The sequence below is a fragment of the Dermacentor andersoni genome, chromosome 1, assembly GCF_023375885.2.
Source record: "Dermacentor andersoni chromosome 1, qqDerAnde1_hic_scaffold, whole genome shotgun sequence".
Lineage (NCBI taxonomy): Eukaryota > Metazoa > Arthropoda > Arachnida > Ixodida > Ixodidae > Dermacentor > Dermacentor andersoni.
In genome coordinates, this window is record NC_092814.1 from 364,818,113 (window position 1) to 364,890,201 (window position 72,089).

At 45.2% G+C, this 72,089-nt stretch overlaps 2 protein-coding genes and 1 long non-coding RNA gene across 5 annotated transcripts in view; 2 read left to right on the forward strand and 1 right to left on the reverse strand.

The window, feature by feature from the left end:
• The first annotated feature begins 7,371 nt into the window (after positions 1–7,371).
• Positions 7,372–51,507, forward strand: LOC126516462 (peptidyl-prolyl cis-trans isomerase-like 3). Of its 3 annotated transcripts, none has more exons than XM_072285859.1 (7): positions 7,372–7,471; positions 7,591–7,665; positions 8,324–8,417; positions 27,276–27,353; positions 30,471–30,538; positions 38,690–38,803; positions 51,343–51,507. In XM_072285859.1, the coding sequence occupies exons 1-7, from the start codon at positions 7,469–7,471 to the stop codon at positions 51,349–51,351; spliced, it is 441 nt and encodes a 146-aa protein (XP_072141960.1). In that variant the 5' UTR covers positions 7,372–7,468; the 3' UTR covers positions 51,352–51,507. The 3 variants fall into 3 exon arrangements, with proteins under 3 accessions (XP_072141960.1, XP_054919999.2, XP_050022547.1); XM_055064024.2 differs by having other exon boundaries at positions 7,373–7,471; positions 38,685–38,803; XM_050166590.3 differs by lacking the exon at positions 27,276–27,353 and having other exon boundaries at positions 7,374–7,471; positions 38,685–38,803.
• LOC140215389 (uncharacterized) lies at positions 19,679–21,968 on the forward strand. Its single transcript, XR_011892344.1, has 2 exons — positions 19,679–19,715; positions 20,045–21,968. It is a non-coding gene; the product is annotated as an uncharacterized lncRNA (long non-coding RNA).
• An 18,437-nt stretch (positions 51,508–69,944) lies between the features above and the next one.
• The window catches only part of LOC126516474 (uncharacterized), a 16,045-nt gene continuing 13,900 nt past the window's right edge, over positions 69,945–72,089 (reverse strand). Inside the window, exon 2 of the mRNA XM_050166600.3 lies at positions 69,945–70,295. Within this exon, the coding sequence (XP_050022557.2) occupies positions 69,999–70,295 (297 nt within the window). The 3' untranslated portion in view covers positions 69,945–69,998. The remainder of the gene's footprint in view (positions 70,296–72,089) is intronic.

The following is a 72,089-nucleotide window of genomic DNA, read 5'->3' on the forward strand; positions in this document are numbered from 1 at the left end:
GTTGTGCCTCTGTTTTCCTGGAGCAGCAGGACGATAGGTTGGCCCTCTTGCCGAAACAGCTGACCTGATTCGGTCGTACTAGCGCTCAAGCTGCAGCTTCTGCTGCATACGGTCTGGAGTACCGGCCACGTAGAACGATTGAGGGAGGTTAGCATTGGAGTATCGTTGTGGTTGTGGATCTTGCAGTGTTTCAGAATGACAGGAAAAGGTTCTTGAGCAAAGATGACTATGAATATTGAATGACGATTTGGAGGAGCTTGCCGTACTGGTCCATGTACACTTCCATCGTTTGTTATTGCTGCTGGTATTGCTATTGAATGCGAATAATGTGCTGTTGATTGAAGTTTTAACTAATTTGCATTGTTCTATGAGAACCTGTTCAAGCTTGGAATACAGGAGTGATATGGCTTTAATTGTCATTTCCTTAATTATGCAGAGTTTGACTCGAGGGAGCACAGCCCTTAGTGGACGGTAGCTGTTGACTGGTGCAGCCTCTTGTGTTGCGGCTTCTTACTGTGTCTCACTTTTTTGGGGCACTGAAGAAGCAGACTTGCAGGATGTGGACCTACTATAAGAGTGGCTACGCTTCAAGGTGGCTGACTGCTGGTGCTGCCTGCTTTCCCCACCTCACCTGGCTTTCTCCTGCAGCTTGTGATATACTTCTTCCCATGCCGCTCATCTTCAAGTGCAAGGAGGCGTGAGCCGTTTGCCGCTTGTCCAGCTGCTTGATTTGGCATAGTACGCCTGATAAAGTCACTCTCAGTTCTTTGACAGATTCCGTCATCATTTCAGTGCGATGTCTCAATGTACTGCGGTGGCCAGGTTCCCATTTTGATTATCCAGACACTGCTTGCGCATATCCCTTCATTCTTAATGCAAAGGTCACAGAAGTCTTCTGCTTGTGTGAGCGGCTTGTTCTGTCTGTATCATGCAGCAAGTCACTTGACTCTTGTCTGGTGTAGTCCCATTTGTGGGAGCTGGAATACAACTGAGAAGTGATCGGCTACGCGGCCGCTGCTCCATGTGCTTCTTCAGTTCTTTTTTGCAACAAGACTCTTTAGGGTCTTTTGGGTCCATGCGAAAACGTATGAGAAACCACGGTGGTGTCGGTGGTGTTTAGGTTTGTGTTCTGTGCCCCACTTTGTGAAAACAGGTGGGTGCATGCGTATGTCTTGTTTATAACCAGTCCCGTGGCATCTAAAGCATGGCAACATTCTGGGTTCATATGATGACACAGGTGTCAGCCAGCTGCAGTACTTCACAATAAGATGACGTGTCATTATCATCATCATCATCAGCCTGGTTACGCTCACTGCAGGGCAAAGGCCTCTCCCATACTTCTCCAACTGCCCCGGTCATGTACTAATTGTGGCCATGTTGACCCTCCAAACTTCCTAATCTCATCTGCCCACCTAACTTTCTGTCGCCCCCTGCTACGCTTCCCTTCCCTCGGAATCCAGTCCGTAACCCTTAATGACCATCGGTTATCTTCCCTCCTCATTACATGTCCTGCCCATGCCCATTTCTTTTTCTTGATTTCAACTAAGATGTCATTAACGCGCGTTTGTTCCCTCACCCAATCTGCTCTTTTCTTATCCCTTAATGTTACACCTATCATTCTTCTTTCCATAGCTCGTTGCGTCGTCCTCAATTTAAGTAGAACCCTTTTCGTAAGCCTCCAGGTTTCTGCCCCGTACGTCAGTACTGGTAACACACAGCTGTTATATACTTTTCTCTTGAGGGATAATGGCAACCTGCTGTTCATGATCTGCGAATGCCTGCCAAACGCACCCCAGCCCATTCTTATTCTTCTGATTATTTCACTCTCATGATCCGGATCAGCAGTCACTACCTGTCCTAAGTAGATGTATTCCCTTACCACTTCCAGTGCATCACTACCTATCGTAAACTGCTGTTCCCTTCCGAGACTGTTAAACATTACTTTAGTTTTCTGCAGATTAATTTTTAGTCCCACCCTTCTGCTCTGCCTCTCCAGGTCAGTGAGCATGCATTGCAGTTGGTCCCCTGAGTTACTAAGCAAGGCAATATCATCAGCGAAGCGCAAGTTACTAAGGTATTCTCCATTTACTCTTATCCCCAATTCTTCCCAATCCAGGTCTCTGAATACCTCCTGTAAACATGCTGTGAATAGCATTGGAGAGATCGTATCTCCCTGCCTGACGCCTTTCTTTATAGGGATTTTGTTGCTTTCTTTATGGAGGACTACAGTGGCTGTGGAGCCGCTATAGATATCTTTCAGTATTTTTACGTATGACTCGTCTACACCCTGATTCCGCAATGCCTCCATGACTGCTGAGGTTTCGACTGAATCAAACGCTTTCTCATAATCAATGAAAGCTATATATAATGGTTGGTTATATTCCGCACATTTCTCTATCACCTGATTGATAGTGTGAATATGATCGATTGTTGAGTAGCCTTTACGGAATCCTGCCTGGTCCTTTGGTTGACGGAAGTCTAAGGTGTTCCTGATTCTATTTGCAATTACCTTAGTAAATACTTTGTAGGCAACGGACAGTAAGCTGATCGGTCTATAATTTTTCAAGTCTTTGGCGTCCCCTTTCTTATGAATTAGGATTATGTTAGCGTTCTTCCAAGATTCCGGTACGCTCGAGGTCATGAGGCATTGTGTATACAGGGTGGCCAGTTTTTCTAGAACAATCTGCCCACCGTCCTTCAACAAATCTGCTGTTACCTGATCCTCCCCAGCTGCCTTCCCCCTTTGCATAGCTCCCAAGGCTTTGCTTATTTCTTCCAGCGTTATTTGTGGGATTTCGAATTCCTCTAGACTATTCTCTCTTCCATTATCATCGTGGGTTCCACTCGTACTGTATAAATCTCTATAGAACTCCTCAGCCACTTGAACTATCTCATCCATATTAGTAATGATATTGCCGGCTTTGTCTCTTAACGCATACATCTGATTCTTGCCAATTCCTAGTTTCTTCTTCTCTGATTTTAGTCTTCCTCCGTTCCTGAGAGCTTGTTCAATTCTATCCATATTATACTTCCTTATGTCAGCTGTCTTACGCTTGTTGATTAACTTCGAAAGTTCTACCAGTTCTATTCTAGCTTTAGGGTTAGAGGCTTTCATACATTGGCGTTTCTTGATCAGATCTTTCGTCTCCTGCGATAGCTTACTGGTATCCTGTCTAACAGAGTTACCGCCGACTTCTATTGCACACTCCTTAATGATGCCCACAAGATTGTCGTTTATTGCTTCAACACTAAGGTCCTCTTCCTGAGTTATAGCCGAATACCTGTTCTGTAGCTTGATCTGGAATTCCTCTATTTTCCCTCTTACCGCTAACTCATTGATCGGCTTCTTATGTACCAGCTTCTTTCGTTCCCTCCTCAAGTATAGGCTAATTCGAGTTCTTACCATACTGTGGTCACTGCAGCGCACCTTACCGAGCACGTCCACATCTTGTATGATGCCAGGGTTAGCGCAGAGTATGAAGTCTATTTCATTTCTAGTTTCGCCGTTCGGGCTCCTCCACGTCCACTTTCGACTATCCCGCTTGCGGAAGAAGGTATTCATTATCCGCATATTATTCTGTTCTGCAAACTCTACTAATAACTCTCCCCTGCTATTCCTAGTGCCTATGCCATATTCCCCCACTGCCTTGTCTCCAGCCTGCTTCTTGCCTACCTTGGCATTGAAGTCGCCCATCAGTATAGTGTATTTTGTTTTCACTCTACCCATCGCCGATTTCACGTCTTCATTGAAGCTTTCGACTTCCTGGTCATCATGACTGGATGTAGGGGCTTAGGCCTGTACAACCTTCAATTTGTACCTCGTATTAAGTTTCATGACAAGACCTGCCACCCTCTTGTTAATGCTATAGAATTCCTGTTTGTTACCAGCTATATCCTTATTAATGAGAAATCCGACTCTTAGTTCTCGTCTCTCTGCTAAGCCCCGGTAGTACAGGACATGCCCACTTTTTAGCACTGTATGTGCTTCATTTGTCCTCCTAACCTCACTGAGCCCTATTATATCCCATTTACTGCCCCCTAATTCTTCCAATAGCACTGCTAGACTCGCCTCACTAGATAACGTTCTAGCGTTAAACGTTACCAGGTTCATATTCCAATGGCGGCCTGTCCGTGTAGGCGTCGGTAAAGTGAGCAGCACCATTTGGCTTTCAAAGCACCAAAGGCAGAGGCTTTGTCATTTGGCTGCTTGTATTGTGACTTTCCGAGTCCAGTGCTCCCACTAGCGATTTCGCTGTTTCTACATGCATATTATGCACTACACCTCGAGACATGCCTTTGCCGGGCTGCTGGTACGCACTTACTTCAAGCGAATGATGCAAATCAAATACATAATCAAAGTTCTGCGAGTTGGCAAATGCAAGTAGTGTTTTGCTGGTTGTAAGTGGTTATGGTAACAGTGTTGGAAATTTAAGTAGGTCAGGTTGGGTTGCAATCATCTTGTACAGACTGTCAGACAATATCATTGACATGGCCTACCTGGCTCTGGGCAATATCAACGGGGCCGCGGTAGCTCAACTGGTAGAGCCTTGCACGCGAAATGTGAAGGTTGGGGGATCGTTCCCCACCTGCCGCGAGTAGTTTTTTCAACCACTTTCATTTTTCATTAATTTATCGTTTCTTTATTTCATTTATTAAGCACAAGTAATTTCCTCTATGTTGTTCTTGGTGTCAGTGTTTGTTGGCTTCTTATGATATGACTAATAAAAATCGCGCCCCTCGGTTATCCCCCTTTCTTCTCGTTTATTACATAACGAGGGTCTCGAATCTGGAAACATTGATGCCTTCAGGTAGCATGTGTGGGTTTATTGGCCGGTTCCTTCACCCAAAAGAGGCACGCCTCAGGGATCATTCATCTCCCCTTTTCTCTTTAACGCGGCGATGCACGGGCTCCTGCTGTGCTCTATCCCCGGGCTTCACCACAGCCTCTACGCTGACGACGTGACGTTGTGGGCAGCGGCGGATGATCCACAAACTCTTAAAGAGATCATGCAACGCGGCATGGACGGTGTACAAGCTTATGCGGAGTCAAGGGGCCTGACGTGCTCACCGGAAAAATCCCAATACCTCCTGATCAAGCCCGGCAGAAGTAGCTGTCCCGGGGGAATACCACGGGGGAGCTAGGCACTTCCTTGAACTTTAGATCGGAGGACTTACCATCCTGGAGCACCCCAGTATCAAGATATTGGGGCTAGCCTTTCAGAACACGCTGCGCTGCGGGCTCATGTTAAACTCTAGAGGGTGACAAACTACACACTACAGTTCATTCGCCGGTGGCTAATCGGCACCACGGCATGGGCGAGGGCGAGCTGCTCCGACTTGTGCAGGCATACATAACCAGCAGAACCATGTACTGGACACCATATGTCAAACTCGCAGCCACATACTTAGCTAAATTGAACACACTGATCAGAAGAACCACAAAGGCAGCCCTGGGCCTTCCGGACCACGCGGCCACCGCAAGGCTCGCAACACGATCGAGGTGCTCTTAGACGCTCACCACACAGCACAAGTCCGTCGTCTCTCGCTAACCCCGGCTGTCAGCACAGTCCTCTGGAAGCTGTCTCGATCGAGGCCATCCCCGAGGTTACAGAGTACATGACGATTCCGCGAAAGGTCAGGGGGCATATTTATGCCCCGCCTCTACCCCGCGACATGGACCCCGAGTTCCATCAGGGCCGCCGGCAGGCCCGTAGTGAAGCTCTTTGGCGACCCTACGGCTCGCAAGATGGAGTAGTTTACATAGACGCAGCGGGACACCCTCGCGGCGACCTCATGATCGCGGTGGTAGCGGATCACAAGGGACGACTGATAGAACACTCAACAATCACGGCTGGCCGAGTGGTGGAAGCGGAGGAAACAGCGATTGCCATGGCCTTGCATGCGGAAGCGAATACCGTCATCATCGATAGCAAGCAGGCCATCGGCAATTTGGTCCGCGGTAGAATTTCCGAACAGGCGTATCGTGTCCTCACGCGGCGCCCCCTAAACGGGTGGAAAACCCTCGTGCGGATCCCCGCTCACGCGGCTGTGCCCGGCAACGCGTCGGCTCACAGTTTGGCTCGAGATCTCGCGCGCCGAGCCTCGTACGCGGATGCGGACGGCGTGAACGAGGAGGAGAAACACGAGGAATCCTGCGAAACTTATCACGAAATAGCCCATAGGTATAGCTTGAGGCGTCGCGCGCTCCCACCACCGGCCAAGCAACTCGATAAAACGCAAGCGGTCGCGTTTAGGCGACTCCAGACAAACACATACCCACACCCAAAGTACATTAACAAAATCACAGGGGGCAAGGAAATCGACCCATGTAGGCTCTGTTCACAAACAGGGACACTCACACACGTAATGTGGGAATGCACCTCGCTCCCGTTCTCTCATCCCCCGTCAGCAGCGAGACTGACTGAACAGCCTGGCTCAGGTTCGGGACCGTCGAGCGACAGCTTGAACTGGTGGATGCTGGTGGACTGGGCGGACGACGCCAAGCACCCAGGGCATTACTTGAGCCCGATCCCTCAGCCACCTCCCCCTTTCCCCTTCCCGCTTTCAATAAAGTGTACCAGCACCACCACCACGTTCTCGTGACGCCTGCGGCAGAAAGGATGTTCCACATCCGCCGCCAAGGTCTGTGAGTGGTGGCGCTGGCTAACACTCCCAGGGTTCTACTACAAATTTTTATAGGAAATATAAATATCCAAGAAATTGGACGGGGAGACGTCGCCGCGGTAGCTCAATTGGTAGAGCATCACACGCGGAATGCTAAGGTTGTGGGATCGTTCCCCACCCGCGGGAAGTAGTTTTTTCATCCACTTTCATTTTCTATTAATTTATCGTTTCTTTATTTCAAATATAGACGGGAATTTTCGCTCACGGGGACGCCGGCGCCGGATGCCGACACCGGATTTTCTGCGACACGGGGCCTTTAACGCTATTGTGCTGAAAAGGCATGTGATTGGTGGACGCGTTCAATTGTGTCAGTAAGCTAATTTATATATATGGTTCGAGATGGTGGTGATCAAGCTTTGGTTACTGCAGGGGCGGCTCATTGGCCTGAAGGGGAGAGGAATATGGGGATTGTGAAATCAAGTTTATGCCAGCCGTCGATAGGTGCGGGGGATGCCCCACTCCACCGAAAAGGCGTAGAGCGTTGGCAGATTCGACGCTTCGCTACAATGAACTAGAAAGCCTTCTAGTTCACTATAGCTTTACCGTGCTCCCTCACGGGTTGCACAATCAAGCGTTTTTCCTTTCTTTAGATCACTATCATCATCGCAGATCACTGCCGGGTTCCATCGACTCTTCCAAAGAACGAGTGCGCATTGAAGTTGGCCGACATGAAAGCGCCGTATATTTGTGCAGCGCAGACCATGGCGCAGATGCACTACGCACGCTTTCCAAGCAGCAACCATGGGCAATATGGCGCTGCCCAGAGAATTAAAGCGCGGTTGGAATGGTGCGTAATTTGATCGTGTCAAAGCGAGAGTCTCTGCTCCTTTACATTGAAATGCGCATTAAGTTCTTCATTAATGTGTGCCATAACATTTAATGTAGCTAAAATATTTTGTATTTCAGTCGGTTACACTGCACACAGACCTAGGTGACATAAAGATCGAGCTGTTCTGTGAAACATGTCCGAAGGCAGCAGAGGTATGTTTTTTGAAGTCGGCACCCACAGCATGTTGTTTTGTTATCATTCGCAAGGGACGTGGACCTTTCAGCTTTCATAGCAGTTAAAGAAGAGTAGCCTGCATCGTTGGAATAGCCGAGGTGCACTGGCTACTGACATACCGTGCGTTGGACTGGGGCCAAATATAATTTGTTTACATTTATAGCGCTAGTACTAATTTACCGCTTACATCGCGTAATCATTTTCTTTCATTTTTTCTTTGTTTGTCAAAGCAACAGACTTCTGTGAGCAGCTCTGTGACCGGGCCAGTATGATTAAAGTATAAACTGATTTGTATGCGTTGAGGGTGCTCACGTTAGTGAAATAATCAAGGAACGTTAAGGATTTCAATAAAATGAAAAAAAAAAAGGAGCTTAGCAGATTTAACTGATAATACGTTGATGAGTAATCAAAGCCTGAGTGATAGTAACCGATGCGTGCGGTAAATCTTAGCTTTTTTTGTAGCTCTCGACGGGAAGTCATATTAAACGAAACTAGCTGTGGGGAACGTCGAGTGGTTTCGGTATTCCTGCTAAATGTGTCTGTTAAATCTTTGTTTATATTTGTTATGGCTGTTCGCCTTTCTGAAAAGCGTGAGGCTGAGGATGCTCATTCTTAGTACGTCATTGTATATTGCAGAATTTCTTGGCACTTTGTGCTTCCGACTACTACAACGGCTGCCTCTTCCACCGCAACATCAAGGGCTTTATGGTACAGACAGGTGACCCTACAGGTAAATTCAGAATAATATAGAATTTAAAATTTTTGCCGCAGGGAGCGTTCTTTTCTCAAGGTCCTTGCATTCACATAAAGTGGAAAGTTTTTCTTGTATATGTTGTATTTTTACTTCAGCTGTGCACGCCAAGGGCTTGTTGTGACACCGGACCCGCCCAGTGAAGGCACCATAGGCTGAATAAATCCTTAACCATCTTTACTGATGGTTAAGTTTTACTGATGGTTAAGTTTTACTGATGAATCAGTGTAAAAAAAAGTCTTGCGAATACCCTTGAACCTAGGAAGATTGTGGTACCGAGGGACTTGGATTTTTACTAGCAACCATAGGTAGCCATCAGATGATAAAGCCAAGGAAAACATGTGGGCTACTAAAAATCAAGCCAATCTGTTCCCCTGATTCTTACTCATTGCATTGTGTGGGCCTCCACTGTGGCAGTCTTGATGTTTGAATTCATGTACTATGGGACACCTGTAGTTGAAACCATAGAGTTTACTGCTAAAATTACTAGAGGGAATTTTGATGCTGCGGTTGTTCAGCTACTATGGGAATGATGGGTAGTTACATGGATTTGTCTGATCTTTGTGCTTATGACTTCACATGTTTTTGTGGCTTTATTTACTATGATTTATCTGCCTGTACATCGGCATATCTACCGGGGGCAGTGGAGGCACTTGCCTCCCCCCTCCCCACTTCTGAGAGGGGGGGGCAAAGTTGGCCATTTGCCCTCCTCCCCACTTTTCAAAACCAGAAATACGGCGCCTGGAGTCCCGGCCCGGATCTCTAGAGTCTACAGAAAGCCACTTGAAGCACTGATAATGGGGTTCTGGCCTCTCTGCCAGCTGTAGGCGGAGTCTTGGCCACTTTGGTTTGGTTCGGCACTCATCATCGGTATGTGTATAGCACACAGGTTCTACTCGATTCCAGCTGGTAAATATCCCTATCCCCACACATTGGCTGTAGTCTTTCAAGACTTAATCAAGGCTCTGGTTCGGGCTAGTTAGTCTGTCATACTGGGAACCTCAATGGTGTTATTGAGGTTCCCAGTACTCTCAAGACTGCTCGCATTGATTTGGTCGTAAGAGGTTTTCTTGCGGTGAAACAAGAGGCAGCACGAAGTGTTTGTTTTTTGCTGCAAGCGCTCTTCATCATGCGGTGTTATGACCTCGAGTGCTCGTGGACATCGAGTGAGATATGTTCACATTTGCCTGTGTGCCCGGGAACCATTTTCCTTTCCACATTTGCTTTCCCCACTCCCCGCCCGCCACATGCACGCACACACACGCACACACGCACTTTCGAAAGCGAGCACTGTCAGCTGCACACTGGCAAATTCAACAAAACAACAGCTGATGCCAAGCTTTCTCTCAGAGTTGTGCCCACATAATACAATTTTTTTTTATTACATATCCCTTGCTTGGGCAGTGTGAACCGCCTGTGGGACGTGCCTTGCAAATGGGCACTCCAGAACAAGTTTGAACTGCCATCCCTTGCATCATGCAGTGTTTTCTAGGGCCATCAAACCTAATCATCTTTGAAAGCACAAAATCAGATTTGCTTTAATAATTCACCTTTATTTAATCAGTGTTGCCATTTTGTTGATATTGTTGTTAGATTTAGATACATTTTAGTGACGGTAATCAGCGACATTTTTTAGTCACTTGAATGAACAGTTGGCGATATTTTAGCGACTTACAAGATAGAAAAGTTGCTTCAAAAATGGCCTTCTAGAATGCAGTTTGTTATACAAAATCAACATGTAAGCGGCCAAAACTCGCTATATGAAGCATGGGCTCCATTACTACTTAGCAATGGTTGCCTTCACATTGGTAGCCTTCAGATTGTGATTGTGCTTTACAACATGTTGGTCATCATGCCATTTTACATTGTTCGCAGAAAATTTGTTTCTTTATTATGTAGAAAACCTATTTGAATGAGTTTAAACGCTGTGGGTTCAGTGGTGTCACTAAATGCATTTGATTGGTGGACACACTCAAGCGTGCCGGTAAGCTATATTACCAAAACCAAATGAAATAAATTTTATGAACACAGATGTAATGCTCCGGTTAGATAACTGTTGAAACATTAGGGTTACAGAATGGGTACCAAGAGAAGGAAACACAGTCGAGGATGGCAGAAGACAAGGGGGAGCAATGAAATTAGGAAATTCGCGAGCGCTAGTTGGAATCAGTTGGTGCAGGACAGGGGTAATTGGAGATTGCAGGGAGAGGCCTTCGTCCTGCAGTGGACATAAAACAGGCTGATGATGATGATGGTGATGATGATGTAGGTAAATAAGACATATTGACTGCATAAAAAAGGCATAGATATCGGAATGGCTGAGCTTGTTTACACGCGTCTGAACAAATCGCTTCTGTTGCTCATGTCTTTGGGACTAATCACTACTTCATGGCAGATTTTAGGTAGATCACGCACGGAGATGTAATGTTTGACCTATATAAAGGTCCGGTTATTGTCATCGCTGTGTTAACAATGTGCGGCCGAGTGCCTTCCGCAGAATTTAGTTCTCCTACCACGATCGTCGAGAGCCCCAGGAAATTTAGTTTTAACGTAGGCTATAAATGCATTTTCATGCTAGGAAAACTACGTTACTTGTGTTCTCCTGGAGCGTGCCGTATCTGTAACCTTCCTATCTGATTGTAACGAAAAAGTTAAGCTGTCATCATTTGTTAAGTAATAAATATTAGATGTAGGCAAATATTAACTTTCTTGAATACGAATCGAATACAAAGAGTAAGTATTGAATATCAAATCCAATATCGAATAGACAAACGCAGACGCACATTTTTTCAGCAGGAATATTTATTTCAGTATAATTAGATAATGCGCTTGTATATACTGAATAGACAGTCAACCATCACATTCAGTTAGGAGTGTTTTAAGCACAAGATCACTACAACTGCTGTGAAAATAACTGCAGGAGTAGCCGTTTGACACTTTTAGAGCCTGGTGGCAAACAAGCTTTCTAAGACTGACAGGCTGCTGTATGTCTAGCTCTCCAAAAGTGCTAAACAAACAGTTGTGGAAAAAATATCCAAAGTTATGGAATAGGAAAAGTTAATGGAGTATTTGTGTGCTGTAGACACAATACAGGGTCTGTTACAAGGACATTACTGGTTGTAATGTAAACGATAAATATGCTACATGACTAAATAGATTGCAAGAAAGACTAATTCACAAATCAGAAACAAAAATAACCGGTTGTCGTGTAGCGGACGAGAAGAAGGGGAGCCGAGGGACCCTATTTGTTGTTAGGCACAACTATATAAAGCCAACAGGTAATGAAGAAAAGGGATGATTAGAAGAAATTACTTGTAGTTTTTGACTGAAATGTAAAAGTTAGATCAAGGAAAATTGGAGGAAAAAATCAACTTGCTGACAGTGGGAGCCAGAGCCACAACCCTCGCATTACGTGCGCATTGCAGTACTTATTGTGCGACAGCAACGGCAGTTGCCACGTCCAGATTCTTGGATATTTATGTATGCGCACAAGATCTAACCCAAGGAGTGTTAACCAGTGCCACACTTCCACCGCAGTACTGAAAACAAAGCTTGCATTACCGATTTTGTCTCTACATCACTTCAAAAACTGTGCCGTTCTTTTGCTTCTGATAATTTGTGATACTTTGTTCAGCATGTAGGAAAGAGTAACCTGACTTTAAGAGTCGGTTGTTGCGAAAAATTTGGTTAGCTTCAATATCCGAAAATACCAAATAGTTCATTTTCAAATACGAATATTATGCACCGACTATTCGTGTTCGAAACTTTGGATATTTGGCCCCCCTATGGTAAATACATTTGTTAAGTTTAAGCCCTCTGTACCCTGCTGGTAAATTCACTGTTTTCTTTGACCTGGACGGACATTAGACCAACATGAGACCAACATGGTAGATGATTTACTTTACGTTAGGTTATATTGGAGTGTTCCAGCACACCTGTGTTCCTAAAGTCCACTTGACAATTCTAGCAAGAATTTTAGTGACTTTTTTGGTCTCACTTCAACACGCTTCAGAAAATTTTGGCAATACTAAACTGTAATGGTTCATCATGTGTCATTGATAACCAGATCTGTCAGTGACACAGATAACTTTCACTGAAGCATTCTATAGCCTTTTTTATTGCATTGATAATCAAGAAGGGCAATCTCTACAGTATGCCAGCTGGGTCTGCTGGAGTATGCTCCGTCCAGTGATGAACGTAAACTTCTGTATGACCTCAAACGGATATCTTACAATAAGTCAATGTGCCATTAACAAATTGAATAAACAGCGTATCATTGTTTGTAGGTCTGCGACCACTAAAGTGGCATCTACCTAACCCAGCAGTGCTGCGTGCCAGCTCGCTCCGCTTACCTTGACAGGAGCCGTCCGTGTCTGGCTCTGTGGTAAAGCATATGAAAAACGAACATGTACTGCAGAAGTCAAGGGAAAAATCATACACAGGTTTACAGCAGTTGGCATGGCATCATTGTTGGCATGGCATCCGTGCCGACAGGGTAGCGACGGCAGAGCAATCCCAGGCGGCATGTACTGCAAAGATCAGTTTCCAAACCACAAGCCTGACATATATGTACCAAATGAATGTCTCTCTGGATGATCCAGTTGTTTTCAAAGCATGTGAAATGAACAGACAAATGTACAGAATGTTAATTTTTTCCCAACGTTTCGGTTGGGGTCCGGCTTATGTCACTAAAATCTCTTTCTCCCCCCTCTCTCTATAAACGAGAGGAAAGGGGATTAACCAAGGGGCCCGATTTTTATTAGTCATAGTGTCAGGTGTCAGTGTTTGTTGACTTCTTGTGACATGACTATATATATATATATATATATATATATATATATATATATATATATATATATATATACGGCTTACCCGCCCACTCCAAAAATAGTTGGCATGCCACTGTGCCTGTACTAGCCTAAATGTTGAAGCAATCTTATCTTTCTAAACATAGAAAGCAAGAAGACTCTGTATGTACATGTATAACCACTGCGGGTTATTGCATGTATAACGCTATATTTTATTGAAAATGATAAATTTGCTCAGTTGCAAAGCCATTTGGAGTTCTTAGGACAGGCAAGTCTATGTACTAACCATCATTCCCTTGCTGGCTGAACTGTCATGCTTGCAGTTTATGTAGATACTAGCACCAGAGTTCCCTCTGGCAATTTTTATAAGAAACTCTGTGGTTGAAACAATCTTCCATATCCACTGCCATGGTTGTGAGCGATGCTCGCTTAAACTAACTTCCAGGGCTAGCTTTAGTACACAACTCAAATACAAAAAAAAAAAAAGAGATGGGGGTGGAGGACCATTGCCACCATAGTTCAATTGGTAGAGCATCACATTAATCATGCTGAAGTTGTAGGTATGGTGCCCACTGGTGACATATTGTCTTAATTTCCAGTTTACTTCATTAAGAATATCAGCGGAATTGCTAATTTGACCCTCATTCACAAAATATCCTACATCTCAATTAAAAAAAGAGCTTAATTTCCCCATGCTTTCTTTGGCTTCCATATTTGTAGGATTCCTGTGCTAGTGGAAGCCTGTGTGATTGAAAATTCCTTTCAGCAAATGCTAGTGCCTAAAATTTTTTTATTATCTCGGGAAGATAGCAATGCAAAAAAAAAAAAAAAATGTGATTGATTGTGAAAATAGCTTGGTTGGAAATGAGTATCAGTGCAGTGTTAAAAGGAATGATAATTTACAACCATTCCTTTTAGCAATATGTAGTAGCAACTATGCTAACACAGTGTTTTCTTAAGCTTGAGTGTTACGGTGATATGGTCATTCATCCTTGTTCACTTGTGTCTTATCCTTCGAAGAGTACAGATGGAACATCAAATACTAGTGTAATTCTGTATGATCAAACTTTTCGAGGCCATTTTGGGCTCTCATAGATCACAGCTGCTCCTTGGCATGGTTTGTTCTGATGTTGCTCCTGACTTGAATTGCCATGGGGTGGCTTACATGATAATTAACTCAAATTGATTGCCTGATGTAGTAACTTTTAATTGGCACAAGTAAACCCTGTTAAGCTCAGTGGCAGTAGTATTCGCCATCTCTAAATGCTTGCAATATGCCGACGTGAGATATACCAATGTTATGACACCTAGGCCTTTCTACAGACATGTTGATCTGGCTGACATGCTGACATGTTGATGCATGATCAGTGTCCTTCTAATGTGTTACGCACAGAGCGCCTCAGGACAATGTCGAGTGCTGAAGCACATGCTTCTGTTATTTTGGCCTATTCAAACAACTGTTGTCAAATGAACATTGTGCACTTTCTTGCGCTTTTTGCATATCTTCTTTAAGGGGGGATGCAGGGCTGAAAATTAACTTTTCAACTGTTGCACGAATATTTATAAAATATTATCGGTGTATGTATCATCTTACTTTAAGTATGTATTCTAAGTTTTATCAATACAGATCAAATACAAAAAGAAATTATGGCTGCCATATGGACCAATTAGGCATGTCACCTTAGGAAAGCTATTATTTCAGAAATAATGTATGCACCACTGATTGTGGTGCAACAATGTATTTTTTCTTTTCTTTTGTGGAACGGGGGCACGGAAATGAAAAAGCACAAAGCATGTTGGCCACAATCTAATGCCTACTTCGGGTACGTAATGTGGCTACCGAAGGAATGTCGAAGAAAACGTGAGATGCTTGGTCCACAGAGAACAATATGTATGTTACTCGTTATCCTACACTGGCGAGACAAAAGGCTTTCCGGAGAGGTTGCGATAACATCGAAATGAAGGTGATGCCCTCAAGCGAACACGTTGCAATCCGTCGAGTCCCCACAGTGGTGGTGGCGAGCGACCATTGTTTCTTTTTCTCGTCTGCTAGCCAGAATGCATCCAAAACTCTTGTGAGACCAAGATCCACTCAGCAAGAGAAAAATGAATGCGCACCGAAGTGCGCCACATGGTTGTCAGGGCAACACATGAAAAACGCATGACCTCTGGCTGGCTCTGGCAGCCCGCAGGTAGCGAGAACAAGAAAATTGAAGAGGCTTAATGTGTCCTCGCGAATAAAAGTCAAAGTAGAAAAAAAAAAATGAACGTAGTTACCTTTGCTGGCTTTAGTGTCTTGACATGGATGCTTTGGCGCAGGTGAAAAAAAATGTTGATATTCTTTTCTGTGACATGACGGCACAAATGAACCATCACAATGCTTCGTCTCATCGGACCTCGCTGTGCACTTTGTCAACTTGTCTGATAGTGTGTTAATTTGGCTTTTCTCCTTGTATGGTCCAATGTATGACTTTAGGAAAGTCAATGCACTTTTGGTGTCAAATGTTTATCAGTACATTAAACCCACAGAGATCCAGAATTGAAAATCTGAAGCACGACTTTGGAAATATCTATGCACCTTTTGCATCAAAAGTTTATGTGATCTTTATACCCATAAAGTTTCGAAATTGAAATCCATGCGCTCCGTAGGTTCCGCGGCCCCTGCGAGATGCCGCGACGAGCCTGCTAGCCATCAAAGTGCCCTTGAAACTTTGTGCTCGGATGGGGCTCTTTGCGTTATGTGACTCCAGATCAATGGGTGTTGCCATGAAATCCAGCCCGAGTTCACAATCTTCGGGCCAAAATCTGTTTTCGAGCGTGAAAAATACATTCTAGCCAAAATCCAGAATGATTTCAGGTGCCGGGGGTTGTTGTGCATGACAGCACGAAAAAATTTCGGGGGGGAGGAGGGGGCTGAAGGCCCATAAGCGCCTCCCCCCCCCCTTGGCTATGCCCCCCTAGTTGGCACAAATCAAGTAAAGAGTTTTCTCTCGGCCACCCCTGTTGGTTCCTTTCGCTCTTTCCTGTTTTCCTCTGGCCACTCCTTACATTGTGGCTTCACTTTAAAGCAAACACAAACAAACCAAACTAAACAAACCAGCAAAAAGAAACAGCAACAATAAAGTACACAAGCAAAAGCCAGGAAAAGCGTTTCTTCTCAATTTTTGTAATCTGCTTGTTACCCGGCCCATGCACTCCAGCAAATTGCACGCAGGAGAATGTGCCGTGTAATTTGTTGAAAACAGGCAGCGGCCTACTCTATGTGACAAAGACTGCCTGCGAAATGCGACTCCCATCTGCGCATTAGCTTCACAATGACCACTGCCGGTGTGTGCCTTTTTATCTTTTTTCCAGCTCCCCCGACAACACGGGGGTGAGAGCAGTGATGACCGCATTTGTCAGGTCCCATTTGTCGGTTCGAAACGCCCTGCACATGCTGTAAACGACCATCGGCTTGGTGATGTCTGCTATTGTCTCTAAGCAACCTATCTTCCTAGCCGATAGCGAACATACTCCCAGAGCCGCCACACATATGGAAACTTTTCTGCAATGTCTCCCTATGTGTTTCACATAACTACATAAAAGGTACAAGCCATAGAGTTTCTCACTATATTACCTAGAGGGAATTCTGGCGCTGTTGCACTGTTGTATGTATGGGAATGGTGGAAGTATATGATGACTGCAGATTGGCATCGTTGTTGGAGAGCCCGGACACCATGAAGACGTGCCTGGCTAGCACCGTTCCGTCTATTGCAATGATTCATTTTATACTAAAACAGCACGTAAGAGCTGTTTTAGCTTTATTATTATACAGAAACATTTTGTTTAATTATGAAGACTTGGGATTGGATGTACAATATATGAAACCCCAAACGTATCAGCAGACTGCTAAAGTTGGAGGACAGACAACAAGATTCCCACTTGCTTTGGAACAGTTTGTCATCTGTTCTTGCTTTTCTTCACTTGATTATGTATTGTAGGTGAGTAAAGTTTATTGAAAAATGCAATATGGGTGAATGAAAACCTTTTATGAAGATTTTATTTCAAGAATGCATTATCTGTGTAGCCATATCCACGTTTTAAACAAAGGCCTCGTACAACAACAGCCAACACTTCGCACATACATATACTGTCCTTCTCATGACGGCTCAGTGCTTGATAGAAAACTCCCATAGACGGTGGTGCCAGATTTCCCTCTGCGTGATGTAGTGAGAAACTCTATGGCGCAAGTGAAGGTCATTGAACATAACTCATCCCAAGTACTGAAACCAGGTGTTGATTCCTTTTGTAATCATTCAATTTCTTCTTGCTATTGCTGCTAGTGTTTCACAGTGCGTGTGTGATGATTTACTTTAATGTGTCAGTGTTGATTGCAACTACATACCTTGAGTTAGTGTAAATGACTCTGAAAGAAGTTATTTGAATCAAGCTCTGTAGATGTACCGAAAATGTCTTGTAGCTTTGGTTAAAATTTTTTTGTGGATTGTAATAATGAAAGAGGCATAACTTTTTAGATGTGTACATGGTGGGTTTTGTGAACTAATTCTGCTCTCTCCTCTTGGCTTCTAACTACTGAGGGTGTGTTTCAATTCTGGCCAGCATCGGAGACAGTCTATGTAAACAGCTAAAGAGACAGCTGAGACAGCTTCGAGGCCATGTAATGGAATGCATTCTGAACTGTCTGGAAGACATATGGAAGACGCTTCTGTGACATGACGCTACCTCGCGGTGACAAAAAAAATGTTGAAGAAAGCACACACTAATTCTGTATTTTATGTCTTTGTGCCTGCAAATCTGTGAACATCACAATGTGACTTACATTAAGGGCGCAGGAAAGCGTGTCTATGTTTTCTTGTGCGCAGACAACTTTCGTGTTGGCTTTACAAGTGTTCTGCTCAGCCGCCATCTTGTTTGGACCAGAAAGTAGTCTGCATAGTTTTTGACTTCGATGCTGTCTTCGCGTCGCGAAGCTATCTACTTCGACGTCTTCATGAGAATTAGAACGAGACTTAAGATGTCCGCTGTCCGCTTAGCCGTCTACTTAGCCGTCTGCGGCGAGTATTGGAACACAGAGTGAATAAGGGGTCTTGTAGATGTCAGTGTTGCCAGCCAACACGGTGTCTACTACAGCAACCTGACCCTCGTTGCTTACAAATAAAATCAATTAAAAGTGAGCACTGTGAAGAAGTGCCTAACAGTAATTCAATAATAATAGTGCCTTCATTGCATCCATGCCCAATGCCCAGATTATAGTGCAAATTTCGAGGAGTTAATCTTGATCAACTGAATTTGAACTTGCCGCTTACATGAATTTTAACTTCAGCCATTGAAGAAAGAGAAATTATTAGAAAGTGTAGAGCTCAAGAAAGACATTGGATGTAGAAAAGGAAAACACACCACACCTTTCTACATCCACTGTCTTTCTTGAGCTCCAAGTTTTCTAATAATGCATTACCAACCAGCTCACCTGTCCATCCTATTGAAAGAGAAATTGCTGGGTATCTCATAGATACAAGGTGGCTTCATCCTTTGTTGGCTGCAAGATGCTCGTGTAACAAAAGGATTGGAGGTGGAGTTAATGTTTCTAGGTTACTATCAGTTTGCAAGCTTCACTTTGGAGCATTCTAGCTACACCGTCTCTCTCTGTTGCAAGATTCAATGTGCACACTGCCACATGGCAGGCCAAGGAAGCTAGGTTTAAGCACTGTATGGTCTTCAATACCTGTGCTTGCCAGTAAGATGACTCCTCTCTCTTGCTTTTTGTTAGGCAGTGCTGGTGCTATATCCCGTGTATAGCTTAGGAATACACATGCAATCTCAGAGGCTTCATTGTGCTTGACCACTCACTGTATGCTTCGTGATGCAGATCTAGACGTGCAGGCACAACAGGCAGCAGAATGGGACCATGTGCAGTGTGGCTGTTTACTCCTTGAAGTATGCTGGCCAGCACAGATAACCGTTGTTCTTTTTATCTGTCCTGTGGTAGTTGCCCCGCCTTGTGATCAACCTGCACCATTTTTCAATCTTATTGCTCTTGATTCCAGACAGCAGTAACCACTTAGCTCTGTCGTGACACCTGTGTTAATGCTTTCTAATAATTTTACAATGGCCTTGTAGCCTGTCAAGTGCCTGATTATCAAGGTTGCTTGGAAGATTCTTAAAAAAAAAAATAGGACCATTAGGAGCAGCATAAAGGTGCAGAAGTTCCAAGGTTACTGACTGTTGATGAAAACAAAATGACTGTTTTATTAACCCAGTACTGCCCACTGTTGCACATATGCAACGCGCAGTTGACCAACCTACAAATTGCGCAGATGGCCACGGTCCGGAAAAAAGTTGATGTTACTCTTTCAATCAGTAGTTTTTCTATCTCAGAAGTTCACCATCCCACCACTGGGGGCAGCGTTGCGCCCAGAAAGCAGTTTACAAAATGGCGTCTTTCTTGCCGCACGTGAGCTCCGCTGAGCAGGTACGTTCTTTTTTTTAATAACTAATAGAACCTTTCCGCCAGGGAGTTGATATTGCTTAGGTTTAAAAGAAAGACGTTTCTGGTTTGTTTCGTATGCAACGTTTTGATTTTCAAGCATTAGATCGAGTGAAATATTTTCTTTATATGCCACGTTGCACATGTGCAACAGCGGGCAGTAGTGTCCCACTGAACCCCTGTTGCATATGTGCAACATGACTCCATCCTCCTTATTAGCACCGTGATGGTGTCATATTGTTACGCTAAAGACAAACTCTGTGCTTTTCGAGTGTACTAAAATTGTTTTTAATTTATTTTAATGGAATCTGCAGGATGGCATTTCATCGTCTTTGTTCTATGGATTGCCGAGAATACGACGAAAGCGTTTCCTTGGAAATGACAACTTGCTTCGCCACATTGATTGCAACCAGAGTGACATATCCGATGAGAGCAGTGATGAAGAAGCAGAAGCGGCAACTGTTGACCTAAGCACTGATGAAGAAAGTAGTTATACGGAGTCCGAGGATGAGGTCATGCCCTCCACAACAGGGTTGAAAGCGACATACGCAAAGAAGCGCTATACGTGGAAAAAAACATCCTTTCAGAAGCCAGGAACTTGTTTCAAAAATGACTTGCCTTTGCCTCCCTCCGAGCCTCTCACAGCAAAGCAGCTTTTTGACTTGTTCGTGTCAAGAACGATGCTGACGCGTGTCGTGGAAGAAACGAATACTACTTGCAAAAAAATGGAACGGCTCTGGGCATGACACTTGAAGAACTCACTTCTGTGCTTGGAATGTTTTTCCGTATGGGCCTCGTGGATATGCACAATGTACGTGCATACTGGGAACAAGGAAGCAGGTATGAGCATGTTGCACAAGTTATGTCGCTTAACCGCTTCGAGAAGATAACAAGTCATTTGCACTTTGTCGACAATGATGCTGCGACAGAAAAGACAATGCAAGACAAATGCTGGAAAGTGCGCCCCTGGCTTTCAGAACTGCGCGAAAACATGCTGAAAATTCCACAGGAAACAAAGTCTTGTATTGATGAGATTTTGATCCCTTTCCGCGGAAGGTCACCTATACGGCAGTACCTGCCGAACAAACCAAAATGCAAGTGGGGTCTGAAGCTTTGGGCCCGGTCAGGAGAGTCGGGGCTCTGCTATGACTTCGATGTGTACCCAGCATTTAGCAAGGGTTTCTATGGTGATCAAGGTGGATATGAGCTCGGTCTTGGTGCAGGAGTTGTCATCCAGCTGTGTTCAAGTCTCCCTGACCGCGAAAACAACCTCATTATTGGTGATAACTTTTTTTCAAGTCCTCATTTGGTGAGTGAACTAACACGCAGAAAAATCTCTTACATTGGCACTGTGAGAGAGAACAGACTGCAATCATGCAAGCTGATGAATGAGAAAGAAATGAAAAAGAAAGGTCGTGGCACCTTGGACTTCTGCGTTGCGTCGTGTGGTGAGCAAAACATGGTTGCCGTGAAGTGGTTTGACAACAGGCCAGTGACACTCATTTCCAATTGTGTTGGTGTTGAAGAAATAGCAACCGTAAAAAGATGGGACAAAAAGCAGAAGACACACATTCTAGTTGAGTGCCCTGCTATTCTGCCAATGTACAACATGTCAATGGGTGGTGTTGACCTCCTAGACAAGATGTGCTACAGTTATCGCTTTCCAATGCGGGCAAAGCGATGGTATATGTACATCTTCTGACACACCGTCAAAGTGGCCGCAGTCAATGCATGGTTTTTGCATAAATGCCATGCACAACAGCAAGGCACTAGTGCAATGCCTTTGCGTAGTTTTCTCTCTGAGCTTGCGACGGCATTGGTACTTTACCGAAAGCGTGCACCTGGACGACCATCTCAGCAAAATCTCCCGCTCGTCAAGAAGGTCCTCAGTGCAGTACCACGAGACGTCCGAAAGGACGGAACACAGCATTGGCCACTTTGGAACGAGCGCAGAACCAGGTGCAAGGCATGCAAAGGAGGCTACACCTTTATTTCTTGCTGCAAGTGCCAGGTGTACCTGTGCCTGAATAAAGACCGCAATTGTTTCATCCACTTCCACCAGGCTTAGAATAACTACCGGCAAACCAGCTTGGATTATTGTTTTGTTCTTGCAATTGAAAAAAAATCGTGTAACCTCAGCTAAAGTTTAGCTCTCCTTTTACATTGCGTTCTATTACTGCCCAGTGTTGCATATGTGCAACAAGCTGTAATTTCTAATAAAAGCTGTCCATAACTATTTTTATTGCGTCTGTGCCTTTATTTTCGTTTTAAATGCAAGTATACAGCTTGTCTTCCTGTTTTCTTTGCGTTTTCTGGGACTGGGAATTACTGGGTTAAGTGCCACAGGGACCTCAGTAATTCTTTCCAGCATTGTGGCTACACTCCTGAGAACCACAACTCTTCATAGTTGGTATAAAATCATCTTATCCTCTTCATTGTACAGTTCTTTGTCTCTCTCACCCTTTTGTCCAATAATATTCAATTATCTTAAAGAAAAAGACTGCTTGAGTTAAACAGCTGATGTCAATTTACAAATATTGGGAGGATTAGTGGCAAACAATGGATGATCCTTTTTTGTTTCCATGAGACATGTTGCCGTTTCCCTTTCCCAATTGGCGGAAGTGATCTATATCTTTTGCTTAGCTGTGCTGAGCTGGTGAGGTGGAGTACAGAAGTCACATTGTAACTCACGTGAACTTGGATGTGTGGTTATTGCAGTCACAGTTAGCAGAGGTAACCTCCTCAGTTTGTGACAACTCAGTTCTATGGGAATCCACTAGGTGGCCATAGCTTCTCTTGTAGCTTTGTGCTACCTTCAGGTGGACCACAATATTTCCATTTAATTCCTCAATTTATATCAGCCTTTAACCTTTTCTCGGGCAAATTTTTTGTAAACAGCTCAGTGATATATTCTTGTGTTTTTACTCCACAAGACACGTCCGCAAATGTTCTCTAAAAATATCAGATTTTTTTCAAGTATCATTTATGGAAGAACTTTGGTGGGAAGTACTTTTCCCACTGCTCACTAAGTGTGCACTGTATTAAAAAGAAAATATTATTTTTATATTACTTCAGTAACTACAGAACAAGTGGAATGCCTCTCTGTGGCTCAGAAAGTAAGAAAATAGAAATCTGAAAAGTCATTCTTCACTTTCTGTGATTTTGCCTGAAGCAGGGGTCTGCACCAAGTGGCACTGTGCTGCTCTGGCAAATGTACCATGTCCACTTCCCTGCTACACTCATGCTGCAGGGCTGGCATACATACATATACATAACATCCTCACAGAAAATTTAAAATAAATGATCTGCTTTTTCATTGCTAAGAAAACTTTTCAAAGCTTTTACACACCTTCTGAAGCCACATTTCATGTGAAATGATCAAGCATACAGCATCGCTGAAGTTGGCTCAAAGTGTGGGGAACGCTGTAGATCAATTTTTGCAGCAACAGAGTGTACCACTGCATTAAAAGTTTCTTTAAGATTACAATAGTCCTGCAGGTGGAAATGATGCTTCCAATGGCCTTGTTATGCACATATAGCAGGCGTGAAGTATATTTCCTATCACCCGTAAAGGGCTTGACAGCAGGTTGAAGGAAGCAATGTTCAGATGCTGTGGTTGTGTTCAGAGACAAAGGCCACATGAGAGAGGCTGCTTAGAGGAGCTGGGATGCAGACAGGCTAGTCTGAAAACTATATGCAGTTACTCAGGAACAATCAGTTTTACGAAGCCTCACTGCTGTTTCTGCCCAAGGTAGGCCAGCACACATTTATTGCATGAAGCCTCACTGCTGTTTCTGCCCAAGGTAGGCCAGCACACATTTATGGCATGACTGGAATATGCTGTGTGGCAGGCCATGCTTAGTGAAAGGTCAGTAATTGTCACATTTGTACAATTTGTGTGCGTACAAAAACTATAAGCCAAGTCTGTGGTTCACCTTTCTTCCTTTGACTCGCTGCTGAAGCTCAGTGGCTATGGTGTTGCGGTGCTGAGCACAAGGTCGCAGGTTCGATCCCACCCATGGCGGCAGTTCACAGGGGCAGAATGCAAGAACACTCGTTTACCATATGTTAACGGCACTTTAAGGACCCCAGGTGGTCAGAATTAATCCGGACTACCCCATTATAGCGTGCTTTATGAATAGGTCAAGGTTTTGGCATGTCATAACTTACAATTTAATTAAATTATTGTAACATAGATTGAAGACGGAGCCTTACAAAATAGACGCTTCTGCTTAATAGCGGGCCAGGAGAAGAATGTGCAGCTCACGCGCTTCATCGTCTGTCATGGCGCCGACCTTTGCGCGCGCTGTCCCGCGGTGCGGGAGCCCCACATCATTGTGTCAATTGCCCCCCATGCGAAAAGCGACTGTCTCAGTTGTGTCAAAAAGTTCTTTCCGCGACAAGAAATGGAGCTCCTCAGGTTTATCTTGGTGTTCACGTACACGCATAGTAGGGTTTCATGCGCGCTACGTGAACAACTCTCGCGCGAGGACGATGACGGAGCGAACTGGGGTCAGAACTGCAAAGGACGACTTTGTAGCTCACGTCATTGAGGCGGCGTGTAACCTTGTAGGGACCAAAATACCGGCGGAGCAACTTTTCCGAGAGTCCACGGCGACGAATGGGCGTCCAGACCCACACGAAGGCGTTGGTATTGTAATGGATGTCGCGTCGACCCTGGTTGTATCGAAGGGTGTCGGTATTCTGTTGGCTCCGGATACAATGCCGAGCCAGCTGGCGTGCTTCTTTGGCTCTTTGTACGAATTCTTCCGTGTGTTCGCTGGTCGGGATATTATCAACCAGAGGTAGCATGGCATCAAGTGTTGACGTGACGTGGTGCCCGTATACAAGTTCAAACGGCGTAAACTGTGTAGTCTCCTGTGAAGCAGTGTTATATGCGTTCTGTTCAGACGTTCAGTTAATCCATTGGTTTGAGGGTGATACGCAGTGCTCTTGCGGTGAGAGCAATGCGTTAGCTGGAGAACGTCCTGCATAAGTTCTGTTGTAAATGCTGCACCGTGGCCGGTGATGAGAACAGATGGTGCACCATGTCGTAGGATGATGTGGCGTACAAAGAACTTGGCCACTTCATACGAGTTTGCTTGCGGAATAGCTTCAGTTTCGGCGTACCAGGTTAAGTAGTTGGTAGTGACGACTATCCATTTATTGCGCGAAGAGGTCACTGGGAATGGCCCAAGTAGATCCATCACCCGCCGTGGTTGCTCAGTGGCTATGGTGTTAGGCTGCTGAGCACGAGGTCGCGGGATCGAATCCCGGCCACGGCGGCTGCATTTCGATGGGGGCGAAATGCGAAAACACCCGTGTACTTAGATTTAGGTGCACGTTAAAGAGCCCCAGGTGGTCGAAATTTCCGGAGTCCTCCACTACGGCGTGCCTCATAATCAGAAAGTGGTTTTGGCACGTAAAACCCCATAATTTTTTTTTTTAAGTAGATCCATTCCTATTTGTTGGAACGGTGCTTGAGGAGGGTCCACAGGGTGGAGAAAGCCAGCTGGTTTAACTGGTGGTTTCTTGCGGCGTTGACAATCACGGCATGTCTTCACGTACCATTGCACAGAAGAAAAAAGCCAGGGCCAGTAATATTTCTGGCATATCCTTGCTAATGTCTTAGCGGATCCCAGGTGTCCCGCACATTGCTCATTATGGCAGGCTTGCAAAATGTCTTGGCGCAGCGCCGACAGCACGACAAGGAGGTACGTATTTGTACCGCTTCCGCAGTTTTTCCTGTAAAGGACGTTATGCAAAGAGTACGATGATAAGCCGTGCACGAGTGACAGTGACCGAGGTAAGACACCTTCAGCTCCTTGAAGGTGCTCGATCAGCGGCAGCAGCTCAGGGTCAGCGCACTGGTGTTCAGCCATCTTTATGGCGTCGATAACGCTGACAAATGGCAAGTCATGGTCAGGGTCTGAGGACGTCGTAGGGAGTGGTGTGCGTGACAAACAGTCGGCGTCGCTGTGCTTCCTTCCAGTCGGTAGACAACTGTAATGTCATACTCTTGTAAGCGCAGGCTCCAATGGGCTAGTCTGCCTGAAGGATCTTTGAGGCTGGCAAGCCAGCACAGGGCATGGTGATCGCTGACAGCCTTAAAGGGTCTACTGTACAAGTAGGGTCGGAATTTACCAATTGCCCACACAACCGCTAAGCATTCTTTTTCAGTGGTTGAGTAGTTTTTGTCAGCCTTGGTGAGACTGCGGCTTGCATAAGCAATGGGGCGTTCCGCACCAGCTTGCCACTGCACAAGAACTGCGCCGAGACCCATATTGCTGGTGTCAGTATGAATTTCAGTGTCAGCGTCTTCGTCAAAATGAGCAAGTATTGGGGCCGCTTGCAAGCGCGTGCGCAATTCATTGAACGACTGCTGCTGCTCGTACGCCCAAATGAAAGGCACATCGTCGCGTGTGAGCCGTGTCAGAGGCTCAGAAATTCTCAAGAATCCCTCGACGAAGCGCCTATAATATGCGCACAAACCAAGCTTCGTTGGACAGCCTTCTTGTTCGTGGGTGGCGAAAACTCGGCTATGGCAGCTAACTTGTCGTTGTCTGGTCGGACGCCTTTAGGACCAACGACATGGCCAAGAAATTTGAGCTCTTGGAACCCGAAGTAGCATTTTTCAGGCTTGATGGTGAGGCCGGCAGTACAGATCACCGCAAGGACACTCTCGAGTCGTGCGAGATGTTCGTCAAACGTGCTCGAGAACACGACGACGTCGTCCAAGTATACGAGGCAGGTTTGCCATTTGAGTTCAGCAAGCACGGTATCCATCATCCGCTGAAAGGTCGCAGGTGCGGAACAGAGACCGAAGGGGAGAACTTTGAACTCATAAAGCCCGTCAGGTGTCACAAACGCTGTTTTTTCACGATCTTGTTTATCGACTTCGATTTGCCAATACCCTGATTCAAGATCCAACGAAGAAAAAAAAATTGGCATGTTGTAGACGATCCAATGCGTCGTCGATGTGTGGCAATGCATAAACATCGCGCTTGGTGACACGGTTCAACTTCCTATAATCTACACAGAAGTGTAGTGTGTTCTTTTTCTTTCTGACTAACACTACAGGGGAGGCCCACGGGCTTGTGGACAGCTGGATCATGTCGTCGTGGAGCATCTCTTTCACCTGATGCTTGATCACTTCCCTTTCTACTGGAGACACTCTGTAAGGATGCTGACGAACAGGATGTGCGGACTCATCCGTTATAATGCGGTGCTTTGTGATGGACATGCGCCGTACTTTGGATGACGTTGAGAAAGAGTCCGCAAATTCATTCACGAGACTCAGCAGACAGTCTTTCTGATGGCCTGTCTGGCAGAGCAGCGTTAACGTGAATCTGTTCTTTGAGGCTGGGTAACTCAGGTTGCTGAGACGATGCGATTTCTAATGTGGCAATGTCAGTAACGTCAATGATTTCGTGAAGAAATGCGATTGTTGTTCCTTCCGGTACATGCCGGTATTCGTTGCTAAAATTTGTTAGCAGAACGACTGAACATTTGTTGTGCACCTGAAGAAGCCCTCTGGCTATGCAGATGTGGCGCTCAAGAAGCAGGGGGATATCTGCCTCAGCAGTTCCTTCGGCGTCGTCCTCTATGTTGCATCAGACAAGGGTAAGCATGCTGCTCTTGGGTGGTAACGTGACGTGATCGTCAGCTACGCGAAGCGTGATGTCACGGTCGTTGCCATTGCTGTTCGCTATGGCTTGCGTAGTAGCGAAGCTGACTCTAGACTCTTGCAAGTCGATGATGGCACCGTTCGCCTGAAGGAAATCCATGCCGAGTATAAGGTCCTTCGAAGATTCAGGAAGAATGACGAAGTCGCCGATGTACGTGAAGCCCCGAATGTTGACTCGTGCCGTGTACCGGCCCATTGGAGTTATGAGGTGCCCTCCTGCAGTACAAATCTGAGTCCCGGTCCATTGCGTCGAAACTTTGTTCAGGATACGCGTGAGATTCTGGCTCATAACAGATGTGTCCGCAGCCATGTCGATTAACGCCGTGACTTCGTGGTCATCTATGGTAACTGGTACGTCGTAAGATACTGACACCGAACTACACTGCTTTCTCTGCATCTCAATTACGTCATATCGCAGTCGTCTTAGTGGAGGATCTTCAGCGTTAGCAACGTCAGCGACCTCACCTCCGCAGGTCGCTGGACTCAGTTTTCCCAGGAGGCAGGGCTGGGTGAGTGATGCCTTGTTGCGCTCAGCGTGAAGTTAAGGCTGGAAGACCTGTTTCGGGCGGGTGACGGTGACCGGCGGACACGAAATCGTGTGGCAAACGAGGTCCTGGCGTCCGCGAGGTAGGCTTCAATCTCCAGGGGGCACCCGCCGTGGTTGCTCAGTGGCTATGGTGTTGGGCTGCTGAGCATGAGGTCGCGGGATCGAATCCCGGCCATGGCGGCCGCATTTCGATGGGGGCGAAATGCGAAAACACCCGTGTAATTAGATTTAGGTGCACGTTAAAGAACCCCAGGTGGTCGAAATTTCCGGAGTCCTCCACTACGGCGTGCCTCATAATCAGAAAGTGGTTTTGGCACGTAAAACCCCATAATTAAAAAAAAAAATCTCCAGGGGGCGTTCACCATTGCGCGGGCACGGCGCATTCAGTGAAAATCCACGGAGCCCAGCGCGGTGGTAAGGACACGCCCTGTAGAGGTGATCGGCTTCACCGCAATGAAAACACAAGGGCCTCCGGTCTGCAATGCACCATATGTCACTCTTGCGGGGTGGTCGTGTTTCAGACATGAATGGCATGCGGCGAGTCCTGAAGTCGCCAGTTGCTTGTTCAACGGCGCGCACACCATGAAAGTCCGGGACGTCGCGCACATCGTAAAAAGTCGGGGACAACGAACTTTGCGCAGCTCCCGCATACGACATGCGAGGCTGTGGCTGCCGTACCTCGTGATGTGGTGCCTCGATTCGCTCCAGGACTTGTACTGCCTGCCTGATTTCCTCCTGGATGACTTCAGCCAGAGCGAGTCGCAGTACCGATACCGGAGCCACCTGAAGCTTTTGAAGCTCTTCTTGGACAACAAGCCTAATGAGCTCCTGCAAGGCATCGGTATTGTCCAAGGGTATAGCGAGAGGGTCACGCGATAGGGTCGACACGTCGCGGTTTTACTGCCTTGTTCGCTGCTGCAGTGCCTTTTCCATTGATATGGCTTCCGCAAGAAACTCTGCAATGGTCTTTGGGGGGTTGCATATTAGTCCACCGAACAAGTCTTGCTTGACGCCGCCCATCAAGTTCCTGAGCTTCTTTTCTTCCGGCATGGATGGATCCGCGCGTCGGAAAAGTCGGCACATATCTTCCACAAACATTGCGACGCTTTCGTTCAGCCGCTGCACTCTCGCCTGAATTGCAGATTCAGCTCGCTCCTTGCGATCGAGGCTGGCGTATGTGCTGATTAGCTGCCGTCGGAATTCGTTCCATGTCGATGGGCCGCCTCACGGTTCTCAAACCATGTCTGTGCATAGTCCTCGAGGGCGAAGTAGGCGTTCATTAGCTTGCGCTCTGGAGTCCAGCTGTTGAATTCTGCGACACGCTCAAAGATCGAGCCAGTCCTCAACATCTTCGAAGGTGTCCCCATGGAAGGATGTGGGAATTCACGGCTGGTTAAGGACAACCTTGGTCGGTGCGGTTGAGGAAGAAGACGGAACTGAAGTACTCATCCTTATGACTCGATTGGGTAGAGGCTCGTGCTCAGGTGGCAGTCCTTGAAGTCGACGGCTTGTCCGTACGTGAACTGGAGTCAGCTCGACTGGACTTCGTACTGGGCTTGTAGGCAGTGTTCGATCTGGGAGTGGTAGCATGTACCAAGCACCTCCACCAGAAAAATTAACATAGATTGAAGACTACAAAATAGACGCTTCTGTTTAATGGCGAGCCAGGACAAAAACGTGCAGCTCATGCGCTTTATCGTCTTTCATGGTGCCGATCTTTGCGCGTGCTGTCCCGCGGTGCGGGAGCCCCACATCATTGTGTCATTATTTCTTTGAATCATGTGTTGTGAGTAACTTTATTTCTTTGAAATAACTTAGTGTCAGAGCATTCTTATTGACATGAGCTTGCCCTTTCTTTCTTTCTTTTTAATGTGAGAAGCTTCCATGTCTTCTTGTGATACTTTGGTTGTCATCTTTGGCTAGGACCTTTGTACCAAAAACTTCCATAATGCTTGAAAGAAAGGCTTAAAAAAAGCACCTACATGACAGCTGCTTAGCACTATATGTATGCAGAGTGTGTGAATAGAAAAGAATTACATTAATATGACATTCACTCACATTTTTTAAGCAACTGGATAGCGGCGCATATGTGTGCCGTTCCTTCATTTGTTGCAACTCTAGTGTGCCGTAAAAGTACTGAGCAACCTACACCAACGCACTCAGCAATGATTTGTTTTCGCCTAAGTTTCGCGAGTTTAATTTGCTCCTAGTGCAAGCTTTCGAAACCTCTGTGGGTAAAATTTTGATGTGTTACTTGTGGCTTTCAGCCAAGGCAAATTTGTGCAGTGGCTTCATTGGTTATCTGGTACAGTTGACTTTTCTACCTCAATGAGGTAATGAAATCACTGAAACTTTGAGCAAAGGAAAAGTTGCAAGACTGTAGATGCCTTTTGGTACTTCGAAATGTGCCTGAATTAAAATGTTGAATGAAGAGAAATTAACTGTAGTAGAAGCCATGGTGGTGGTGCTTGATGACTGACATTGTCCAACCTTTTTTAATTTTCAGGTACGGGAAAAGGAGGTGAAAGCATCTGGGGTGCCAAGTTTGCTGATGAGATTCGGGACGAGCTGAAGGTATGGGCAGATTTCTCGATTGCACAATGTGTGTGGAAAGTCATCTGGTTTGGCAGTGGACAAGAAAGTGGGACTGTATAGTTGGTGTAAAAGGTTCCAGGACCATGGGATCAGAGAAAACTTTGAATTGCCAAGCAGTTTGTGACTGCAGCCAGTAAAGTGGTACAGCACTACATTGTTTGCATATTGGTACTAGTACAGGCAGAAAACCTGAATACTAAGCTGCGGAGATATTCAGTGTTTTCTGAGATCTCATGGTCCGTAAACATTTAATGCCAGCAGTTCTCACTCCTGCATTTCTTATCTTTAGTAAAATTTTTTTTAACTTCCTTGATTCCTTCAGCCCCAAACATCATAACATTAAGAAAAGTCACAGCATGCTCGAGAAAGAAATGCAGGCAATAAATGCACATCAGCACATATAACATACAAAGGTTAAAAACCAAACAATAGAGATATGTTGCAACAGAAAGGAAAATCGTTCATTGGGAGTTGTAGTGCCCATATTCTACAGTGAATAATTTTACTCCACCTACCATCATGACTCAGTGGCCATGGTGTTTTGATGCTCTACCTGAGCTTGCAGGTTTGATTCTCAACCTTGGCGACCTCATTTTGATGGTGTGGAATACAAAAACACTTGTGTACCGAGCATTTTGTACTCATTAAAGATTGCAGGTTGGTCAAGATAACCCACAGCCCTCCATTACATCTCTCATATTGCCTTTGTGTTGTCTTGTGGTGTTAAACTTCATCACTCAGTGCCACATAGTCAGACCATGGGAAAAGATTTCTGAACAACCATGATCTGCACTTGAGTTCCACAGCTGAATTGGCATTATTCACGAGTTTTTTTTCTCTCCCTCAAGAAACAACTACCTTGGGAATGAAAGTTGTCCATTGTTTTGCTGAGCAGACTTCTTCAAGAAGGATGCACACCAGCTATTTTGAAGAAGGGGAATGTTAAAAGCATGTGAGACGGTGCTAGGGAAAGCATACAGCACAGTGCTGGCTACTGCCAGCACTGTCTTTTATAAATCTTTCCCGCATGTGTTTGGTGCTGTCATGCTTCAATGCACGACCAGTCCAGCTGTCTTACCCATGACCTGTGTTGGTACATTGGGCAAGAGTGTCTTTCTAAACCACTGCAGATGCAGCTTGCAGTAGTATGGTCAACTGTGGAAGGCAACACGTGAGCATGTGGTTCTAACCCTGGGGGCGCACCAGTGCATGGGTACCTGGGGAAGCAACTGTGTCAGTGCGTCGGGCAAGTACTCAGAGGGGAGCCAAGGCACACTGGTCCGGTAACTTCTGCTGCAAAGCCGGGTACTTCCAGGCTTGCCAAAGAGGGCTGCTCACACATTCCTCGCGCTTGTGTGTTTACAGTGCACCATACTGTACGTAAACGAAGGACAGTCTTTTACAAGAATGGCTCGCAGCTTTTGCACTCGTGGCAATGTTTAACTTAAATATAAACTGAAGGATGAACACTTGACACACAGCTAGGCTGGTATATTACACGTTTGGAACTCTGTTGGTATTTTACAAAGGAAAATTTGTCGTCCACCTGCTTGTAGCTGAACGCTCCAAAGGAAAGCCTATGTTGGTTCCATGAAAAACAAGCTTTGTAGTAGTTGATGCAAAATTTTTGCTCATCCAGAAGAGGAAATTAATAATCTTTTTTCTTTTATGAGAATCTCTAGAATAGTTCTTGTAGGACTAATTGATGCATTAAATTGGCAGTTGTGTTTATTGTGCCATAACACTAGATAACTGCCAGAAAGAGAAAAGACAGGACGAGCTCTTGTCAGTACAGTGTGGTGCATGATTTACTTGAGGCATATTTCATCTAAGAGAAGGGCATCAACTGTATCAGTGACCCATCCGTCTCTTTGTATACGAGTGAGATGAGTTTTTTAACTACACACCGTAATCGTGGTTGAATGCTTGCTGTCATGTTGTTGTATTGTCATAGTAATTCCCTTTCCGTATGTGCCAATATGTTAACGTATAGATGCATTTTTGTCTGAAATAAACTTCAGTAGGTAGTAATGCTTGTCCTGTCTTTTCTTTTGTCAGTTCTGTGTTGTGGCACAAGAAACATGAAAGCTCCTAGCCCTTGCAAATTTACGGAGAAATCTTTTGCCATATACTTGATGAAAAGAGCGCTACGAAGATGCAGACTAAAAGAACAACATGTACGACGGACAAGGCGCTACTTCCAACTAAATGCTTTTTTGAAGAAACAGGACTTTAAATAGATGCAACCAAGAATGGCCCATCGTGACATCACGACCTCCCTATCTCATTGGAAAAGCTATCTCTTTTTTGGTAGGAGCAGGAACAGAAGCAAGAACAGGAGCAAGAACAAATATTTTGCGTTTCTCAAAAAAACAAAATGCAAAAAATAAGAGCATGAACAAACACACTGCCTCTATGACAGAGACACGACAGCAGATAAGAAGGAATCTTGGTTTGTCAAGCTGACCACGTTACGCGGAAGCCCGTTCCATTCTGATATTGTTTTTGGAAAGAAGGAAAACTGGTAAGCTTTAGTTTGGCATCGTGGCACTACTATTTTCGAGTTGTGTTTGCCGCGTGTTGTGCGAGAAGTATTATATTCTATGTAAGAGTTGAAATGAATGTTTGTTAAATTATTAATAATACCATGCAGCAGTTTTAACCGGTGTAACTTGCGGCGGGGTTGGAGCATCTGAAGTTCAGATTGCCTTAGTAGATTAGTGACAGACACATGTCTACCATATGCGTTGTAGACGAATCTTAGTGCTTCCTTTTGAACGCCTTCGATGCGATTTATATCTACCTGGGCATGCGGATCCTAAAGAACGTCTGCATATTCCAGCACTGACTGTACTGACTGACTGAATTCACTGACTTCTAGTGTAATGAGGGTTTATACTGTGTTTTCTGGCAGCAATACAATGTGGGCTTTGCTTTCATCACCTGCTTCTGCTTTTATGCACCTCCAGCTATAAGTGCAAGCAAAGGAATAATCTTGGACTTGCATGTTAGTGAGTGCTGATGGCCACTAGCAGAGAACTGGGTCAGTCATGGCTGAGTTTCTTTGAGTATATACAAGCAAGCCACAAGGCACAACTTCTCTTGTACAAGTAGATGGATCACTCACTCTGCATTACCGATTGAGTGGTCGCTTGGACATGCCAGAGTGATGCAGGCTGTGAGAGGAGCCATAGTGGAAGGCTTCGGATTATTTTTCGTCACCTGCAGTTCTTTAAGTGGGCATGAGGCACTTTAAATTACCTTTTTTATTTTCTTAGTCAGTTTGAATGAAATTTGCACAGTTAATGTATTTTTACCAGCTGATTTCAGAAATCCAAAAATTTTATGATAAATTTTACAATATCCGAAACAGGATGTTCGTTGTTTATGACATAATTAGCCAATTAACAGTAACTTGCATGGCAACAAACAGCACACAGAATAGATTCTGATTGTTCATAGTGTGTCGTAAGTTATAAATAATTGTTTTGGGCCATTTTGATGAGAACTTATAGGTTGTAGAACGTAGTCATAAAAAATGCCCACCTTGATAATAGAAAAATATCAAGGGGGGCATTTATTATGACGAAGTAAAAATACATTACCTGTGCAAATGTTATTTAAATTGTTTATGAAAATAAAAAAAAAGTAACTTAAAGTGCCTCGTCCCCCCTTAAAGGAGTTTTGATGTGAGATTCCTTACTTGTCATTTTTTGTGTGTCAATGAAAATCCAAATCCTATTAACCTAAAAAGATAAAAAGAAAGAAAAAAACACTGGCAGGTGCCAGAATGCTGTAAAAGATTCACTAAAATGCTTGTTACTTCGAAATGGCTCTGGTTTAGATACTCAGGAAGTGGATGTGTTTTGACATCACAGCTGCTATGCTCCTGTGATTGCTGCAGCTGCCACAAGCAAGCACAGCCAGAAGGAGTGCTTCCAGTACTTACATTAATGTTCTTTTATGACCAACACCATTGTACCTAGCCTTAGTGCTGCACAAAGCCAGTAAATTTTGATCTAGTAAATTTTTCTCTGGCTTGTGACGTCACAATAATCATGTAGTGTCATTGACGCCAGGTCCGTCATTTAGAGATTTAGTGTGAAGTTGTAATATCTTATGTTTCCCAACTTTCGTGCTTAATAAATGTGATCCCTTCATCTGTGAGAAGCGTATGGTAGAGCTTCTACAACTTGGAAAATGTGCGTCAGTACTCCTCTAATGGGCAGCTTGGTACACTGGCACTTTTGTAGTCTGCTTCCGTCGAAATGAGGCCGCCCACAGCCAGGAAACAAATCTGCGGCCTCATGTTCAGCCGGTAGTCATTCCATAGTTAACTGATCAATCATGGCAGGTTAAAAGAAGCTTACAGCCACTTTTGGGGACTTTTCAACATGACCATATGACTTATCAAGGTAATTGAAGGTGCTTGTATTTTACAGGACATCTTTTAGTGCAGGATTGACAGCCCTACGCAGTGTGAGAATCTGAGAAACTGTTGCTTGCCGGTATGACTTGAAAATGGGAAAAGCGTCTAACTGGGGGGGGGGCAGTGGGTGAAAGGAAAGTAATATACCAATAATAACTAGTGGAGTTTTACTTCCCAAAGCTACGCTTGGGTTACGAAACACATGTATTGAAGGGCTCTAGGTTAATTTTGACCTATCTGGGGTTGAAAGGCAATCTGAGTGCACAGGTATTCTTGTAGTCCTGCCTCCATCAGGATGTTTTCCCACTCTGACTTAACCCAAGTTGACTCCATGTTTCGGCATTTATGGTTACAGCCAGAAGCCACATTGTGGAATGTGTTGCAAAGGCAGCAATTTGAACGTTTATTTGAGTGTTGTTCAGCATTGTTTGGTCAACACGAAGGCACTTAAACTGTTGCTGTGGTTTGGATGTAGTCATAGTGAATGTTCACCAGAGCATTGATACTAATGGAAAAGTTTGGCCGGCTTATGTGCCAGTGTGGTAAAGTTTTGCTGTACGAAGAACCTGAACCTGTGGCAGATGGTGATTAACACAGAAAAAAACAGTTTGTATGACAGTGACGAATAAAAGAGCACCCATGAGCTACCCATATTATTTACAAGGACAGATGTTAAAGAAAGTAGAAAAGTATAAATATTTAGGCGTCATAATTTCATCAGATCTTAAATGGGGCAAGCAGGTAACATATATTGTTAATAAATCTGGCAGTTCTATACTCGTTAAAAGGCTCGCTTAGATTCGCATCAATAGGTAGTAAATGCTTAGCATACCTGTCACTAGTTCGCTCTATACTGGATTATGGAATAGTATGTTCGTTTCCCTTCTGTAAACAGTACATAGCAAAATTGGAGAGCGTACAAAGGAAAGCGATTAGATTTATTTTTAATAAGTATTGCCGTCTTGACTCCCTCACAGAACTATTAAGGCAAGCTGAACTTCCCACTAGTATACAAAATCGAGCTTGACTACTTCGTCTTAAGTTTCTTTTCCTTCTTCTTAATGGCAGTATGAAAATCAATGCAAGGGACTACTTACTATGGACAAATACACTTACTTCTCAAACAAAACACACCAAGCACTTAACAGAATACATATTCCACAACAACATATTCAGGTACTCCTTTTTTCCACATGCAATCCATGAATGGAACATGTTGCCTGATGACGTTGTCACCTGTACGTCACTCGAAACATTTATCACCAAGTTATCAAACAATGCTCTGTAGCTACGATCTGCACATAGGTAAGCTGCATCGTATAATGGGCATTCTGATTCACTTCTCAGTGTCTTGTATTCTGCCCTTATATAGATACCTGCTGAATCTTGTCTCTTGCGCATTGCACATCTAATATATTTACATTTTCTTTCTTTGTTCTTCTTCTGTGTGCTAAACCTTCCAACATGGCGTTTACTATTTTTCCCCGCTCCTTTTATATAATTTGTATAATGAATATAGAGTGCATATGTACTGCCTTGTTCACCCAAACTTATCTAGGTCTGCGCCTACTTGAACTGTGTTCTCTTGAATATGTATCCTGCCCCTTTCCTGCAACAGCCTCAAATGTGAGGCTAGCAGTATGCTCAAATAAATAAATAAATAAATAAGAAAGCAGTTTACGGGACATGCTCAGCGCTCATCCTCCAACTTGTTTCTTGCGTCCATGTTTTTGGCACTGCTAAGTTTCAGTGTGCTAAATGCCGTCTGTATGATGTGCATATCCCTTGTTTAACTATTCCTCCCAGTATGCATTTATGTAAGGTTTTGCTTTTAACTTCCGAAATGTTTTTGCAGTTGCCATAGAATGAATGGTGTCTACGATCCTTGCCACAGCAGATAGTGTACCAAGTGCAAGCTATATTGACGTATGTGATGATGTGATGTGAAGTGATTTCTTCACACATGGCACTATGCTTCCTTGCTGTGTCATAGAGTGTGCTGATTGTAGATGATGCTGAAAAGTCCTTTGTTTTTATTGTGAACAGCAACTGAGCGCTAGGGGATAGGCAAAATTTTCTTGCTTGTTTTGTCATGCTTTCGTGGTTCATACACAGCACATTGTTATCAAAATTGGGGACATTTAGAAGCATTTCACTGCCAGTGTTGCCTGTAAGTACATCCACACATTGATGAAGATAGTATTTTGTTATTTAGAATAGAATTGAAGGAGTAAAAAAGGAAATTACTGCTGGCTGCACTGTGACTGTAGCAGCAAATGGCTGACACCTGGACAGCTTCCAGCAGATGGGAAGGGGGGTATGGGAGTAAAGGAATTGGGGGAGAGAGAAAGAGGATAGTAGGTAGGATAAAGGCTATATGCAGTTATGTACAGACTGCTGCATATAATTGTTCAACCATAGTTCGCTTGCAATGTCACTTTACCAAGTGTCTGTTATATGGCCTTGTTTGCCATTGCTATGTACCGTACTTGTAGAGCAGCTGGGGCGCAAGTCTTGACGGCTCTAGAAAGCCACAGAGGGTTTTGTGAGCCGCTTCCCCTGCATGTGCCAGGCGCTGCATGTTGATAGGAGTGCCTCGGCACTGTCAGCTGGTGGGCTGTGCGCGTGATAGCAGCTCATGAGTTCCTCGCGCAGTGTCGTTAACAGGCCGCACCATAGGAGCAAGTGTTCAAGGGTCTCCAGAATCGTTACAGCTTTGCAGGCAATATTGTGTAATGCTACATACAAGAATAACTTTTTCTATGAACTTTCTTGTGACACAATGTTTTATGTACATCAGCAGACTTGGAATGATATTTATGTGACAAGATAATGTTTTTCGCCTAAAATGTTTTGGGAAGAGGCTTTGTCCAGTGCACTAAAGTGCCATGATTTAAAAAAGAGAAAGTCTGAGATTGTGTTGCAACATGTGCAGGACACCCAGTGTGATATGATCCAATAGCTTCAGAAAAATCATTTTGTGTATGCTTGCATAAAGCCAGGAGTGTACATGGGATACAGTGAAGGAATACTGCTTGTCCATAGTGAAAAATTATATTGGACATAATAAATTTTTGAAACAATATTTGGCAAATGATAAGAGAAGCATGTAGAAAGCTTTTTTGAAAGAGTCTTGGGCATAAGTGTGGTTTACATTAATTGTAGGTGCCCAGTGCAACCACTATGGGGGCTATAGTGTGCTGCTACTAAGCAGACGGGTCATGAGTTTGATTCACAGCTGAAGTGGCTGCAATTCTGTGGTGCAAAATGTAAAAGTGCTCATTTTGAAGTGCACAATCCCAGGAGATAAAATTAATTTGGAGCCTTCCATTACAGCATTTCTCATAGTGCCAGTATTGCTTCGAGAGGTTAAACTTCACAAATCACTCAGCCAGTTGTTGTAAAGAAATCAGTGAATTGGTGTCTGGGACTTTTTTTGGCCGATCTAGCCACTTTGCAAGATGTGAAAGATGAGAGCCATATCTCTCAGTTGCTTCTTTTTTTTTTCTGTTCTCTTGCTTACCAAACCTGTGCTGTCAACTGTTTCTTCAACTGGCTCATCAACTGCTTGTTTTATTGCAGAACTGTAAGTTGTCTGCACTGCTGGAGGATTACTCAATGTGTTGCTTGCTGTTTTGCACCCACAGACATGATTGGCTGACCTGTTGTGGGATGTTCTTTTTTTTTTTTTTCTAGCACAGTGTACGAGGTGTTGTCTCCATGGCAAACAATGGGCCCAATACGAATGGGTCACAGTTTTTCATCACATATGCCAAGCAGCCGCACCTGGACCTCAAGTACACCATCTTTGGAAAGTATGCTGTCTTGCATTTTGATCTCCTAGCAGACCGCTCAAAGGCTGCACTGCAGCCTTATCTTTTTTTCTTGCATATTGTTTCACCAAACCTCTTGCAATACCCAAATGGAGTGCTTGTTAAATTGAATGAAATTATGGGGTTTAATGCCCCAAAGCAGCAGACAGATAGTGAGGGGCACTGTAGTATTGAACTCTAGATTAGGTACGGCCACGTGGGGTTCTTCAGTGTGCAACGAAATTCAAGTACGCAAGTATTTCTTAATTTGTCAATATTGGAATGTGGCCATGGTAGATAGAAATTGAAGTCACGACTTTATGCACAGCGGTAGAACGCCATAGCCACCAAGCCATCGTAGTGGTTTGGACGGCTTGTCGGCTACAGAATGGTGTGTAGCTGTTCTTTCGTAAAGGAAATAGTCTTACTTTGGATACAATCACTAGGAAGGCGACATGACAGAGCGCTTTCTTTCCTTCCTTGTGAATTGTGTGCAAAGTGATGCTATTTCTTTGATAGAGCAATGTTTCACCAACCAGCCCAAGCAAATACTCTGTTATGGGAGCTGAATTAGTGAGCGCTCTCACTTTGGTACATAGGAGGACAAGTTGACTATTGTGGTGTTGCTTTTGTCCTATTTCATTCCTATTCTTCCTAAAAGTGCTTGAAATATTCAGTAGTGGTATACTTCCATTAAGACAAACACAAAGGGCCTTGTGAACCTGCTCAGTTTACCGAAGGATAAGCATATTCAGTAGTGGTATACTTCCATTAAGACAAACACAAAGGGCCTTGTGAACCTGCTCAGTTTACCAAAGGATAAGCTGGACAGGATTTCGCTGAATTTATGTGAAACTAAAACATCTCTAAGGTGTTCTTTTTATCGGAGAATTAATCTTAACATAGTTTATCGTAAGAGAAGTCTGCTTTAGGAGGTTAGAAGTGCAAGTGCTAGAAACATTACATTCTGCAGCTTGGAAAATAAATTCTGTCGCCTATATATTGCACTTTATAGTCTTTTTCTCTTAATTTTCAACAGGGAAGATTTTCCTAAAGTTGCCCGGCTCTTCATTGTGGGCTAAGGTGAAAGGTAGAGCAAGGTGGCGATTTACGATAGGCACATTATTGATATCCTTAAAGAAAAGTACAATACAATTTGTGCATTATACCAATATAAACCTATGTAGCTAAAATTTGGGGGTTAACAAGGAAACTCGAGAAAAAGCTAAGGACTTTGCAGTAAGAAATTGAGGGTAAAATTACATGTGTAACGTCAAAGGGCCCCCTCGCCAGGTTTGTGCATTGCAAACAGACAAGTGCAGTACGCAGATCACGCAATGTCAATCATGTTTGAAACGTATCATGTGGCTTCACAGCGCGAAGACAGCTGAAATTTCAAGCAATAATTGGTGTGCCCTTTCTCTTGAAGGAGCTCTGCTTCTAGCCAGAGAGCTAAAGTCACACGCACAAAGGCCTCTACCTAAGACATACTTACTGCAATGTCACCAATTAGCATGGAATTTGACGTTGCTACAGGTTGGCCCATTGTTAGCGTGGACCATGGGAGTGCATGGCTCATGCTCAGTGCAGCGCCAGGTGCAGGAAGTGACGAAAACCAAGCACATACATGAAACAGCATAAAGGTAGCTCATGCTGCGTGTCGTCTGCCACTGAACCACTTATTCACTTTGCCTGTGCATGGCACGCCAGATAATATCTGAACCTTACACCTGTGATAATTTCGTTCTACATCTACCCAGTTCTTATTTTAAGTTTGCCTCTCCTTCAAATGCACGAGTCCTCCCTTTAGCACTGACTACTGAGTATTACATATTTCTCCTCCACGCCTTGGAGTTGTTCGTAGCAGCAACCTGTGTGACTCTCAATGTTTCAGTTGCCATCATTGCTGTCTATGCACCACCTCATTCTTCCCTTGAACCCTTGCTTGACCAATTTCAAGTTTACATTGCTCAAATTACCCATTTCTCATCATTGCCAATGAGTTCAACGTTAAACTCTGCTTCAGGGTCCGGTTGATAGTGACACCCACGGAGTGTAATTATCCCAGTTTGCAACTGCCAATGATCTAGTAGTTCTCAAGGAATCCTGATCTCCACCTGCTTTTCAATTGCATTATGCTCAAAGCTGGATTGATGTGACATTTCCATTCCTTGCTCTCACCTTGTATGGCTACAACTGGTCTGTAAATGATTCCAAAACTCTATTGGATCATAAATTTATTCAGGCCTCTTTTTTCAGTCAAATCAGCCTCAGCAAAAACGCCTTACCAAATTTTGAATGCTAAAAATTTTATTTTAATTTTATTCATAGCTCAAGGGCCCAAGGGCATTACATGAGGGGTGGGTATTACAGTTGCAGTGAACATGATACATCAATCGGAATAATCATTGATGATGAAGTCTTTGAAGAGAGGGTGGTCGGTCAGCACAGCAATTTGGGCATGAAGGTCGTTCCAGTCTTTCGCTGTATGCAAAAAGAAGGGCAACTGAAAAGTGGTTGTTTGGTCATTCAGGGTAAAGGGCATTCGGGTGGTTGTGGCGCAATGCACAATGCATTTGACAGATGGGGTTGTTTTCGGCTGGTGGGGCATAAAAAATTTGTGCTACAGACATAGGCGTGCAATCCTGCGGCATGAGGCAATCGTTTTAGGTTGTGTTTTCAGGGTCGAGATGTTAGCATCATAGGAATAATTGCTGAGAACGAATCTAGTGGTGTGGTTTTGAATCTATTCCAGTTGGCTTGGTGGGTGCCAAATAAAGAACAAGCATACTCTAATTTGGGTAATACGATAGTCTTGTGAGCAAGGAGTTTGACTGGAGGGAGTGCAAATATAAGGTCATGGCAAAGGAATCCTACTACTTTATCAGCGGATTTTCTGATTTCACTGACGTGACAAGTCCTGTTAGATTGGGGAAAGGTGAAGTCCAAGACAGTTAAATGGGTCAGCAGGGGCTACAGGGCAATTGTAGATATAATTGGCAGATGCAGAAAAATTGTGGCAGCAGTGAAATGATATTATTGAGGTCTCGTTAACATTAAGGAACATTAGTCATTTTTCGCACCATAGTTGTAATAAAACTAGGTTCTTTTTGTAAGGAAAGAACATAAATACACTCAGCCTGATCTGAGAAGTTATGTTATGTGCAAAGTCATAATATATACAGTCGAACCCACTTATAACAATATTCAAGTGTCACGAAAATTCCATTGATATAACTGATAATTGTTATAACTGGGTTGCATGAAAAAATCAAAATAGGGGGATGGCAGAGCTGATGTAAGAAAACTATAATGGCGGTGAGGCCAGTGCCCCTCCCCACCGCCTTCCTCCATCCGGCTGCTGATTGCATTCACTTGTTTAACTGCTTCCTGGGCGCTCTGATCGCGTGTAAAAAGCTGCGGCTGTTGGCTTTAAAGAATGGCACTGCTATAACAACTGCAAAGAGGGGTCACGGGTGGCAAGCGATATGCGAGCACCGTCGAGGCATTGCTTTGGTAGCCCCAAAAGGGTCCTCTTAAAACATGCAAGAAGGTTGCCGCGGCAGCCGGTCAGCTTGAGAAATCCAGAAGAAACGGTGAGGCGAGATTGCCACAAGTATCTCACCATGTACTTCTTACTGGCTTGCACAAGAAAACCCTATGTCTGTCAGCCTTGCATGCTTTACGTGAAACTTGCCGACATCCTTCCCCAAGGCATCCAGGTGCTCCACGTAGTGCAGTGGAAAGTTCCTTGTGAAAACGAAGCCTTGGAAGGACTGAATCATCTGCTGGGCCTCCTGTGAGGACAACATTAAGGCAGCCTGCCCTACTGCGTCATCGCTGTTATCGTCGTCGTTGCTATCTGATGAAAGCACGTTCATGACGATCGCCTTATCGGTTAGAAGCACTTAGTTTCCAAGTCTATAACTGTGCGCTTTCTTTTCACCGGCAACTTCGTGCATTGCCAATGATCATCGGGAGGATTAGCCATCTTCTGGTTTGGCGGCGAGTCAAATGAGGCTGAGAAAGCACGTGGCCAGGAACGATTTCAATGCAATCAACAAAGATGAACGTGAGCGATTAAATTAAGCTGTTTGCAGAACTGCACTGAATGAGGAGCCAGCGAGTAACATGCGAGCAACCCGCCACGGTTGCTCAGTGGCTATGGTGTTAGGCTGCGGAGCACAAGGTCGCGGGATCGAATCCCGGCCACGGCGGCCGCATTTCGAGGGGGGCGAAATGCGAAAACACCCATGTACTTAGATTTAGGTGCACGTTGAAGAGCCCCAGGTGGTCGAAATTTCCGGAGTCCTCCACTACGGCGTGCCTCATAATCAGAAAATGGTTTTGGCACATAAAACCCCATAATTAAAAAAAAAAAAAAGAAAGAAAAAAACATGCGAGCAGCGTCGTTGTCGCGGTCCATTCGTGTTTCAGAGGGTAGCATGGTGCAAGAGCTATGGGCGCAGCCCATTTGTGTTCAGAGGGGTGGAAGGGCGGCGAGAGAGAGGCGCACGGAGAAGCCTGCAAAATGACTGTGCGGCGGCTGTTGGAGCAGCGGGCCATCGTGCAGCCACTCGAATTTCTCTTTTTCTTTTTTTCTTTTCAAAGATTTCGCATTTCACCACCTTTCGGCGCGGACACCCAGCAGCCAGACTTCATTGTTATAACCGATAATGCGGCATCAGGACATTGTAGTAAGTGCGTTATTTCACCATGGAAAGCATAAAAAAAGCTGACGGTGCAGCAGCTTCTCATTGTTATAACCGATATATTGTTAAAACCGGTATTGCTATAAGTGAGTTCGACTGTATTAAAAAGAGAAGTGGACATAAGACGGTATTGAGGGACATCTGAAACTTCGGCAAAAAGGGATGATGACTGTGAGTTAGCCATAACAAATTGTTGGTGGTCGTTAAAGAATGAATGGATCCAGGCAAAAACAGGCAGGTGCAAGTTTAGTTGTGAGAGTTTCAAAAGGTGGAAATGAGGCACTTTGTCCAAGGCTTTTTCGAGATCGAGGAAAAGGGCATCAATAGGAATGTTAATATCAAGGTTCGAGTGTAAATCATGCAGGAATAGTGCAAGCTGTGTTTTGCAGGAGCATCCTTTCCGGAAGCCATGTTGATTAGGGTGTAGAAATTCAACAGATGATAAAAACTTGGCAACTAAAGTGTGTACTATGTGCTCTGTGATTTTCAAACATGTACTAGTAATATAAATGGGGCGATAGTTGCCTGAGCATGAATGGCCACCTTTCTTGAATACTGGAACGATCTTCCCGAAGTGATAGGCGAAAGGAATGCATTCATTAGCAGTAGACTGTTCAAATATCAGTGACAAGATAAGCTTGTGATGTTTTTCATTTGTCTTTAAGTGCTTTCGCGTTAATGCCATCTAGACCTATTGACAAATATTTTAGGGAGTCAGTCACCTTGTCACTGCCACTTGGTTTGAATTCAATAGGATTCATTGGTCGAAACTCATAGTATGGAAAATCCGGAAAGTCATTAGAAGGTTCAGTTATGAAAACCAAACAGAATGTATCATTTAGGACAGTCGCAACAGCAGGTTCAGTGACACTACATTAATTTGTATCACGCAATGAAATGGCATTAGAACTGGTCGGGTTTATTGTTCTTCAAAAGTGCTTTGGGTTGGTATGCAACATAGAAGGTAGGGTTGAGTGAAATGATGTGTTCGATGATTGCTCAGTTAGTGTGTTGTCCACGGTAGCCGCAATAAAAGGTGTTTGGAACAAGGAGTGAAGTATGTTTCATCATCGAGAGAGGGACTTGTGCGCAGCACGGTCTAAACTCGTCTGATGTGTTTTTGTGCACTGCCTGCTCTCCATGTCTGTCAGTAGCCGCCGACGAGGTGAAAGTGAGTGGGGCTGGAAGGGTGCGTCATTGGCAGCTGGTGCAAACGGAACGAGGGGGGTCTCATATAGACATAGCAATTCCTCCTCCCTTAGTTTTGTGCTTGGTAGGGGTCCAGAAGTTGTCGCTGTCGCATCGACTTTCAGTGGGCGGTCACCGTGTTTTCTAGAGCTGGCTGGTTTTCTCTGCTGAAGGTGTTTCCTGCATTGGGAGTGTTCATTCTGAAGTGTCATGTTCCTTTGGTAACAGTCAAGCCATGTTAAAAGAAGCCTGAGGGCAGCTGCCTTTGGTGGTGTCAGATGGCGGGGAATGTGCTTTTAAGTGGCATAGCTGATTGGGGTGTCGGTGGGTAACCATCCCGCCGACGTTGACCAGCCATGTTCTCAGGCCAATGCGTCTCTTCACGGTGGTGGAGACCCACTCAGGCTTTTGTTGGAATTGGTGAGCAAGCACTTGCTGTCCTTTCTGGAGTTTCCAGCAGCGCGGAGCATCTTGGATTTCTCGTGGGGCCTTTGAAGTCAGGCAGAACAGCCAAAATGTGTGTTCACAGCTCGTGGAAAAACATGAGCTTTGTGGGGGTCTGGCTTGTATTCTGCACGGTCGTGTGCTGTTTGAACACAAAGCGTATGATGCACCACTGTACTAACCCTGTAGGGTCTCTTGCAAAAGCACAGTTTAGCTCTCCAATGTTGCGTTTGGCCTGTCCGTTTGTGGCTGGGTGCTGCGGAGCAGATGTTACCGCCATGATGCCGTTGTCACTAGAATTTCTGGATTTCTGCCAACACAAATGCTGTTCAGTTGTCTGATATCACTGTGGGGCAGTCCGAACATTGCAAACAATTAATGCAGGGCATTGACAACAGCTGTCGATGTTCTTTTGTTCATATTGTGAACTTCAATCCATTTACTGTAGGTGTCCACAACCACCAGAAATGTGGACCCATCAAATGGGCCTGCAGGGTGTGCCAAGGTGTACCAAGGTGTGCTCGGTCTGTCCCAATCCGGCTTGATGGCTTGGCAACCAAGTTCAGGGGACGTAGTTTTTCAGCAAGTTGTAAAGGTCATTTGACACCATTGCTCAGTGTTCTAGGCATTGGTCATAGAATGTTAGGAGCCCAAGAAAAAATTGCAGCTCCTGCTTGTTGGTTGGAGCATGTGCCTCTGTGATGGCCTGCGCCTTGTCGCTGGTGGGGTGAATACCTTCGGCATCGATCTGGTGACCTAAAAATTTCACTTAGGCACCGTGAAGCAGCACTCATCCATGCTTAAGCATAGGTTTATGCTAGCAAGCCTTTCCAGAACAAGCTTTAGGCGAGCTGCATGTTCCTCACTGGTTGCACCACTGATGATTACATCGTCCAAGTAGACGCATACACCAGCGATTTCCTAAAACTGGGATCCTATGTACTTTTGGAAGATGGGTGGGCCTGCTGCTACTCCAAATAGTAGTCACTTGGCCCTTTACAGTCCTCTAGTAGTGTTAAGAGTGAGCAATTAAGTTTTCTCGCTCACCTTCAGCTGCTGGTATGCTTGGGTTAGGTCCAAGGTGGTGAAAATCTTTTCTCCACGTAGTGTAGTGAAGACACCCTGCGGTGTTGGCAATGAGTACAAGGACGATTTGGTTGCCAAGTTTATGGTGAACCGGTAGTCCTTGCTAAGACCAGTGGTGTGGGCCAGTCTGAATGTTGCAAGTTGACCATGATATTCAGTCGCATGCCGAGGTTGATGATGCTATGTAAGTCGTGCAGCACTGTTGATGCTGGTGGACTGTGCTGCATTTCAACTTACGTTATCGTTTTTGGGGCATTCAAATTTTTGTGTCACTATTGTGGCCCATTCACCTGTTTCTTTGTGATACAGGCCTTCTCAATGTGGCCGCACTTATGGCAGAAACTGCACGTAGCTGTTTGGTACGTGTATGTTTGGGGCCTGTGCTGCCCATCACTTGTGGCTTAGAAGATCTGTCTGCGCTTGTCTGGTCACGATGAACTTGGGGAGTTGTCTGGTGAACTGGCTCGATGTTTTTTCAGATGTCTTACTACTGTTGGCCACCGCTTTCTGCTTGAGCAGCGATGTCGTAGGCCTTTGTGAACTTCAGGTCACTCTCAGCAAGTAGTCTTTGTTGCTAGAGATCGTCCCATAGTCCGTACACAAATCGATCGTGCGACATAATGTCTAAGGGAAGCATTGTTGTGTTGGCAGGTGACGTTGTTGGTGCTGTTTGCTGTCCGGTAGCTGCTGGTGTAATATCCTTTGTGTGTAGTGTCCTGAAGTTGCAGTTGGTGGCCAGGTTCTTTAGTGCTGCGACGTAGCTGCTTACCGGCTCTCCCTCCAACTGGTCTCGTTGTTGGAAGCGAGCTCGGCTGAAGACCTCGGATGGCTTTGGGTCATAGTGTTTCTGAAGTGCCGCAACAATGTTTTCGTAGGCCACTTCAGCTTGGCTGCTTGGCAGCACCAAGGTGCAGATGGTGTCATACGTCTGCTCACTGCACAGCGGCAGCAGCTGTGCCCTCGTTTTGTCGGAGTCCATGATGCTGTTAGCCTCGAAGCAAAACTGGAGGCATCCAAACCATGATGTCCACGATGAGCCATTAAACTCCAATAGTCGGCTTGATGCGTGTGTTGCCATTGCGTAGCACAGGTGCAGGTCAAGATGAGCTTTAAATCCACTGCCTCATTGCTACTGTTATATCCATGGTAGATGTAATAAAAGTTGTTCGGAGCAAGAAACAGTTTATTTCATCATTGAGAGAGGGACTTGTAGCACTGCGCGGTCTGAAGTTGTCTGCTGTGTTTTTATGCGCTGCCTGCTCTCCATATCAGGAGCCACAGCTGGGGAGAAAGTGAAGTGGGCTGGAGGGGTGCATCTTTGACGGCTGGTGCGAGAGGAACGAAGGGGGTCTCTTAGACATTGCAGTTAGCTTTTTGTATTCCTATACCCCTGCATAGTATCTGTCCCAAGTAACTGTTGCGTTAGTTTTCTTGGCTGAGCAAAATAGTAGCTGCTTTATCTTATTATTTAGGCGCTTCATGCTAACGTTAAACTAGGGGGACTGGATACTCTCGGTATCTGTGATGGCTGGAATGTACGATTGTATAAGGCGTTACACTTCTCTTTTAAAAAGTAGCCAGTTAGAGTTAACTTTACATTGCTGATAGGAAGAGGCAAAATTCACAGAAAAAGTTGTAAGTTCTTCAGTCATTCTAGCATAGTCTCCCTTGTCATATAAGGTAAGCATTTTCTTTACCTGTATGCTTTTAAGTATGTTTTATTTAATTATACCATGCACTACTCTGTGGTCACTTAGACCAGGTAACAAGGTAACAGGGGAAAACATTTCAGTTTGCGTCGGAAGGACAAGGTTTAGAATACTGGCAAAATGATCGGTAATGCACTTTGGCTCTGTGATCAACTGAGGTAGCCTGAATGTAAGGCATGTGTCGACAAAGTCGCTATTGATGTACCAGTGAAACCTCGTTAAACCGTAGTTGGCCGGAGCTCGGAAAAAGTACGTAGTAAATGTTAGTACTGCTTAACCGAAAGAGTATGAGATCGCCCACTTACCTGTCGAAAACGAAACTCAGAGAAAGTGCGATGAAAGGGCAAGAACATGCAACATTTATTCACTTCGTGCAACAAAAGTCTGTTATTTTAGTTTGGTGCTGCCGCGGCCTAGCAGTGACAACAACGACCTCAAACTTACTGAAGCTGTGAGCCAGCTTTTCAGCCATCCCCTTTTCTCAGCAAACACTCGCGTGGCAGATTCCTCGTTGGCATTGCATATTCTTCATGTGCAGAAGTCGTGGGGCACCTTTTTCATTGTGGGGTGCTGTTCTCGTCACGACGGTTGCATTCATGAGGCTGACGTAATGCGCAGCTTCTGCCACTGTCAGGCCTGAATCGCCTGTGCTGTTGCTGTCCACGTCGTCCTCATCACTGTCGTTAGGCAACACTTTGGCAACGGAGGTAGTGATGGCGAAAAACTGTAGCCAACATCTTTTCACAGTTGCAGCAGCACCGCTGAGCAACTTCTTCACATTCAAAATACCACACACCGTAGTCAACAGTAGACCCCTGCCGTGTGACTGCGCCGACTTCTTCGTGCCACATTCGGTAGCACGAACGATGTCCAATTTTTCTTCTATGCTGAGCTGCTTTTTTTTGTATCCGAGCTTCAGCATGACGCGAGTCCTTGCTTGCACGACACCGAAATGATGTTGATGTGGCTTTACGTGCAAACGCAAAGGGTGCTTGGAGGCCGTTATTCTGATCTCTGAGGCTTGTTGTTCTGACGGGCTGCCAGATGAGGACGATGCACCGCCGTGAGTGCACGAGGAAAAGTGGAAACACTACGTGTTAATCTATACGTACGCAATAAGCTGGTACGCTTTATGCAGATAAAAAACGCATTATTTTCAGTGATTTGACTTTATTTCTTTTAAAACGAAACTACCGCTTAAGCGGGTAACGTTTAACGAGGTCTTACTGTATTTCCTCCTAACGTGCATGCTAAGTTGAACCATGTTACTCCAGGAAGAATAAATTCCCCCAAAAGCAGGATAGAGGTATTGTGACAAGCAGTGGTAAGGGCTGTCAAGCAGTCATGGAACAACTGCATAAAGGAGTTATCACTACTCGGGCGTCTGCAGCAAATTCCAACGGGCATTCGCAAATAGGTCACATTACAGCAGAGCCAAAGCACTTCCAGCGTTGAGGGTAAATTTATAAGTGTTCATTTGCGAACACAGTTGGTGGTGATAAGAACAACACCGCAATTAGTGCCAGCGTGCCTGTCTTTGCAGAATATTTAGAAATGAGAAAAATAAAGATTTTGGTGTCATTTATCGATGCTGCGAATGTTAGCATATGAGGAAGATAAGGGTGGGTGAGAGGCTTGGCTTGCTTTATGTGGTATGGGCGATTGCTGTGATTCAAGCTTGGCGAGCTGCCTTGCAAAGTGGTCTTAAATGGAAATTTTGTTTTGTGCTGCTAGTTTGTTGTAATGTAGATTGAAGTTCATGTTATTTGCCTTTTCGAATTGAATTAACTCTCTATTAAAAATTAAATTATGGGGTTTTACGTGCCAAAACCACTTTCTGATTATGAGGCACACCGTAGTGGGGGACTCCGGAAATTTTGACCACCTGGGGTTCTTTAACGTGCACCTAAATCTAAGTACACGGGTGTTTTCGCATTTCGCCCCCATCGAAATGCGGCCGCCGTTGCTGGGATTCGATCCCGCAACCTCGTGCTCAGCAGCCTAACACCATGGCCACAATTAACTCTCTATGGGCAAGACGGGTGTTGGGGGAGTAGGCTTTGCTAACACTGTATCCAGTATCCTTGAATATCATGACTGATGAAAGAATTTGTTCTTTGTCTTCGAAATGTGACAGCTTTAGAATGATTGGTCTGTTTTTATCATTTTTTGTAAGCTTTAGGCCGGTGCCCCAGATCAATACTAAGGTGCTCGACAGTAATGCCAAGGAACTCTTTACAGTGGTCAATGATTAACGCCTTGCATTGATTCCTAGTCTCACTTTGCATATCTTTCAAGCCATGAAAAACAAGATTGTTTCGCTGGGAGCTATTTTTAACATTGTCAATAGGGCAATCAGGTCTGATACTCGTGTCAGGCACTCATTTGTGCGATCTTGAAGTAACTAATTTCTAATTATAATTGGTTTCAATTGTTTCAGCAAATACCCCTTTCTTACAAAACGCTTTAGAGTTTGTTATTAATAAATTCTACCTCCTTTTCTGCCGTTGGTGCTAAATAAATTTGCAACAAGTTGTTCCATGACAAGGCCGTATCAATTCTTGGTGGACATTTGATTTGACCATTGACTGTAAACATATCAGAGCGTCATATTGCTATTTTCAAGAAACTACTAATCCCTCATTCTGTGCAGTTTTACAACCCTAAAAAATACAATGCATTTGCCGATTATAAAATTCAGCTTGATCAGGACAAAATCTCAGCATTCTGCCTTTTTCCTATTCCTCTTCAATTATTCTTCAAAACTGACACACTTTCCTCTTTTCGGCACAAGGGCAGTGAAATCTTCATAGCGAAACCTAGTCGCCCTACTGATTTGCTCTCTTCTTACTGGCCTATTGTAATGAATTCACTTTCTGACAAAATTGTAGGACGTCTACTTCATTCCCACCTCTATTACTACTTCCTGCACTCATAACTTACGTCATCCTCGCCAATTTGGTGTTTATGGGAAGAGTGCATCCCTTTGCTTTATACAGACCGCAAAACTTTAGAGCACTTTAAAGATAATAAACGCCACGCATTGCTTATTTCTCTCTATTTGAAATGTGGTTTTGACATCGTATGGAACCCTACAGTCCTCCATTTCTTGCACTCCCTGGCCTGCGGAACCTATACCTGTTACCTAAATTGTTCCTGGAAAATATGACCATCATTTACCAGTCTAGGGCCAGTGAGGCATCAGCAACTTCTATCAGCAGTCCGCAGTCCTCCACTACAGTGTGCTTCATAATTAGATCACGGTTTTGGCACATAAAACTCCAAACTTTAATTAATTTTGGCATAGTTCTTTGAAGGATAGGGGTTGTTTTATGGCTTTCGTTATCTTGTGGTAGTCAAGAGATGTAACCTTTTTTCTAACCAAAACTTGTTTGCTTTGCAGGGTCATTGACGGCATGGACACGCTCGAAGAGCTTGAAAAGGTGCCTGTGAATCCAAAGAACTACCGGCCTCTTCGTGATATCAAACTGAATTCTATCACTATTCATGCTAATCCTTTTGCACAGTAGGTATTTTGTGCCTTTCATTAAATGAAACTGTCGCTGATTTTCTTTGTAAGTTGTGGTTGAATAAAAACTTGTAGGGGTATTTATGTATCCCTTTAAGGGGGGATATATAAATACCTCTTTATATAGGAATATTTTTATATTATTTATTACGTTGAAGATATGATATTTTTGTCCATTCATTTTCTTGCATTAAATGAAGGCCCAAGATCTCTAAACCCTATTCTAAAGTATTGACAAGCCTCAGAGTGCTGTGAATAATTTAGTAAATAGACCTGTAGTGGCATGTATCAAATCCTATAAGCATGTGTTAGCATTTTTTACGTACCTAGTGAACATTACACTGATGTGTTTTTTTGTATGGTCTGCTTACCAATGCTGTGCACAACGTTTTGGTTGTCAGGGCAGGTGTTGTGGAAAGTCACTTTACCTTCCACTAATGTTATCTTCCACAGAGTTGCATAATAAGTTTGAAAGGAAGTACAAGTGGAAATACTAATCTAGATTGGTAGTTTACACATAAAGAACACAATTAGATCAGTCTTAAGATCAGTGGATGCTCGGTGAGCCACCGTGCCATAGCCAGGAATTTTTGTCATGGGGTGCAAGCACTTGACTGGGGGAAGGAGGCAGGGCAGGTGGGTATTGTTGACATTGTGTTATGCCAGGTATCCCTGGTACACAGGAATTAAGGGAGGGGGGAGGCCAGTGCCTGTGGTGTGCATCCCCCCCTCTCCACCCACAAGCTACGCCCCTCGTAAGCAAGAAAGGATGCAAAAACAAAAGACTGGTGGCGATGTGTCACTTGCAGATTGCCACACCAGCTTGCTGTGACATCACAGGTTTTGGCAGTGTCCGCTCTGTGCTCATTAACCCTTTGCTAATAAATATTACACTGCATTTGTAAGCGAATTCTCTGCCCCTCAGATTTGAGGAATCTTTTCCTCATGAACACACACCAATTAGTACGCGAAACTGCCATTAAATTTGTGACGTGGCGCAGACATCATTGGCACTGCGGTTTGGAGGCAAAATTTGAAAAGAAAAGCTCGACCTTATTTTATCCGCTGATATTCAACTACCTTTTGTTAATAAATGTACACAGAGTTTTGGAAGAATACCCTACCAGTTTAAGCTAATCTGGTGTCTCTCTTTGCAGTCCCTTTAAAGGGGCTGCTCTACCAATCCAGACTGTCTTGGTATTTGTGTTTGTAGTCGCTTTAATGTCCCATACTACAAAAGCACAGAAGTGAGACAGTGCAAGGCCTGTAGCAGTGTACTGTGACAACAATATTTCGGGGCAGGAAGTCTGAAGGGGACATTCTGAATCCATGAAATATGCAGACATTGAAACATATTTCTCTGTCGCTCAGGTGATTCTCTTACCACAGCGGCTGTAGCCCAAGCAGTATAAATGCAGTGACTCTCCAATGCCAGCTGGGCTCTGCATTAAAACTGTGACTTCGGCCAGTTGGTAATGCTCCAGTTTGATATTAAAACAGCGCCCACATATAAACTAGGTGGTGTGTGACATTCTATCTCTCTGTCCTAGTTTTTCTGTACGCTGTTTTATATAAAAAATTGAAGACAACCCTGTATTACATGAGATTTCAAGACCGGTGGCCACCATGATGGGCAGTGTGTGCAAGATCTAGGCAGCAGAATTATGCCGGAGGGTTTCCTACAAAATTTACAAGAGTGAAATGTGACGCTAGTGTCTGCAGGAGCTACATGTATGTCAGTTCAGCCAGCATGGGAATGATGGGTACTACATGTGTTTGCCTAAACTTCTGGCTTTTAACGACTTTGTGACTTAGTAAATTGTGTCATTCTCAATTGCCATATTTGCACGGTTCTAGCGCGCACCTTTTTTGAATAAAAAGTCTGTTCATGTTTGGATGCGCAATACCATCATAACTATTTCTGCTCAAAATCGAAAACAATACCTATACTTATTAAAAAGAAACTCATTGCAAGGTAGCAAGCCATCAAACAGGTGTGGTTGTGCTTTGCGCCTTGGTTTATGGTTGCCATTTTCCAGTTTGCTGTTCACCTGCCATAGGGCTTGTGCTCCACTGCCTTTGGTGGAAGTAGTCCAGTGGCAGGATGGAAAAAAAGGACATTTTCGTTACAAGGCATCCTTCAAGCATAAGGTGATTCTTCTGGCAGAACAGGTTAACCGGCAGGGTCGCGTGTGTTAGGCGTTCCCGAGACGTGTCCGCAACTGGCGCCGACAAAGGAATTTTTAATGCAATATATGTAACTTCAGATGACTCTCTGAGGTCGGTAGTCAGCTTGGTAGTCAGCGAAACGAAAGTGTCGTCGGACTTCGACACTGACGAGCCCCTAAGATTCAGCTGTGTGCGGGTCTGTGTGCCTTTGTATGTTCCATAAGATCGTTTCAACATGGTATGTGCATTGTAATTGGGGGCACAGTAGAATTGTGCAAATATGGTAAATATTGCATTGTGAGTGCAACAATGCACAATGATTTGGAACAACAATTTTTTCACATGGTCTACATTGCCAAAGACAGGCAATGCAAATCACAGTTGCCATTCAGTTAAGCTTGACATTTCTTTGCAAGACAATTGGTTGCTTGATTTATTGATTGAGTTTAGAATCCTAATGCACCACAGCGGCTATGCAAGATGCCATAGTGAAGAGCTTTGAATTAATTTCGACTATTTTCGGTGTTGCTTTGGATGACCCGTTGTGGTGACTGTGTGGGGCTCTGCTACTAAGCAGGAAGTCATAGGTTCGGCTCCTGGCCCTGACGGCTGCATTCCGATGGAGGCAAAATGCAAAAATGCTCATATGCTTAGGTTTAGGTGCACGTCAAAGAACCACTAATGGTTGAAATTGCTCCGGAGCCGTCAATTAACGACGTCCCTCTATATAGCATGTATGTTGTGTTGGCACGTGAAACCTGATAATTCAAGTTGATTTTGTTTTTTTTAGCGTGCACCCAAAGCATAGTACACGTAAGTTCTATGTTAGCTGGGCTTGCTGGTTTACGTTCAACATGGGGAACAGAGCATAAGACAGGGCAAGTGGGCAGGACAGATACGCTGCTCATGTAGGCAACGCTTCTGCCCGGTTCATTCATTTGTCCCGTTGTCTGCGCTGTATGCCACATTGAGTGGTGCATGTTCTTCCTTGCATTGCACCGGAGGCCGAGTACGGCCACCAAAGCTGAGAATGTAGCCCACGACCTTCATTTCAGAGATTCGTACTCCGTTTGGAGGTGCAATATGACGATGAACTGCTAGAAATTATGGTAAGAAACAACTGCTGCCTGTTAAAGGTGTACTTCTGCCACTAAAAAATTATGTGGCGAACCCCTTAAAATATCAAACAGTGGCGGTATCGCAAAAACGCTTTGTCATGACTGAACTGAGTTTGTTAGTTTACTGTTTCACTAAATGAACACAATGTTCACGTAGCGGCTTCATTTTTGTACGTTACATTCAGATTGACTCATTGAAAATTGAGCACTTTCATTTCTGAGGTCGGATTCACAAACCCAAATTCACAAATGGCCATTGCCTGGGCGCCTTCGCTGCCAAAGGGCGCTATAACATAAAGCTGTTGCAATCTGTTTCTATTCCATTTTTGCCATTAGTCTTCCCCGCAAAACCGTGAGAATTCACTCTCTAAAATTACGTGTACACAGTGGCGTAGCTAGGTCGTCTGGCACCCGGGGCCCATATGTCTTCTGTCACCCCCACCCCTCCCCTGATGTAGTCGACGAAGGCGAGGATATCGACAGTTTCCGGGTTTCAGCACCAGTACAGCCGCCTTGGATACCGTGCAGGTTCCCCGGGTCCCCCTCTCCTTCGCATTCTTTCCCAGAGATCGCGAATGCAGCAAATATACACGCTGTTTTTCCTGCGCCAAATAACACAGGGTGCTGCACTGATAATGTGTGATAAGGCCATGTGCACATCTTCTGTCAGACTGTAAAGCTTGGCAGCCAATACAAATGCGGCATCGTGGAAAACATGACTCACGTCACAAGTAACAAAAAATATCTTTATAATAAAGTTTTAATTGCCAATTTTAGCGGCAATATTGCATTTGCAAAATTGAAGCCCGACATTCATATCTTGCCCAACGGCAACTTCACAAAAATCGTCGTAGGTACTATGGCACGCAGTATTTTGTCTGTGGGCAGCCCTGAACGAAAACGAAAATTAAATTGTTTGTCAGTGACGCTGATCTCCCCACCCTATTAGAAAACGCTACCTGCCTCCCCGCTGCGCGGGCGCCAATGCTATGACATTTACGAGTTCTCTTCATTCTGATCAATAAAGCCTTGTTTTCATTTGCTGCTATACGGACAAACGTGATTATCCGAGCTGCGGTACCACTGCAAGATTGGCAACAGAATAGAGCACGCTTCGCGTCGATTCTTGGCGTCACCATAAAAAAGAAAGAAAAGGCCGCGATGAAGCCCGTGCCAGCGAAAGCTTGCACTACTGTTGGTCTGCACTCGCAATGGAGAGGATTAAGGGATCAACGTCACTGGTCCACTATTTCATATTTCTTTCGCTGCTGCCATATACTGGGCGCCGCCCGCAATGCCAAAGTACTGTAGGTTGTAGCACCCAAAACGATTTTGTTTAATAAGTTTTTGTTCAGTTAATAATATGACTGAGTCCTCAATTCTCGAATTGAAGTGCTTCCTCTATAAGTACTAATTACGGCATTATTAAGGATATGGTTATTACTTATCTGCGATATTTTTCGCGCTACCGAGTTCCTAGTAATCACAAAAAGGCATAACTTCATAGAATCTCGATCGAGAAATATCCTTACAAAATTCACCTTTTTTTTTATTAAGCTCTGTGCAGCTGATACAGACACTGTACTTGTGACATGAAGTCGCACAATAACAACAGTTTTCTGAAACTTTCGAGGGTAAGAAGGAAAGCGTGAAACATAACGGCAGATTTCGCAGCGGCTTCTCGGAGCGAGCGGGAGAGGGGAAGTAAAAGCGAGCCGGACATCGCGGCGGGCCCGCGACTACAGCCTGTCGAGTCATACGCCGCCAAACTCTTCGGCCGAACCGAGTCTGAAGACGATCCAGAAAATCCCATTCGCGACTTTTGACGGTCCCACTTATGCAACGTCGCTCTCAACGAACGCTTCGCCGTAAACGCGAGCGCCGGGCGCGCTGGTTGAACGCCCTGTTGCTGGTGTCTTTGTTCGTCTTCGCTGCGCGTTCTGAACGGAAGAGGGACCCAAGAACCAAGAACCCAACGCCTTACAACGCCTCACTGTGTGTTTAGCGACTCCTGCTCCCAGCATGAACGCACAGCACGAGCGCACCCCACATGAAACGTTCCGCTAAGGCGAGTAGTTTAGCGACCATTTAGCGAATTGAATTTTTTAGCCCGCACATTCGTGCAATTATTTCGCGGGGTGTTGATAGAGCTGCAGCCGACAATTCTGCGGCGCAACACATCGGGTGCATGAGCTCGGGCTTCTGGATACCGGAGCATTCTTTGCAATTTGCGCCCAGTCAAGCCGGCGGAAAGAGGGGTGTCTTCAGGCGTATATGACCGCCCCCCCCCCCCCCCCACTGGCCCCTTGCACCCGGGGCCCACGGCCCCCCGGCCCCCCCTGTTGCTACGCCACTGCGTGTACATAATGATTATGCATGATTATGTCGAACAAAAGAAAGAGTCTTTACCATCCTATGCCTTTTTCGCCATTAGTCCTTTGCTATTGGTCAAATTCATCCTGCCGTGCCCACTTTGCTTTCTGTCACGCGATATCACAAAACTGCAAGAACTCAATGTGTCAAAGTGACATGTACACACCAAAGATGTATTAATATGCATTATATAATAGATATATTAAAACTGAATTTTTTTTTAATAGCCAGAGACTGCTCCGTTCCGAAATAAATAAAAGATGGCTGCCCACTGATCGCTCTCGCGCTGGCTGCTCGAAGCTACCAGCGAGATTGAATTTCTTTGTGCATAATAAATTTTTTTTTTATTTATTGATACTGCAATGAAAAGGTCTATAGTCCTTTTCATTGCAGTATCAATAATCTTTTCCTCCTCGCCCAATAAAAAGGTCTATAGACCTTTTCATTGGGCGAGGAGGAAATGGCGCGCGGCGAACCTTTCCTCCCCTCTGGCTTGTGCGATCCGACGCGGCGCTGCTTGAAAGTATTGCTGTCGCGTGTTGCGGAACGATTTCGAGATGTTCTAGATCGTATTTTGTGAAATTTACGCAATGTCCGTTCATATAAGATCGTCAGGAAAGCCTTTCGGTGCATCGGTAACTACAGCATGCAGAAATATCTCTTGGGGGCGCCAACATGTGACGCGCATCATCAGTCGCGGTGTGTGTATGTGTTGTGAACTATTTTGGGTGTATCTGTTTCAATTCAATGAAGAGAACCAGCGTCTCTGTATTACCAGCATGAAATGATAAATGTGCTCCCTATCTGATCGCTTGGCGTAGGGACTAAAGCATAAGAGCGCATGCTCGTGTATGGCCAACCTAAGACAACCACGAAACATCTAAGCGGCAGGCGCTGTCAAATATTTGTGGTACACCGGCATCGTTCTCATGCATTTCAAATCTAGTAGGCTTGAAATCACTATATGTCTGCGCTAGCCTCCTGCATGAGGCCGATGGCGCTGCTCAACACAGCGATCACTGCAGTTGGTCAACCAGCATGACACATAAATATAAGCTATGTGCTTCGGCATTGTCTTTTTGCCCTGTAAAGCCATAATATCCGAGATGGATAGCATAAAAAAAATGCGATGGCTATTTTTGACGGCAAAATTTTTGTAATACATGTGAGTGTCGTAGAGAACGGAACGAACACAATAAAAAAAAAAAAAATCTGTTATCATCCTCTTTCTTGAAAAAGAAACAGAAAACGGGCTAACCCCGCAGTACGACGTCGCATGGTCATGCCGCACAACGTTTATAGATCTATAAACTTCGATGCCGCATGCTTGGACCATGCGCTATATAGAACAAAGATATCTGTAATCCAGCAACTATACCACTGCTTAGAAGCTCGCACAGTTTGTAAGCGGTCACTCTGCTGGACAAGTATAGTTCACACTGTAAGGTATGCTGTTATTACTAACCAAAACTATTTAATTCATGGGTGGAAACCTCATCCACCGAACCAAGTAGTCACGCAACGTAATCTGCAGCTAACAGTTTAAACGCTTGCCAACATATAACAGCACAGCTCCTATCGTAGCATAATGGCACCCACGCTGTTACGATCGTCGCATATGTTTCATTGCTCCTAAACCGCAGCTTAGAACTAGAGGATAATACTGCAATAAGGCCACAACTTCCAGAAATACACAAATGATCTCTGAGGCTGATTGTATGTAGGCTCAAACAGGCGTGCACACAATCACGCTGCGTGCTCCGTCTGCCTCAAATCCAGCAGAAAGTCCGGTCACACCGACTTAAAGCACTTCATTACGTCTCACAGAACCGTTTTGCACGTAGAAGACGCCACGTCATACTAAATAGACCGCACGAGCGTGAAAACAAACGCCAGAAACTACCGCCGAGTGTATACCTGCCATGCAAAACGGAGCGCTCGCCCAAGCCAGCATGCCGACTGCCCATAGATGGCACCACTGCGTAGCAATATGGTGGCGCCCATGAAGAAATGGTCTATATACAGGCTCTGAACCACGGCCCGACGCGGTGTGCGCGACAGCAGCAGCAGCAGCAGCAGTGGGAGAGTCGAAGGAAGGGGCAAAGAAAGCTTCGCTTTAAAATTGCTCGCTAAAGAAACCCGAGGGGGTCAAAATTAATCCCGAGTCCCCCTACTAAGGCATGCCTCGTAACCGTATTCGGCCCGTAAAACTGCAGAATTCAATTGCCATAGATTCCAGGACACAAAAGTTAGCGTGTCAGATAATGGCCACGCTAGCCTTCCTCAGTGAAAAGCTTGGGGAAATTGGCTCAAGAAAAAAATAACCCTTAAGGTCCGCCATGCCATGTCACCCTCCAAGCAGTGGCCTAGCCGAGCCCGTCACTCAAGATATTAATGAACACTTAGCCTTGTGGCCAAATTTCTTGTGGAGGCAGGAAAAGTGTTGCGGTTGTTGTTCATCGAGCATGTGTCCCATAACCACTATACGGAGGATTAGCCAAGAAATGAGGGGATTCGACCCGCCATAATTGCTTTGTGGCTATGGTGTTGGGCTGCTAAGCACGAGGTCGCGGGATCGAATCCCGGCCACGGCGGCTGCATTTCAATGAGGGCTAAAGGCAAAAACACCCGTGTGCTTAGATTTAGGTGCACGTTAAAGATAGGTGGTCCAAATTTCTGGAGTCCCCTAGTATGGCCTGCCTCATAATCTGATCGTGGTTTTGGCTGGTAAAACCCCATAATTTAATAAAATGAGGGGATTATTCAAAATTAGAATCAAAAGTAAATTTTCAGGACTGCTATAAGGTAAATACAGTTGAAAGGTGAATTTACATGTTAAAATGAAAGCAATAATAGCATGAAGAATCAATAATCATTAATTGAATGGTACACACACAAAAAAAACAAAACAAAAGGAAATGTGTAACTTTAACAGAATTCGGTTGAACTCCATAAGAAACTTTTAGACAGCTGAGCAAACATCCCTGTGTCTGAATCCCTGAGTAGAGACCCCAAAAGAAAGTATAAAAGGTTCCATTAAATCTAGGCGAAGTCTGGGAAGAGTTACTTCCAGTATTCTTTTTTCTTGCTGCAGTATAAAGAGGCGACAAGATGGAAGGAAGCGATTGTTTCTTTTGTGCCATCTAAGGCTCGGCGTGGCGTCGAATTAACAAACACCTATTCCTTCCGCATTGGAATGGCCGACAACCCTGCTTGCGACAATGATGGCTGCGAGGAGGCGATCAAGCACCTCTGCGACTGTCCCCGTTACACTGTGGCAAGAAAAGTGCTCGCCACTGCATTAGGAAAGTTGTACGATAACCCTTTGATGGAGGAAAAAGTTCTAGGACTCTGGTCCAGGTGGGCCTTCGCACTCAAGGCCCCAAATGCTCTGCCCAAGTTCTTAAGGACTTGTGAATTGTGCAGCCAACTTTCAAAGTTGTTGCGCATTGCATCGTGTTGTGTGCATTTTTTCTCAGTTTATTTTGTATTGCGATGACAATTAGATTGGCACTCCAGGCTCATTTCTGGCATCGCCATCGCTGTGATGTTCCGTATAAAGTCCAAGGGTGGTAAAACCGTCGCCGTGCGCCGTACGCTGTATGTGTGGGTGAAAGTGTGTGAGGGGAGCTGACGATTGCGGTTTAATCTCCCCCGCGCGAAAGGGAAGAAAGCGGTGAGGAAGCGCGCCGTCTTCCGTCGCGCACGACGCACCTAACATTGTGAGGCACCGGGGGGAGGGGACAGAGGGGGGCAGCGTTCTACTCCGGCTGCAACCTGTGGTGTAGCCATAAATTTTGTTCGAGGGGTTCACGTTGCAGCTCGGCCTTCTCCTTATAGAATTTGTCTAGGAATCAAATGTCTGAATAATAACTACGTTGACATTGCCAAAGATGCTGCAAACGAATCCTTGAACGCTATGCAATGTCAAGACAAGTAAAATATGTATTTTTTCATAGAAGAATATACTCGTATATCCCAAAAATTGTACCCGAAATAACTGATATCAATCGTTCCAGCTTTTTCATCTATTCAATAAATAAAGAAAATATCACACAAACTTTAGAACTTTATCAGTTCGTAACCAGCAAACCAGTGCATGCCACCGGTATGAAAAATGGAAAGGCTATGAAATGAACAAGTTGAGGCAAATATTTGAATGAAACTTTGTCACTCAAGAACCTTGTTTATATTTTTGTACACATGCCACGGCAGAGAAAAATCTCAATGACGCTGACCTTTGTTCCAATGTATTGCGCAGGAGCAGCTGTCACCGGTCGTGTATTTTAAGTGCACCGAAATTATAGTCGCAACAGAGAGCACATATAAAAAGCAGGAGTTCTGCAAAATATACGAGGGCGAGTGAAATGAAAGTGAGCCAGTGCGAATATATGACAAATGGGGCATTTTATTTAAATGTACTCTTTATGAGCATTTAGACATTTGTCCCACTCACTAAAGTCGCATGATTGCTGTCTCATCAAACTCCTTGGGGTTTTTGCTTCAAAAAGTCTGTAACTGACTCTTTCACGTCATCGTCTGACACAAATCTGGTTCCCTTGAGCTGTTTCTTCAATTGCCCCAGAATGTGGAAGTCGCAAGGTTACAGACCTGGGCTGTATGGCGGAAGTTCCAGCGTTTCCCACTTGAACTTTACCAGTTTTGTGTTAACCACATCAGTAACATAGGGGAGCTGACAACGTCAGCTCCCCTATGTTACGCGTTGTTGTGTAGGGCGTTGTCGTGGAGCAAGATAACCCCATTCGTCAATTTTCCACGTCATTTGTTCTTGAATGCGACGCGCAGCCGATCTGGCGTTTCACTATATCGAAAACGATTAATAGTCTCTCCAGGTTTAGCAAATTAGATCAGTAATGGCCCCTGATGATTGAAAAAAAAAAGTCAACGACACATTTTCGGCGGAAATGATGACATTTGCTTTCTTTGGGGGTGGTGAACTCGAATGTTTCCACTGTAAGCTTTGCCGTAGTGTTTCAGGCTCGTAGTAGTGGCACCATGATTCGTGCACAGTCACAATTGCAGATAAGAAGTCGTCACCCTCCTCGTGATACCGGATCAGATGACTCAAGGCTGCGCCGAAATTCTCCGTTTTCTGGCGGTAGCTAAAAATTTTGGACGTCCGTTGCGCACACAAGATCCGATCACCGAGATGTTAATGAATTATGGTGTGAACTGAACCGTGTCTGATGTTCACACAGAGCCAGTTCATCGATGCTTCTCCTCTGTTCTTGTCTAATCAGCTCATCAAGCTTTGAAATTGTGTTGGGGGTGATTGCACGGTGGCTTTGGCTTGGTCTTGGATCATCTTTGCGACTTTCACGTACTTCGAACAGTTTGCTCCAATGCTTCGCAGTGGCTAATGAAATGCAATGTTACACTCTTTTCTCCCTTGCGTACACATGACTGAGCCACCATTGTCGGGTCACCCTCACCCCCTTATGCTTTCGCTCACACATACAGCATGCGGTGCGCGGTGACGATGTTATCGCTCTTGGACTTCATACAGAACATGACGGTGACGGCAGGAATGCGCCTGAAGTGTCCGTATTGCAATAATAAGAGTATCCGGCAACTGAAGCATCCCGTGGCCCATTACTTTCCTCAAAAGAAGAAGTAACAAAATCGAACTTTCACCATACGACAATTCGCGGCACTGCAACAATGTCTTTATTTTCCTTTGCAGCGTGGGGCACCGAAATGGAAAAAAAAAAAAAAAAAAAAAAACGCCGAGGGAAGCTTGTTGGCCACAATCGAATGCCTACTTTGGGCACCTAATGTCGCTACCGAAGGAATATAGAAGAAAACTTGGAATGCTTGGTCCATAGAGAACCATACGCATACTGCTCGGTATACTGCACCAGCGAGACAAGACTTTCCAAAAAGGAATTGCGCTCAAGTGAACGCGTTGCAATCCATTGGGTCCCCACAGTGATGGAAGGGAGCGACCATTGTTTCTTTTTCTTGTCTGCTAGCGAGAAAGCGTCCAAAACTCTGTCAGGCGAAAATCCACTCGGCCAGAGAAAAACGAACGCGCACCGAATAGCGCCGCGCGGTGGTCGGGACAATATGAGAAAAACGCATGCGCTGTGGCTGGCTCTGGAAGCCCGCTGGTAGCAAGAACAAGAAAATTCAGAAGGCTCAATGTGTCCTCGCGAATAAAAGTCAAAGTAGAAAAATAAATAAGAACGTAGTTACCTTTGCTGGCTTTAGTGTCTTGACATGGATGCTTTGGCGCAGGTGAACAAAATGTTGATGTTCTTTTCTGTGACATGACGGCACTAATGAACCACCAAAACGCGTCGTCTCATCGGACCTCGCTGTGTGCTTTGTCAACTGGTCTGATAGTGTGTTGATTTTGCTTCTCTCCTTGTATAGTCCGATGTACGACTTTTGAAGAGTCAATGCACCTTTGGCGTCAAATATTTATAACAAAATTAAACCCACAAAGTTCCGGAATTGAAAATCTAAAGCACGATTTTGGAAATGTCAATGCACCTTTCGCTTCAAAAAATTGTGAGAACTTTATATATACCCGCCGTGGTTGCTCACTTGCTGTGGTGTTGGGCTGCTGAGCACGAGGTCACAGGATCGAATCCCGCCTATGACGGACACATTTCGATGGGTGCGAAATGCGAAAACACCCATGTACTTAGATTTAGGCGTACGTTAAAGATACCCAGGTGGTCGAAATTTCCGGAGACCTCCCCTACGGCGTGCCTCATAATCAGAAATTGGTTTTGGCATGTAAAACCCCATAATTTAATTTTTAAAGAACTTTCTACCCATAAAGTTTCGGAATTGAAGCCAATGCGTTCCGTAGATTCCGCGGCCTCCACGAGATGGCGCGACGAGCTCGCTCGCCATAGAGTCACTGGAAAAAATTTCCGAGTACCGCAAAGGTCGGGATTTGACTGGCAACACTGAGCGGCCACCGCCATATACCTTCCAAGCCGACTGCGTCGCGGGAAGGCCTCCGTGTTGGAAGAGCTTGATATTCGGTGACACGTCGGGTTGAGTGTTTACTGAAGTACAAGTACTTTGTGCCCGGAGATAATGCTTGCTAAGGACGAAAATAAAATGTTATTTTGTGCGAAGTAAATTTTTTCCAGTGACTCTAGCTCGCCATCAAAGTGCCCTTGGAATTTTGTGCTCGGATAGAGCTCCTTGTGGTATGCGACTCCCAGTGCATTGGCGTTGCCGCGAAATCCAGCCCGAGTTCGCCATGTTCGCGCTGAAATGTCTTTTCGTGCCTGAAAAAGGCATTCTAGACAAAATCCAGAATGACTTCCGGCGCCGGGGGTTGTTTTGGTTGGCGGTGCATGACGGCACGAAAAAAAAATATCCGTGGGGAAGTGGGGGGGGGGGCTGAATCCCCATAAGCCCCCGCCCCCTGAATACGCCCCTGGCTGCAACTGAGCACGTGGCGGCTGCGCGTGATCGCGCGACCGTATCTTGAGAGCTATGTGCGTTGAGGGCACAGTGTGGGTGCATGGGCGGCTGGCAGCTTCGTGCTTGCTGTGTCTTACCGGCGCTCAGTTTGCGTTGAAGCAACAGGCAGCACGACCTACTTATCGCTCGCTGCCGCTGAGGCCGCGTTTCCTCATGCCAGTGTTTTGACAGCGAGTGTCCGCGGTCATCGAGTGTGGTGTGTCTATGCTTGCTGTGCGCGCTGACACCATGCTTTTTAATTTAGTAAGCCAGCGAATCTTCACAAATTGATGCAGCCGATGAAAGTACTATCATTACTTCGTATGGCTGTCTGCTAATTTGCTGTCGCAATCGATGCTTCGCCTTTCAAACGAAACTGCGACATTTTAAGCATGAAATGCTTTTAGCTCCCGTTGTCGGCAACCTTCGGGTGACCTTGAGCCAAAAGCCAGAGCAGTTATCCGGGCAAGTTGCGATAACAAAAAGAGATCATCCGGGCAACCAGTAAAACTTAAGAAAATGCGGTCTATGGCCCTCAACCCTTTGTACAGGACCGCATTACATACGCTAATTGCTGGCCAAACAAGTTACAAAAATTATTGCTTCCGAGTTCTTCCTAATGTTTGTTCACAATATCACTCAAGCTGAAGTTTTATTTGCCATTTGCAATACGGAAATGGCAAATAAATAAATGGCACGCTGCGTGGCGCTTCCTTCAGGCGCGTTTCGCCTTCTAGCTGGGCAGTGTGCCCCGTCTCCCTGGCGTCTTTCGCTGCCTGTCGTGCCGCTTTCAGCCGGTTTTCTTCTAGCTGGGCAGCATCCATATGGACCAGTGCACAGTATGACGTGGTGGGGTGGGCCGTTGCGAACATGCACTACACCAACTTTAAGATTGTGGCTAGTATTATGTCTAACCAATCTGCTTTGCCGGTTGCCATTTCATGCTCACGTCTACTCTCGAATACGGGAGAGCCAGCAATTTTTATTCCTTCTATCATCTTTTATTCCATTTGACCCTTTCCCCAGCACAGGGTAGCCAGCCGTTACTTACACTGGATAACCTCATCGTCTATCCCTCCCTTCTTTTCCCCTCTCTCCTTGTTCATTACGAAAAGAGCAAAGAGGGGAGGGCCTCGAACCTGACGAGCGTAAGTAAAAGGTCAAGAGGGAATGCGGCAACGTAATATTTTGTGAGGGAGACCTCAATAATATTCTGCTGCAGAATTCGCTACTTGTACGATGCGTATAACCCGGAGAAGCAGCGAGTATTGGGTCTGATACTGATTTCGTAATTGAATGCATCCGAAATCTAGCCACCGTGATGTGCGCTGTCACTGGTAGAACAGGAAGGGCTGGGCCACAAAGCGATGTCATTGCCAGCGAATCGGCAGTTTCGTTCAAGAACAAACCTACATGACTAGGTATACCCAAATAAAATGAAAACGTTGCAGACGGGCAGAAACTAGCGAGGGAGAGAGTTTTAGCATGGATGAATCACTAGACGCGGAACGGGAAAAGCACACAGTCGGTAACAACAGCCGCTGTTGTGGTGGAATGGTTTAACTTACGCAGAGCTACAATTACTGCCATAATCTCAGCCATGAAGATTGGCACAAAACCAGGCAACCTTAATGAAAAAAATGCCACTCGAGCGCAGAACGAAATATTCGCATATATGCCTTTCCTCACATTGCGATGCGTCTGTCTCAATGTCACTGAGCGCGTGCTGGTGGGCCAGTTGGTTATACATGATTACAACGAAGGCGCCAATTAAAACAACGGACGAAGAAAGGAGACAACCACGTAGGCGCCTACGTGGTTATCTCGTGTCTGCTTCCTTCGTCCGTTGTTTTATTTGGCACCTTCGTTGTAATCAATGTCAACGTTTGTTACTGGCGTCTTTAAATTATCCTGTAAGAGCGCCCTAGGAGCCGCCCGTCGCACACGACCATTCATATACAGGCGACTTATGTGGCAGCTTCCATATTGCTGCGTGTCGCAGCAGCCCTTGGTACCCGAGGGGTTGAGAGTCGAGAAACTGGGACAAATGCCATTAGTAAAAAGGAACTTTGACACCAGGGATATCACTGAGTTTCTTGTAATCGAACCAGGCCCCCTTTCTTGTAATGGAACCTTCGTGTGCGAAAGGGAATCGAGGGCTCGAAGTGTGCAGTCACAGGTGCTTACATGGCAGCAGGGACTTGAAAGTGGCAAGGTATGGCAATACAGTCGGTTATAAGGACCGGAACGGTGTGTCGAGGCCTGCGCTGTGATCAGTGCACTGCCGTATTACCCCAGGATATACAAGGACAGTAGCCGTAGATGGTGTGCCAAGTTTCGAATGGAACTTGGGTGACGAAGACATTGAAGTTGGAAGATCACAGTACGAAGATTATACAGAATACATGAAAAAAAAAAAGTACTCTTCTGCGTGTTTACATAAATAAATAAATAAATAAATAAATAAATAAATAAATAAATAAATAAATAAATAAATAAATAAATAAATAAATACATAAATCGCAAGTCTACATTGTGGAGTTGCATACGTGTATAGCAAACAGCAATACACCACAGCAAAATTAATCGCATTTTGAACATTGCCACAGCTACAACATTTTGCTGGATTGAAGTGCGTGGACAAGGAATTTCGACAATGCTCACAAGTGTTTTCTGGCCTAGGTTGAGTTAAACTTAGTGTCATGAATTTCAACACGCTCCGTGTTCTGTTACGGTATTTTAAAACAATTCATTTTCATGTCTAGGTATTTTGTATTCCCTGCTCCATTTGTCGAAATTGGACAAATTCAGGCCGCAGAGTCGAAGCATAGAGCGCGTAGGGTTATGTAGGGTACTTTGGACGACAATAAAGGGGCTTAAGTTATGCAGATCCCACGCACTGTGGGAATCGATGTAAGCGAAGCTTTGCGTGCTGGATACTTTGATTGACGATAATTAGCGGTCATGTTGACGGCTGAAGCTTAATTTCTTCAACATTTAGGCTAACACGAGAGTGGCAAGTTGATGTTAAACGTTACCTTGCGTGCACCACTTCTGTTTGTCTGCGTAGTACACAGAACACACAGGGCGAGGTGTTTGCTTGAGGCGTTGTTGTGCGCCATATTTTATAACCTCTGGGAGGGTTGAGCGTTGCCATTGCCTCACTTGGCACATCGCATTCGAACAGAAGTATTACACTTGAATTGGATTATGGGGCTGTACGTGCCAAAACCACACTCGGATTATGAGGCACGCCGTAGTGGCGGACTCCGAAATAATTTTGACACCGTGATGTTCTTTACCGTGTCCCAAATCCAAGTGCAAGTGCATTTTCTATTTCGCCCCCGTCAAAATGCGGCTGCCGCGATTGGAGTCAAATCCACGACCTCTAGCAATGCCATAGCCGCAATGCCAACGCGGCGGGCACAGAAGTGTTGATTTCACGGTCGAACGCTTCCTTAGTGCCTCCTGGACTCTGCGGTGCGCTTTGATTAATGCGGCTCTGATTCTGCACGCCCTGCGTAAGTTGCCCGCTTGACATATTTGCATGGCGTTTACTTTTCAGAAATAGCAGCGACGTACTGTACCAACTTAAGCTTATCCTGTTTCCCCGCAACCAATGTCGTATAGTAGTGAGGTCTCCTTGCCTTCTCACGTCACGTTTCCCCCTTGTATGGGAACTGCCTATTCTCATTCCTCTCCTCTCTGCAGTTCTATCTGCGTCCCCTCTGGCCTCGCACGTTAGTAGAAAGGGAAGCGCTGCAGTTTCTGCAATGCTGAGGGGAGTCATAATAATTACAGCTGTCAAGCAGCAGCGGCGGCAGCAGCGGGAAAATCGAAGAAAGAGGCAAAGAAAGCCTCACTTAAAAAAAAAAAAAAATGCAGATCCTATGTAGAATGAGAATGCTAATACTAAGCATTTGCTGTACAACACGTGATTCATTTTTTTAACGTTTCGGTTTCTTTGTACTTCCGCAGTTGGGACTCACCTGTAGGGAGGGCATCAGAAGAAGCGTGACGCATGCCCTCTAAGCACCCGGTTTTATACGCCACGATTGCTCCCCAACGGCATGTGTAGCGGAGCACGTAATGTCATCTTGATTACAACGCACCAAACATCGGTGTCGTGAACACGCCCCCTTCGCGACACATTTGCGAGTGGCGCTTAACTACAGAGGCGTCACCTGGTGTGCACAACAGAACGAGGGAGATATCGACGCCACTCGGAAGCGCCTGCCTGCAGTCGGTCTTGCGGGCGCGGCGTGGAGGCTGCGATTGAGGACACCACCGGACGAACGACGACGATATAGCTAAATCCGGGAGTGCACCCTACAAATGATTAATGAAGGGAAATTCACACATCCACCCGTTCGTAGCAACTGCTACAAAGGAAACTCATACGGGTTCCTCGAAAGAAAAGCCGCGCAGTTGAACAATTCGTCCTGGTCCGGGACTCGAACCCGCGACTACCGCCTTTCCGGGGTGGATGTCTGATTTTCCCTTTACTAATTACTTGCCTTCACCTTCTGGGTTTCCGCAGAACTATTACGTCAAACACTTGTCTTGCTTCGTGTCGTCGACAAATTCGACTTCGCCCTGCCATCTGCTAGCCGCCTGGTTAGCTCAGATGGTAGAGCGGCTGCCCTGGAAAGGCGGTGGTCCCGGGTTTGAGTCCCGGACCACGACGAATTTTTCTTGAACTGCGAGGCTTTCCTTTCAAGGAACCCGTACGAGTTTCAATTGTAGCAATTGCTACGAACGGGTGGATGTCTGACTTTCCCTTAATTACTCCTCTCTACCTTACGGGTATCGGCAGAACTATTACGTCAGGTCCTATAAATGCATCGTATTGAAAAGTGGCTACCAACACTGATTCAGAGTCGTGGTGCCACCTTGAATTCTGGGGCTGTCTTCACAAAGTAGTTTGTACGCTATATGGCAGTTCGTAACGACAGGCGTTATTGAAACGTTTATAGCGGAACAGGGTAGTACATCGGGCATAAAATATTCTTACGATCGAAACGCTTTGTGAATGCGGCCCCTGGGGCTTGTGTTCGCAAAGCAGTTCGTGTATGAGAGCGGTTCGCAAAAACAGGCGCCAGTCAGTCGTGATAGCCTAAGAGGTCATATGGGAAAGCTTTGGCCGATCACAAACAGCTCTTGTGAACGATCTGCTTTGCCGATTGGACGATGGCCCGCATGTGCGCACGAGCCGGAGCCGGCCGTGCCGATTTGCGGCAACGCCGCAGAGGATATCACCTATGCTACATATGGCGGGACGACGTATCGGGTGTTTTTACGACCGCGTCGGAAAGACAATCGAATGGAGTGACGAGGAACTACTGGACAAACGAACGCACGGAAGACAACCGTGCAAGCACAGGCGGAACAATTTTTGTTTTGTTTAATTCTCCGCGCTCTCTAACGCCTCCTAACGCGTGGCGTGGACCGGGACCGTCCTGTGCGGAACATCCCGGTGGGACTGTGCGGGCGGACGTCGATGACCCGTATGCTGCGGCTGGAAGGGCGCGCTGGCTGCTCCCTGATGAGCCGTATGGTCTGCACCTGTCCCTCGTCCTCGTCCTCGTCGTCGCCACCGCCGCCGCCGCCGCCAGCGGCGGCCAGCACGCGCACATCTGTGGCCGACAACTGCTGCTCGCCGCGATTCCGCAGGTACACCACCGCGTCGTTGTCGTCGTTTGCCCTGACGAGCCGTACCTGCGCTTGCAACCGAAGGTTCAGCTACTTTCAGCTACTCGACCGTGCGCAGAAGGTCACCAGAGAGCCGATCTGCTTCTGCGCATTGCTCTGGCCGGCTGCTGCTTTCCAGCGGGAGTGAAAGCAAGAGTCGGCGTGCTCGGATATTTAAGTGCACGTAAACGAATGTCGGTAGGTAAGTCTTAAGCCGGAGCCCTCCATTTCGAAGTCTTAAACGTATAATCGTCTAATCTGAAAGCGCACAAAAACCGCTCGCTTTGGTATATCTTATAGCTGTTCAAGCACGCGCCATCAAGTCGGTAGATGAATGAATAAATAAATAAAATAAATAAATTCATTCAATCGATCGACTTGGTGGCGCGTGCTTGAACAAGAGCTATAAGATATACCGAAGCGAACACCACCGAGCTTTAAACATATTCTCGTCCACGTGTCGGAACTAAAGTCTGGGGCCGGTGGCCCATGGAGAAAGGGGGCGGTAAAACGGGGCTGTCTGGTTGTGACAATTTCGGCTTGTTCGCATGTCATTACTGTTGGTATACGATCACTAAGCACTCTGACTTGGCTATTCTTTCTTATCCACGTACTTGCACTACGAACGTCGTCCGCCATATCTTAGAACCGTCGCTAAGTCGGCTAAGTGGCGTGCCAGTCACCTCCCCTTCCCCCCGCCCCCCTCACAAGTAAATGTACATTTGTAAATTTGGCAACACTGTGGCGTTAGCAGTCTGGCTAGGGTGGCTAGAATTCTGGCGACTCTAGATCACAGCAGCAATGCCAGCGCAGGAACTTTAACGCTGGCACTAACCTGCGCGTTTTCATGACGCCGGGAGGGCACTGCCAACCAGTGAGGTAACAAGAAGTTTAGTTCGGGAAGGGAGTGCGGGTGGTCGGCCTGACGCAAAAGAAGAAAAACATGACAAACTCAAAATGTGACTACACGTGCCCTTGCGCCGCAACAATATTTTTTTCTTGGGGAATACGGAAACAAAGGAATGCGACCACAAGCGAGTGTCTACTTTGGGCGTCTGATGCCACGACCGAATGATTTACCGAATAAACATTCACCGAAGATTATGATACTCCCTAATGCGAAATTTGAGCGCAGTTCTATGCGTGTTTTCATTTCGTCAGATATTGACGCATCGCACCGACCACTGCCACCGATTGGCAGAGCCGCGACGTGCGGCGCTATACTGGGTGTCCCCACTAACTTTAGCCAGAGTTTAAAAATATGCGAATGCCACGTAGCTGGACAGAACCAAGGTAATGTTGCTTGCCGTCGCTTGGAGATACTCAGATTATTTTTTTCATTCTCCCTAATTGCATAATTACTCCTAATTAATTAACTTCTCAAACATAATTAAATGAAAAGTTTCAATGAGAAAATTGTAGAGCAACATGAAAAACTCCCGATACAGCTTTCTGTTGCTCAATACGTGCTACATAAAAGTTTTTCTGAGCGTGAAAGAAGCACGCGAATGCACGCAACGCGCCTCGAGCGGCCAGTCACGCGGCAATCACGAATTAAAGCAGTCAAGTTAGTTTCTGGCTCCAGGTTGTTGATTGGAGGCAACAGTCTTCGCAAGTGGCCACGCTACAACTTGGCTAGCCGGACAGAACTGCCTGTACGAAACGCTGCCACTAGACGAGAAAAACACAAACATCTGTGGTCCGTCGGCATCGTGTAGCATATCGCTACCTCTTCAAGGTGTACGTACACGCTCTGTTTCTGCGTGTAACCAAAATACCGAATATCAAATCGAAGGATAAGACATGATATCCTCGAGCGCG

Bases quoted from the DNA above. Each gene is read 5' to 3' on its own strand.
- LOC126516462 (XM_055064024.2), top strand. The intron at 7,666-8,323 runs GTATGTTTTTTG...TGTATATTGCAG, and splicing joins CATGTCCGAAGGCAGCAGAG to AATTTCTTGGCACTTTGTGC. The intron at 8,418-27,275 runs GTAAATTCAGAA...CTGGCTATGCAG, and splicing joins ACAGACAGGTGACCCTACAG to ATGTGGCGCTCAAGAAGCAG.